The 63,084-nt window shown below is 44.2% G+C and overlaps 1 protein-coding gene across 1 annotated transcript; it reads right to left on the reverse strand.

Moving 5' to 3' along the window:
- Positions 1–22,006: 22,006 nt before the first annotated feature.
- On the reverse strand, positions 22,007–35,489 carry LOC311124634 (tripartite motif-containing protein 16-like). Its single transcript, XM_084198747.1, has 5 exons — positions 34,812–35,489; positions 32,814–32,909; positions 24,090–24,317; positions 23,621–23,675; positions 22,007–23,384 (listed from the first exon to the last, which is right to left on the reverse strand). The coding sequence occupies exons 1-5, from the start codon at positions 35,406–35,408 to the stop codon at positions 22,870–22,872; spliced, it is 1,491 nt and encodes a 496-aa protein (XP_084054873.1). The 5' UTR covers positions 35,409–35,489; the 3' UTR covers positions 22,007–22,869.
- Between the last annotated feature and the right edge of the window lie 27,595 nt (positions 35,490–63,084).

Consider the following 63,084-nt stretch of genomic DNA (forward strand, 5'->3'; position numbering starts at 1 on the left):
CTCTTCAATGAGCTATCAAGCTTTATTTGTCTACTAGATCAATAGTATAGTAATGTGACATAGGGCACATAGAGAGGAAGGTCTAAAATCTTGAGGAAGCTCCTTTACCATATGACATGTTGCTATGTTAATGATTATAGTTTTTATGGTAGACGTACATGTATCAAGGGGTTGAGACTGAACTTTGAACTCCTAAAAGGGCATTCGGAATGATAATAGTGTTTGACTTCAGAAAATTGTGATACATTTGGAGCAAACTCAATATACTCAAGGTTTGTGTTCATATTTGTTCTGCCGTGGATCGATTTCATTTGAATGATCTCATATTCAAACAGCCTTAGTTCCTACTGTATGTTTAATTATTTGTTTATCAGACAGTCACAAACAAGTAGTTCTGGTCTTACCTGTTTCTCAGTCCTCTCTGCTGCAGCTGACACTGTATCATGGCCTTTATGTTCATCCATTGTACACAGATAACAGATACACTGCTGATCGGTACGACAGAAAACCTCCAGCAATTTGTCATGATGAGAGCAGATCTTCTCCTGTAGTTGTGCGGTGGCTTTGACCAGCTTGTGCTTCTTGAAACCAGGAAATTCATAGTGAGGTTGGAGGTGAGTCTCACAATAAGAGGCCAGACACGCCAGACAGGACATGAGGGCTTTCTGCTTTCTGGTCCCAGTGCAGAAATCACACGCCACATCTCCAGGTCCAGCATAGCACAGGGCAGGAGGGGAGCAGCCTGGAGTCCTGTTTTCTTCAGTTTCTCCACCATCTCAGCCAACATGTTATTTTTCCTCAGATTAGGCCTTGGAGTGAAGGTCTCTCTGCACTGAGGACAGCTATAGACACCTTTCAGATCATCCTGATCCCAGCTTTCTTTAATACAGCCCATACAGTAGCTGTGTCCACAGGCAGTAGTCACCGGATCCTTCAGTAGATCCAGACAGATGGAGCAACAGAACAGTTCCTGATTCTCTGCCATTTTGGTGCTCTCTCCCGTAGGTTAAGCAATGGCAGTGTCAAAGATTACTTTCTGTTCAGTGTCAAAGATTACTTTCTGTTTCATGGAACTCTACACCAGAGGACAGGAAGTGGCTTCCTCTTGACTGTGAACTCTGTATGTAGAGGGGGTGTGGTTTATTTGATGAGGAAGCGTGACAGAGTGTTGGGTAGTAGGCAGAGATGGTTAGTATTTATGTTACATGTATTTGAAATACGTATTTTAATTACTTCTGAATATTTTGTCATTAGAATTACACTGGGCTGAACTACACTCCAATGCATTTTGTATTTTTTATTTTCCAAATAAATACTAAATACTTTTCTACACCATTTATCATAGCGGTTCACATGTTGTGGCCCCCCTTTCACCCTGCATTGGTATCAGAAGTCTGATAGCACTATGGTGTGATAAGAACGTCTGTTAAATTAACTAAATATAAATGTATATGTAAAAATGTTGATAAATACTTTGTTGAGGGAAAATGTACTTGATATGATTGTAATATTTTGTTGTCTCACCTAGCTGTCTTAAGATGAAGGCACTAATTAAAAGTCACCCTGGATAAATGCGTCTGCTAAATGACTAAAATGTAAATGTCGATGTAAAAATGAATAATTGCAAAGCATGCTGAGTATTATTCTAAAGAGCTCCACCCCTAAACAAGGCCAATAATAATACCCAGTGTGCTTTACAGTTAATTTGGTAGGTTCATTTTCACATATACATTTACATTTGAGTCATTTAGCTTATCCAGAGTGACTTGCTCAACGAAGGTAGATAGCAAAATACAGTGTCACTGTCATAGCAAGAAAAAAGGTTTTGTCACTGTTTCTGAGAATGTTGTTGGTGTTCGGATCGGTTACTTGCAAATGTGTTTTTGTATTTAAAATGAATACATTACATTGAATGAAATACATTACAAAATACAAGTATTTAGTAGTTTATTTTGATACATTGATCTTGATGGTATTTTGTATCTGTATTTTGTAATTGTATGTAGTAATTTCTACCCATCCGTGGTAGTAGAATACTCTGTCTGCAGGGTGTTTTCAGGACCAGGACACTGGAGGCAAAGGACCGGTTTAAACAGGAAAATGTCCTGGAATTTTATTAAAAATAAATGTTTCACAAATCACTTTGAAAAGGCATTGAAAAGGCAAAATAAAATACCTATCTCTCCTCAGAGCATAATTACTGGGCAATCACTTACAAACTCAAGAGATCAGGGTGTTGTTTCAGTTCTCGGAACAGGGTTCTGAGAACTGACACATCTCAGTTTTCAACCCTAATGCTGAGCTGTTGTGACTTCTATCTCAACAACAGGATGCTGCCCCTCACCCAGAAGCTCTTTTGGCACTCTGCCTAGAACAGTTGGTTTAGACAGAGGATCAACAACAGGATGCTGCGCCTCACCCAGAAGCTCTTTTGGCACTCTGCCTAGAACAGTTGGTTTAGACAGAAGATCAACAACAGGATGCTGCCCCTCACCCAGAAGCTCTTTTGGCACTCCGCCTAGAACAGTTGGTTTAGACAGAGGATCAACAACAGGATGCTGCCCCTCACCCAGAAGCTGTTTTGGCACTCCGCCTAGAACAGTTGGTTTAGACAGAGGATCAACAACAGGATGCTGCCCCTCACCCAGAAGCTGTTTTGGCACTCCGGCTAGAACAGTTGGTTTAGACAGAGGATCAACAACAGGATGCTGCCCCTCACCCACAAGCTGTTTTGGCACTCCGCCTAGAACAGTTGGTTTAGACAGAGGATCAACAACAGGATGCTGCCCCTCACCCAGAAGCTGTTTTGGCACTCCTCCTAGAACAGTTGGTTTAGACAGAGGATCAACAACAGGATGCTGCCCCTCACCCAGAAGCTGTTTTGGCACTCCGCCTAGAACAGTTGGTTTAGACAGAGGACCAGAAAGAGGAACTTGTGCGACACACTGTTCTAATGAAGTTTTACTGGCAGAATGTTTTCTTCATTATATCTTCTTCACACAATAACTACGTTTAGTACCTTTAAGACTAACTGTATGTCATCTTACTTAATTACCTTGTACCTAAGTCAATTTCTGTCACCACAAATGTTATCCACAAGTGCATCTGACTGGGGAAATAAATATAGGGCTTCATTGACAACATCCTGAAGTATCCCTTTAAGTCAAAACTATAACTGAAATGTCTTTGGCCACCATACCAATCAAAACTACATCAAAATAGTTCATCAAGAGGTCCATAGTCTTTGAGATAGTGGCTGGGTTGGAGACCCACCAGCCGCATGGTGGCTCACCAAACGGGCATAGAGAGTTGACTGCAGCAAGGTGTACTGCTTAACTAGGATGTGGCCCTAATTGGAGAGTGGCTTTAGGGTGGAGTACGCTTCCAACAGCAGGCATTCCCTTCAACATGTTACAGAAGATAATGTGGAGACAGAGATGGGCAGTATCTCTGTTAATACGTATTTGAAATACATATTTCAATGACTTTTGACTATTTTGTCATTTTGTATTGCACTGGCCTGAACTACAATCCTATGTATTTGGAACAAGATACTTTTGAGACCTGTAATTTGTAAAAACATTTTGTTGTTGTAAAATACAACATATTTTTCTATCCCATTCTTTATAGGGGTTGGACATTTTGTGTTCCCCTTTCATCCTGCATTGGTATCAGAAGTCTGATGGCACTATGGTTTGATAAAGTGACTAGTAAATGACAAAAATGTGTACTCTGTATGTAGAGGGGGTGTGGTTTCTTTGATAAGGAAGTGTGACAGATTTTTTGTTAGTCGGCAGAGATAGTTTGTATTTATGTTACATGCATTTGAAATACATATATTAATTACTTCTGAGTATTTAGTCATTTGAATTATGCTGGGATGAACTACACTCCAATGTATTTTGAAAATACAAAATACTTTTCTATACAATTTTTTTTATAGCGGTTCACATCTTGTGGCCCCGCTTTCACCCTGCATTGGTATCAGAAGTCTGATAGCACTATGGTGTGATAAGAGCGTCTGCTAAATGAACTAAATATACATGTAAAAAAGAACACTTGAAAAATATGCTGGGTATTAAAAGAATGAGCTCTGCACCCAAAAGAAGGCCAATAATAATACCCAGTGTGCTTTGCAATTGTTCATTTTTACATTGTCATTTTAGTCATTTAGCAGAGACTCATATCCAGAGAGACTTACCATCAGTACATTCAAATAAGGTAGATGAACAATCTCATATCACAGTCATAGAAAGTTAAAAGCTGTTTTCTTCCGTCACTGAGAATGTTGTTGTAGTGAAGGTGTATACTAGCAAATGTATTTACCTGTATGTATTTGTATTTTATCTACATACAACTACAAAAGTATTTTGTATTTTAGTTTGATACATTAGTCTTTAGAGTATCTGGTATTTTTAACAAGATCCATTTTTGATGTACAGTATATTTTGCCCATCTCTGTGTTGATATATCGTCTCTCAGTGACTAACTGATTTGGTTATGGCTACCTAGATTAATGTGGAGATCACAACACCCTTCTCCCCCGACAGAGTCATCAGTAAGCACACACACGGCACACACACACAGACACACACAGACAGACACACAGACACACACACAGACACACACAGACACACACACACAGACACACACAGACACACACACGGACAGACAGACAGACAGACAAACAGACAAACAGACACACACAGACAGAGACACACACACGCACAGACACACACAGACACATACACGACACATCAATCAATTTTCAATCAATCAATTTTATTTTTATATAGCCCTTCTTACATCAGCTAATATCTCGAAGTGCTGTACAGAAACCCAGCCTAAAACCCCAAACAGCTAATAATGCAGGTGTAGAAGCACGGTGGCTAGGAAAAACTCCCTAGAAAGGCAAAACCTAGGAAGAAACCTAGAGAGGAACCAGGCTATGAGGGGTGGCCAGTCCTCTTCTGGCTGTGCCGGGTGGAGATTATAACAGAACCATGCCAAGATGTTCAAAAATGTTCATAAGTGACAAGCATGGTCAAATAATAATCAGGAATAAATCTCAGTTGGCTTTTCATAGCCGATCATTAGAGTTTAAAACAGCAGGTCTGGGACAGGTAGGGGTTCCATAACCGCAGGCAGAACAGTTTAAACTGGAATAGCAGCAAGGCCAGGCGGACTGGGGACAGCAAGGAGTCACCACGGCCGGTAGTCCCGACGTATGGTCCTAGGGCTCAGGTCTCTCAGTTGGCTTTTCATAGCCGATCATTTAGAGTTGAAAACAGCAGGTCTGGGACAGGTAGGGGTTTCGTAGCCGCAGGCAGAACAGTTGAAACTGGAATAGCAGCAAGGCCAGGCGGACTGGGGACAGCAAGGTGTCATCATGCCCGGTAGTCCTGACGTATGGTCCTAGGGCTCAGGTTCTCAGAGAGAAAGAGAGAACGAGAGAATTAGAGAGAGCATACTTAAATTCACACAGGACACTGGATAAGACAGGAGAAGTACTCCAGGTATAACCAACTAACCCCAGCCCCACGACACATAAACTACTGCAGCATAAATACTGGAGGCTGAGACAGGAGCGGTCCGGAGACACTGTGGCCCCATCCGAAGAAACCCCCGGACAGGGCCAAACAGGAAGGATATAACCCCACCCACTCCGCCAAAGCACAGCCCCCGCACCACTAGAGGGATACACACACACACACACAGACACACACACACAGACACACACACACACAGACACACACACACACACACAAATACCATCCTCATCAATGAGCCAGTCAATGTTAATGTCTCTCTCTCTCTCTCTCTCTCTCTCTCTGTTTCTCTCCCTGTCCCCTCCCTCCTCTCCTCTCTCAGTGCTGGGTCATGCGTGTGCGGCCCAGTCTGTCCTGGTAGCGGGCCTGTCTGAGGTCCACAGGAAGGGCTATCCTCTGACGGAGCAGGCCCTGTCAGGGAAGGTGCTCCAGGTGTCCTCCATGGCCTGCTTCCAGCTGGCTCCCCCAGTACATCCTACTGGGGCTGGCTGAGGCCCTCGTCACCCCTGCCTGTGAGTGACAGAGAGCCAACGTGTATTTCTGACACACCTATTGCTGCTACACTGTTCATACACAGAGACAAACTGGGTTTGAGATTTCGAATGTCAATGGACACCATATGTAGTTAGGATGAAGTTAGAATGTGGAGTGTTGGAACCAACTGCCAACACGGAGGATAGTATTCTGAACTCTGGAAGCTAGGGTTAGGATGCCCCCTACTGGTGTATTAGAGACAGACAAGAGACGTTTGAACCAAATGAATGCTTCTTTCTCTTCCCAGTCTTCCTCTCTTCTCTGTTCCAGGCTCTGTGATCTCCTTCCACCTGACACCCAGTCATATCAGAGGCATCTCCCTGCACTTCCTCCCCCTGTGGATATACTGCTACATAGATGACTGGAAATAGCTGATTCATTGTGTCAATCAATTCAATAACAGAGCAATTCCAATGTCATGATTTTGACTTTTATATTGAAAGATCACATTGATTCAGTAATTGATTCAGAATACAGAATTGTTCGGATTCATACATGTACATGGGTGATTTAAATATTCTCATCTGATCATAAATCGATCAACAATGATCCCAGTTTCTGATTTGACTGGTTTGCCAGTACTACAGTTTACATCAAGAGAAAAAGAGACCCATTTCCAGAGGATTGCAACAGCCAAGAGGTGATCAGGTAGACAGTAAAAGTCTGAAGCCTGAGTGTCAGTCTGTATGTGCCATCATGCCATCTGTTAAGCAAGACCACTAACAGATCTGGGACCAGGCTACAAAGAATGTGCTATGTCTAATTTTTTTTTTTTTTTTTTTTTTACAATAACGGTAAAAAAGGGGAATTGAACCAGATCATAGGCCTACTGGAAGACTGTTAATAACCCAGAAGCTCTCCATCAATATGTCTGAAATGGTTGAAATCATCTGTAACTACTGGTAATTATTGAGATATAGTAGCAGACTCCAGACAGGCCCTCTCTACACAGCAGCTGTCTCCAGTAGTCAGGATAGGGCTGAGCTTTATCAGTGGCTGTCACCTTCCTGTTTCCCTCAGACAGGCTGAGTTCTGGATGAGCTGTATTCAGATCCAATGTCAGCTGGAGGACGTCTGACTGATGAAGAACAAAACCCAATAAGGAAAAGAAAGAACATGTATGTTGTCTTTGAGAGGGTGTTTGAATATCACTTACAGAGGGACAACTCTTCTTTGGTCTTCAGCTAAGGAGACATTTCGAATTCTGTCACTTTAAAAAAAATGCAACTTCATATCACATGTAACAAGGCAGTTGAGTTACCTGGAGGAAATGGATGTGATCCTCTGTGTGTGAGAGCTGCTCCAGCTCAGTGCTTCTCTTCCTCAGCTCAGCTATCTCCTGCTCCAGTTGCTCCAGGAGTCCTTCAGCTTGACTCACTTGAGCCTTCTCTTGGGCTCTGATCAGCTCCTTCACCTCAGAGCGCCTTCTCTCAATGGAGCGGATCAGTTCAGTAAAGATTGTCTCATACTTACTAACTTCTGCCTGTACAGAGCACTGATAACTCACAGAGAGAGAGGAGGGGGTCAATTTCCACTCTTACTGGATTCCAGACAACCTGTTCCACCAGTTTTGTCTTGGTACTATTTTCACAAGTGTGTGGTAAAATTTCACAACTCTTAGAACAAAACTCATCACAGATCGTCAAAAAGGCTGTTACTTTTTTCTTCAAAACTTGAAGCACATTTTCAATTGACTAAGTACAAAACACAAAACCACACAGAAACATTTTCACCAAAACCTAATCAGTGTTTCATCTAGAAATACCTTTCATATAAAGTAAATGCCTTTCACAATGCAATGCTCACAATACTTTTCATATGATTCTCTTCTCATTTGTTTAAATACATTTGACCATCACTTAATCTAACTGCGCTCAATGGTTAATCACTTAACCGTTTGGTAAAACTATAGATTTTAAACTGGTTTGTCTACTATATAAGGATTTTGAGAACTACAGAAATAAAATGTGTTTGTAAAGTATAAACATCTAGATAACATGTATGATACATGATAACCATACATAATGACTGCTCATTATTGCTAATTGATTCCACATAGTGGGAACCACAATTGGTCACCATATAAAAGGATGTTTATGAACATTTCTTTCAACATGGAGCAGGATAGACAGCAAGGGAGAGGAAGAAATCAAAGAGCTCGTGGACAAGGGACCAATCAGAGAGGAGGGATGGGCCCCATTAAAGAGGTCAGAGAGGTCAAAGAGGTGGACATCAGAGAGAGGGAGGCAGACGGCAGGGAACTGTTGTGTCTAATGAAGTCAGGGCCATCGTCGTTGACCATGTGGTAAACAGAGGCCTTACCATGGCAGAGGCTGCCAGATTAGTTCACCCCAATCTGAAAAGATCAACTGTCAATTCAATCATAAGAACATTTTCTCCAAGAAAACCGGTAAGTCTGAAGGATATGCGCTATGCTTTACCATTACATTTACAATAAATTACATGTTGTAATGCATGTAAATTCACATAACTTGTTCCAGTATTCTTCCAGGATGATCTACTGACAGTATACTCTGTTCTACCCTCAGAATTGACAGAAGACTCCATGGTGGTGGTCGTGTGCTGACCGACCAGCAGGAGTGGGCAGTGGTGGAAATGGTGAGGGCCAGGAATGACATACGTCTGTCTGAAATAAAGCAGGCCATTGAGGAGAATGATGACACCTTTGCCAATGTGGCATCCATCAGCCTACCAACAATCACCCGCCTTTTGAAGAGGCACCAGGTATCTATGAAACACATTTACCTGGAGCCTTCTGAGAGAAACAACTGGGGGCCGAGTATGTTCAGGTACAGCACTATATAAATACACTGTATTACTGTTGCTATTAATGAACATGCTACTTCACAATATCATAATGGAACTATACTGTAAAAAGAACTACCCAAAATATATTTTTAGAGGGTGATGGTGCTTGATGCTGCTGTGAACCATCACTAGTATATCTTTGTTGATGAAGCGGGCTTCAACCTGGGCCAAAACTTGGCGCCGTGGGCGGAACCCTATTTGCCGACGGGCGTCCGTCCAAGTGCCTGGACAACGCAGGGGAAACATTTCCAAGAGCAGCAGCTATCTCTGAAGATGGTGTGGTAGGACGTAGACCATTACTTGGATCCTACCACGCTGCACACCTCATTGTGTTTCTCAATGAAATGGAGCAGGCCTGTCAAGGTGAAGGGGTCACCTATGTCATTGTGTGGGACAATGTCAGGTTCCACCATTCAGAGGGTGTTCAGGCATGGTTTCAGGTCCCTCCCTGATTCGTGACCCTATACCAGCCCCCCCCGGTACTCTCCTTCCTCAACCTTATTAAATTATATTTTTCATCATGGGAGGTGGAAGGTGTACGATCGCTATCCCCATGAGCGTGCCACCCTCCTTCTGGCCATGGAAGAGGCATGTGATGACATCAATGCAGACCAATGTCAAGCTTTGATTCAACATGCCGAAAGGTTTCTCCGGCGGTGCCTGAACAATGAGGACATTTACTGATATGGATGAGAATTTATGGCCAAATGCTCTAGATAGGCTTGATGCAAATTAATGCGTGCTAAACATTATTTTATTGTCATTCATGTAATGTTTCATTTAAATGTCTTACATCTAATTACAGACAGTACTGTATGTTGCAATTATATCAGAAAAATAAAACATTTTCCCCATGAATGATTGTAGAGGATGTCATCATTGATCACACCTTTGATTACACATTGGATAGATATCATGGAAATGATAGATTGTCAATGTTGTTGGGTAATGTAAGTGTATTGCCTAATGTAAACTGTCATCTACAGTACTGTAGCATATTAATTTCAGCACTTCTAAGGGTTATTTGAAACTATTATCTTGCAGTGATTGCTATTGGATTAACTGGTAGTTAATGATATATTTTCAATTGAGTAGTTTTAAGTTGTTTTGGTGATTAAACCAATGCTCTCATTACATTTATATTTTGAATCAATGGTTGTGTGGTGAGAGATGTTTCCAATCCAAATGAATGCACAATGACAGGTTTTGAATGAAAGACTGGCTGCTTAACAAGCGTGACCAGCTTGGAGTTTTATACTAAGAGTTGTGAAAATGTACCACCTGCTTGTGAAAATAGTACCAAAGTGATTAAAAAGAAACCGTAATAGGATTTTTTGGGCGGGGATGAATTGTTAATTGATTTTCAATAAGGAACACTGAGGGAAAACACAACAGAAGAAAAAGGGGGGACTCAACCACTACACTGAGGGAAAAAAGTATTTTAATCCCCTCTCAAATCAGAAGGATTTCTGACTCCCAGGTGTCTTTTATACAGGTAACGAGCTGAGATTAGGAGCACACTGTTAAAGGGAGTGCTCCTAATCTCAGTTTGTTACCTGTGTAAAAGACACCTGTCCACAGAAGCAAACAGTCAATCAGATTCCAAACTCTCCACCATGGCCAAGACCAAAGTGCTCTCCAAGGATGTCAGGGACAAGATTGTAGACCTACACAAGGCTGGAATGGGCTACAAGACCATCGCCAAGCAGCTTGGTGAGAAGGTGACAACAGTTGGTGTGAATATTCGCAAATGGAAGAAACACAAAAGAACTGTCAATCTCCCTCGGCCTGGGGCTCCATGCAAGATCTCACATCGTGGAGTTGCAATGATCATGAGAACGGTGAGGAATCAGCCCAGAACTACACGGGAGGATCTTGTCAATGATCTCAAGGCAGCTGGGACCATAGTCACCAAGAAAACTATTGGTAACACACTACGCCGTGAAGGATTGAAATCCTGCAGCGCCTGCAAGGTCCCCCTGCTCAAGAAAGCACATATACATGCCCGTCTGAAGTTTGCCAATGAACATCTGAATGATTCAGAGGAGAACTGGGTGAAAGTGTTGTGGTCAGATGAGACCAAAATGGAGCTCTTTGGCATCAACTCAACTCGCGATGTTTGGAGGAGGAATGCTGCCTATGACCCCAAGAACACCATCCCCACCGTCAAACATGGAGGTGGAAACATTATGCTTTGGGGGTGTTTTTCTGCTAAGGGGACAGGACAACTTCACCGCATCAAAGGGACGATGGACGGGGCCATGTACCGTCAAATCTTGGGTGAGAACCTCCTTCCCTCAGCCAGGGCATTGAAAATGGGTCGGGGATGGGTATTCCAGCATGACAATGACCCAAAACACACGGCCAAGGCAACAAAGGAGTGGCTCAAGAAGAACCACATTAAGGTCCTGGAGTGGCCTACCCAGTCTCCAGACCTTAATCCCATAGAAAATCTGTGGAGGGAGCTGAAGGTTCGAGTTGCCAAACGTCAGCCTCGAAACCTTAATGACTTGGAGAAGATCTGCAAAGAGGAGTGGGACAAAATCCCTCCTGAGATGTGTGCAAGCCTGGAGGCCAACTACAAGAAACGTCTGACCTCTGTGATTGCCAACAAGGGTTTTGCCACTAAGTACTAAGTCATGTTTTGCAGAGGGGTCAAATACTTATTCCCCTCATTAAAATACAAATCAATTTATAACATTTTTGAAATGCGTTTTTCTGGATTTTTGTTTTGTTATTCTGTCTCTCACTGTTCAAATAACCCTACCATTACAATTATAGACTGATCATTTCTTTGTCAGTTTGCAAACGTACAAAATCAGCAGGGGATGAAAATATTTTTTTCCCTCACTTTAACATTACAGTATAATATTCTAACGAGGCAACCACTAACATTACAGTATGATATTCTAATGAGGCATCCACTAACATTACAGTATGATATTCTAATGAGGCAACCACTAACATTACAGTATGATATTCTAATGAGGCAACCACTAACATTACAGTATGATATTCTAATGAGGCAACCACTAACATTACATTATGATATTCTAATGAGGCAACCACTAACATTACAGTATGATATTCTAATGAGGCAACCACTAACATTACAGTATGATTTTCTAATATTCTAACGAGGCAACCACTAACATTACAATGATATTCTGACGAGGCAACCACTAACATTACGATATTCTAATATTCGAACGAGGCAACCACTAACATTACAGTATGATAGTCTAATATTCTAACGAGGCAACCACTAACATTACAGTATGATATTCTAATGAGGCAACCACTAACATTACAGTATGATATTCTAATGAGGCACCACTAACATTACAGTATGATATTCTAACGAGGCAACCACTAACATTACAGTATGATATTCTAATGAGGCAACCACTAACATTACAGTATGATATTCTAATGAGGCAACCACTAACATTACAGTATGATATTCTAATGAGGCACCACTAACATTACAGTATGATATTCTAATGAGGCAACCACTAACATTACAGTATGATATTCTAACGAGGCAACCACTAACATTACAGTATGATATTCTAATGAGGCAACCACTAACATTACAGTATGATATTCTAATGAGGCAACCACTAACATTACAGTATGATATTCTAATGAGGCAACCACTAACATTACAGTATGATATTCTAATGAGGCAACCACTAACATTACAGTATGATATTCTAATATTCTAATGCCAGTGAGCAAATCTCCAATCTCCACCCTATTCCCTATGTAGTGCACTACTTTTGATCTGGTCAGAAGTAACCTAGTGCACTACGTAGGGAACAGGGTGTCATTTGGGCCAGAGTCAGTAACTCCCCTGGGTATGAATTCTCTCTCTATCTTATCTGTCTTCTATATGATGTTCTCCTCTCCTCCTCTCTTCTCTCCTCTATTCACTCTATTATATCATCCACACCACATGCCAGCTTCAACACAATCCATTTACAAGTTAAAGACACACCTTGGAATGAATAGCAAAGGAAAACTACTACTAGATGGATTTTTTATTTCCATCACCATGAATCATATTTAATAACTGAACAGTAGCAGACCTAACTTCATCTGTTCCTGACTCTGGGTAGTGGATTAAAAAGACCATCAATCTCCAATGATATTAAAGTACAATTCTGAACATTACTGATATACTGAGTGGTACGTCACCCCCCTCCTCCGCACACTCCACTGGCTTCCAGTTGAAGCTCGCATCCGCTACAAGACCATGGTGCTTGCCTATGGAGCAGTGAGGGGAACGGCACCTCTGTACCTTCGGGCTCTGATCAGTCCCTACACCCAAACGAGGGCATTGCGTTCATCCACCTCTGGCCTGCTGGCTCCCCTTCCTCTGCGGAAGCATAGTTCCCGCTCAGCCCAGTCAAAACTGTTCGCTGCTCTGGCACCCCAATGGTGGAACAAGCTCCCTCACGACGCCAGGACAGCGGAGTCACTCACCACCTTCCGGAGGCATTTGAAACCCCACCTCTTTAAGGAATACCTGGGATAGGATAAAGTAATCCTTCTACCCCCCCCCAAAAAAAAATTGTAAAGTGGTCATCCCACTGGCTATAGGGTGAACGCACCAATTGGTGAGTCACTCTGGATAAGAGCGTCTGCTAAATGACATAAATGTGCCCTTGAGCAAGGCACTTAACCCTAATTGCTCCTGTAAGTCGCTCTGGATAAGAGCGTCTGCTAAATGACTAAAATGTAAATGTAATGTATATGTGCTGGGTTTTTATTGTTTGGTTAATAGCACCACCTGCTGGACAGGTTTAATGTTGCTTGACTGAGCAGTATGGGAGAATAAAAGTTGCCAAATTTAGGGCCGGTTTCCCGGATATCTCCATTGAACATGCTTTTTAGTCTAGGACTAGGCTTAATCTGTGTCGGGGAAACCGGCCCATATAGTTTAAGTAGAAAGTAAGTTATTCCAGCTTGTAGTGGGCTGACTAGTCCTTGATTGTCCTTTTGTTCCTGGACCATTTTCCATGCAGCTCCAGGTGACAGAGAACACATCAATTGGGTCGAGCCTACAAGCTGTTCAATGATACTGAGGAAAATTACATAGAGACAGAGAACCAATTGAGAAAACATATCAATGGTTCTGAATGCCAACCAATACACATCAGAAACATACATCATGATTAATGTGATAGAACCTGCTCTTACCATGAGAAACAGATTCCCCAATCTTCTCCTCCTCTTCTTCATCTTTAATGTTGACATTCAGCTCCAATGTAGGGAATGTCCTCTTGGTGTAACGGTCAAGCTGTTGCTTTCTCCCGCGGTAGACCTGGTTCATATCCCGTCGGTTACATTAAGCAGTCTATTCTCTGAAAATAGTCCAGACAGCATGTACCCAACAGTGAGGTCAGTGGGATTGGAGAGAGTCCCCTCTCCCTCTCTCTGTCTCCTCCCGAGTATCATTTCTTACTCGGCAGGATCCGTCCACGTTATCGGAGGGCTCCTGGCAAGCGGGGAGTCGCCGACCCGCGTTCAATGTGCCGGTCCGCTTAGCGAGTGCGTCCCGCACGCCCCCATGTCTTCTTTTTTTTCATTTTCATATTTTTGAAAAAATAATTTTTCATATTTTTCTTTCTGCTTCAAAGTAGATTAAGTCAGCTTCTCCAACATTCCGTTTTTTTCTCTGCTTCAAAGTAGATTAAGTGAAGCTTCAACTACTCCGGATGACTATGTGATCACGCTCTCCGTAGCCGATGTGAGTAAGACTTTTAAGCAGGTCAACATTCACAAGGCCGCAGGGCCAGATGGATTACCAGGACGTGTACTCCGAGCATGCGCTGACCAACTGGCAAATGTCTTCACTGACATTTTCAACATGTCCCTGACTGAGTCTATAATACCAACATGTTTCAAGCAGACCACTATAGTCCCTGTGCCCAAGAACACTAAGATGACCTGCCTAAATGACTACCGACCCGTAGCACTCACGTCTGTAGCCATGAAGTGCTTTGAAAGGCTGGTCATGGCTCACATCAACACCATTATCCCAGAAACCCTAGACCCACTCCAATTTGCATACCGCCCCAACAGATCCACAGATGATTCAATCTCTATTGAACTCCACACTGGCCATTCCCACCTGGACAAGAGGAACACCTACGTGAGAATGCTATTCATTGACTACAGCTCAGCGTTCAACACCATAGTGCCTTCAAAGCTTATCACTAAGCTAAGGTTCCTGGGACTAAACACCTCCCTCTGCAACTGGATCCTGGACTTCCTGACGGGCCGCCCCCAGCTGGTAAGGGTAGGTAACAACACGTCTGCCATGCTGATCCTCAACATGGGGGCCCCTCAGGGGTGCGTGCTCAGTCCCCTCCTGTACTCCCTGTTCATCCATGACTGCATGGCCAGGCACGACTGCAACACCATCATTACGTTTGCAGACGACACAACAGTGGTAGGCCTGATCACCGACAACGATGAGACAGCCTATAGGGAGGAGGTCAGAGACCTGGTCGTGTGGTGCCAGGATAACAACCTCTCCCTCAACATGATCAAGACAAAGGAGATGATTGTGGACTACAGGAAAAAAAAGAGGACTGAGCATGCTCCCATTCTCATCGACGGGGCTGTAGTGGAACAGGTTGAGAGCTTCAAGTTCCTTGGTGTCCACATCACCAACGAACTATCATGGTCCAAACACACAAAGACAGTCGTGAAGAGGGCACAACAAAACCAATCCCCGTCAGGAGACTGAAAATATTTGGCATGGGTCCTCAGATCCTCAAAATGTTCTACAGCTGCACCATCGAGAGCATCCTGACTGGTTGCATCACCGCCTGGTATGGCAACTACTCGGCCTCCGACCGCAAGGCACTACAGAGGGTAGTGTGTACGGCCCAGTACGTCACTGGGGCCAAGCTTCCTTCCATCGAGGACTTCTATACCAGGGAGTGTCTGAGGAAGGCCCTAGAAATTGTCAAAGACTCAAGCCACCCTAGTCATAGACTGTTCTCTCTGCTATCGCACGGCAAGCGGTACCGGAGCGCCAAGTCTAGGTCCAAAAGACTTCTCAACAGCTTCTACCCCCAAGCCATAAGACTCCTGAACAGCTAATCATGGCTACTCAGACTATTTGCACTGCCCCCCAACCCCACCCCATCCCCCTCTTTTACGCTGCTGCTACTCTGTTTACAATTTATGCATAGTCACTTTAACTCTACCCACATGTACATATGACCTCAATTACCTCGACTAGCCGGTGCCCCCGCACATTGACTCTGTACCGGTACCACCTTGTATATAGCCTCCCTACTGTTATTTCCCATTGACCCTGTACCGGTACCCCCCTGTATATAGCCTCCTTACTGTTATTTCCCATTGACTCTGTACCGGTACCCCCCTGTATATAGCCTCCCTACTGTTATTTCCCATTGACTCTGTACCGGTACCCCCCTGTATATAGCCTCCCTACTGTTATTTCACATTGACTCTGTACCGGTACCACCTTGTATATAGCCTCCCTACTGTTATTTCCCATTGACTCTGTACCGGTACCCCCCTGTATATAGCCTCCCTACTGTTATTTCCCATTGACCCTGTACCGGTACCCCCTGTATATAGCCTCCCTACTGTTATTTCCCATTGACTCTGTACCGGTACCCCCTGTATATAGCCTCCCTACTGTTATTTCCCATTGACTCTGTACCGGTACCCCCCTGTATATAGCCTCCCTACTGTTATTTCCCATTGACCCTGTACCGGTACCCCCCTGTATATAGCCTCCTTACTGTTATTTCCCATTGACTCTGTACCGGTACCACCTTGTATATAGCCTCCCTACTGTTATTTCCCATTGACTCTGTACCGGTACCCCCCTGTATATAGCCTCCCTACTGTTATTTCCCATCGACTCTGTACCGGTACCCCCTGTATATAGCCTCCCTACTGTTATTTCCCATTGACTCTGTACCGGTACCCCCCTGTATATAGCCTCCCTACTGTTATTTCCCATTGACTCTGTACCGGTACCCCCCTGTATATAGCCTCGCTACTGTTATTTCCCATTGACTCTGTACCGGTACCCCCTGTATATAGCCTCCCTACTGTTATTTCCCATTGACTCTGTACCGGTGCCCCCCTGTATATAGCCTCCCTACTGTTATTTCCCATTGACTCTGTACCGGTACCCCCCTGTATATAGCCTCCCTACTGTTATTTCCCATTGACTCTGTACCGGTACCCCCCTGTATATAGCCTCCCTACTGTTATTTTATTTTACTGCTGCTCTTTAGCTATTTGCTTTTATATTTTACTAATTACCACTTTTTTATTTTACATTTTTCTTTAAAAAACTGCATTGTTGGTTAAGGGCTTGTAAGTAAGCATTTCACTGTAATGTCTACACCTGTTGTATTCGGCGCATGTGGCAAATACAATTTGATTTGATTTGATTTAAACACTAGTAAAACTAAATGCATGCTCTTCAATCGAACGCTGCTTGCAACCGCCCGGCCGACTAGAATCATTACTCTCGGCGGGTCTGACTTAGAATATGTGGACAACTACAAATACCTAGGTGTCTGGTTAGACCGTAAACTCTCCTTCCTGACTCACATTAAGCATCTCCAATCCAAAGTTAAATCTAGAATCGGCTTCCTATTTCGCAAAAAAGCCCCCTTCACTCATGCTGCCAAACATGCCCTCGTAAAACTGACTATCCTACCGATCCTTGACTTCGGCGATGTCATTTACAAAATAGCCTCCAACCATCTACTCAGCAAATTGGATGTAGTCTATCACAGTGCCATCCGTTTTGTCTCCAAAGCCCCATATACTACCCACCATTGTGACCTGTACGCTCTCGTTGGCTGGCCCTCACTACATATTCGTTGCCAAACCCACTGGCTCCAGGTCATCTATAAATCACTGCTAGGCAAATCCCCGCCTTATCTTAGCTCATTGGTCACCATAGCAACACCCACCCGTAGTCTGCGCTCCAGCAGGTATATCTCACTGGTCATCCCCAAAGCCAACACCTCCTTTGGCCGCCATTCCTTCCAGTTCTCTGCTGCCAATGACTGGAACGAACTGCAAAAATCTCTGAAGCTGGAGACTCTTATCTCCCTCACTATCTTTTAGCATCAGTTGTCAGAGCAGCTTACCGATCACTGCACCTGTACACAGCCCATCTGTAATTAGCCCGCCCAACTACCTCATCCCCATATTGTTATTTATTTTACTCATTTGCACCCCAGTATCTCTATTTGCACATCATTTTTTGCACATCTATCTCTCCAGTGTTAATACTAAATTGTAATTATTTTGCACTATGGCCTATTTATTGCCTTAACTCCATAACTTACTACATTTGCCCACACTGTATATATATTTTCTATTGTGTTTTTGACTGTAGTTTTGTTTATCCCATTTGGGCGGCAGGTAGCTTAGTGGTTAAGAGCGTTGTGCCATTAACCGAAAGGTCTCTGGTTCTAATCCCCGAGCCGACTAGGTGAAAAATCTGTCGATGTGCCCTTGAGCAAGGCACTTAACCCTAATCGCTCTGGATAAGAGCGTCTGCTAAATGACCTATTATTTTTTTTATGTAACTCTGTGTTGTTGTTATTTTTATCGCACTGCTTTGCTTTATCTTGGCCAGGTCGCAGATGTTGCATTCATTCTCAAAATAAGTTACATTTTTGCAATAAAAAATAATTGTGCCAAAAGTTTGAGGTATAATGTGGTCCCAGTTCCAGGGACATCACCGGATAGAGAATCCAATATGGCTGCCAACGCAATGCCATATATGGACATCTGAACTCAGTAGCTCTACTCTCATTGGTCCTAAGGATTTGTTTAATTATTTTTGCATTTAGCTTGCGACACAGCCCTCAAGACATCATGGATGAGATCAATGGATCATCAGAAATGGGTATAGATAGATAGCTGAACAGATATCTACTTAGTCAGTTTGCAACAAATTATATATTTTATAAATAAAATAAAAAAGCAATTCTGAATGCGATGCTCACGAGTTCTGTTCACAAAACGATCAGCTAGCTAGCTTGGTTAGCTAACGTTAGCTAGCTACGTTTAGCTAGCTACAGATAGCTCGATAGACGGATAATGGCCCATATTTAAGGTGTTAAACAGGGGAAATACGCATTTGATATTGCACAAGTTCAGATAGTATTCTACCTCCTGTTTCACTGGGTTTTCTTCTGTGTGGTGCCTTCTAAACATTACCCTGTCCTTTATTGACTTATTCTCTGTCCGTCTCTGTAGTGGCCTGTTGTTGTTATTGTTGTATTGACCATGTTGTACTCTGTTCTTATTTCCCCAGTGTCCTGGCTGTGAGGTGGTGCTGGTCTCTGGGTGCTGGTCTAGGCAGGAGGAAGCTGCAGTGGAGGAGTGGCTGTGGGTGTTGAGGTGTACTGTACTACAACAAGCAGGCTTAACATCCCCTCCCCTAAAAACACATACACACTTTCCTTATTTAGGCAAGGCTCCATAGGAAATTAAATGTGGAGGCCTATTTGATCCGAGCCCCTGTTGAGAACATGTTTGAAGTTGACTATCAGTCTGCAACTACCATAAGACGGTCATATCTTCTTCCTTCCCATCCTGACTGGGATTTACATTTCCATTTGAGTCATTTAGCAGACGCTCTTATCCAGAGTGACTTAAAGGAGCAGAGTTTTCACCTTGTCGGCTGATTTAGAGTAGAGGTTAGGTTAGTCAGATACAGTGCCTTGGCAAGTATTTATCCCCTTTGGCGTTTTTCCATTTTGTTGCATTGCAACCTGTAATCTAAATTGATTTTTATTTGGACATAATGGACATCCACAAAATAGTCCAAATTGGTGAAATGAAAAGAATTACTTATTTCAAAAAATTCTAAAAAATAAAAAACGGAAAAGTGATGTGTGCATATGTATTCACCCCCTTCGCTATGAAGCCCCTATATAACATCTGGTGCAACCAATTACCTTCAGAAGTCACATAATTAGTTAAATAAAGTTCACTTGTGTGCAATCTAAGTGTCACATGATCTGTCACATGATCTCGGTATATTTACACCTGTTCTGAAAGGCCCCAGGGTCTGCAACACCACTAAGCAAGCGGCACCATGAAGACCAAGGAGCTCTCCACACAGGTCAGGGACAAAGTTGTGGAGAAGTACAGATCAGGGTTGGGTTATAAAAAAAATATCCGAAAATGTGTACATCCCACGGAGCACCATTAAATCCATTATTAAAACATGGAAAGAATATGGCTCCACAACAAACCTGCCAAGAGAGGGCCGCCCACCAAAACTCACGGACCAGGCAAGGAGGGCATTAATCAGAGAGGCAACAAAGAGACCAAAGATAACCCTGAAGGAGCTGCAAAGCTCCATAGGGTAGATTGGGGTATCTGTCCATAGGACCACTTTAGGCCGTACATTCCACAGAGCTGGGCTTTATGGAAGGGGGCCAGAAAAAAGCCATTGCTTTAAGAAAAAAATAAGCAAACACGTTTAGTGTTCGCCAAAAGGCATGTGGGAGACTCCCCAAACATATGGAAGAGGGTAATCTGGTCAGATGAGACTAAAATTGAGCTATTTGGCCATCAAGGAAAACGCTATGTCTGGCGCAAACCCAACACCTCTCATCACCCCGAGAACACAGTGAAGCATGGTGGTGGCAGCATCATGCTGTGGGGATGTTCTTTTTCGGCAGGGACTGGGAAACTGGTCAGAATTGAAGGAATGATGGATGGCACTATATACAGGGAAATTCTTGAGGGAAACCCGTTTCAATCTTCCAGAAATGTGAGACTAGGATGGAGGTTCACCTTCCAGCAGGACAATGACCTTAAGCATACTGCTAAAGCAACACTTGAGTGGTTTAAGGGGAAACATTTAAATGTCTTGGAATAGCCTAGTCAAAGCCCAGACCTCAATCCAATTGAGAATCTGTGGTATGACTTAAAGATTGCTGTACACCAGCGGAACCCATCCAACTTGAAGGAGATGGAGAAGTTTTGCCTTGAAGAATGGGCAAAAATCCCAGTAGCTAGATGTGCCAAGCTTATAGAGACATACCCAAAGAGACTTGCAGCTGTAATTTCTGCAAAAGGTGTCTCTACAAAGTATTGACTTTGGGGGGGGGGGGGGGGGGGGGGGGGGGGGGGGGTGAATAGTTATGCATGCTCAAGTTCTGTTTTTTTTGGGTCTTATGTCTTGTTTGTTTCAACAACAAAAAAATATTTTGCATCTTCAAAGTGGTAGGCATGTTGTGTAAATCAAATGATACAAACCCCCCAAAAAATCCATTTTAATTCCAGGTTGTAAGGCAAGAAAATAGGAAAAATGCCAAGGGGGGTGGATACTTTCACAAGACACTGTAGTGCACTACTTTATTTTCTAATATTCTAATGAGTCAACCACTAACATTACAGTATGATATTCTAATATTCTAATGAGGCAACCGTAACATTACAGTATGATATTCTAATATTCTAATGAGGTAACCACTAACATTACAGTATGATATTCTAACGAGGCAACCACTAACATTACAGTATGATATTCTAATGAGGCAACATCTAACATTACAGTATGATATTCTAATATTCTAATGCCAGTGAGCAAATCTCCAATCTCCACCCTATTCCCTATGTAGTGCACTACTTTAGATCTGATCAGAAGTAGCCTAGTGCACTACGTAGGGAACAGGGTGTCATTTGGGCCAGAGTCAGTAACTCCCCTGGGTATGAATTGTCTCTCTATCTTATCTGTCTTCTATATGATGTTCTCCTCTCCTCCTCTCTTCTCTCCTCTATTCACTCTATTCTATCATCCACACCACATGCCAGCTTCAACACAATCCATTTACAAGTTAAAGACACACCTTGGAATAAATAGCAAAGGAAAACTACTACTAGATGTATTTTTTTATTTCCCATCACCATAAATCATATTTAATAACTGAACAGTAGCAGACCTAACTTTATCTGTTCCTGACTCTGGTTAGTGGATTAAAAAGACCATCAATCTCCAATTATATTAATGTACAATTCTGAACATTACTGATATACTGAGTGGCAAGTCAAGATATCTGCTGTTTTTATTGTTTGGTTAATAGCACCACCTGCTGGACAGGTTTAATATTGCTTGACTGAGCAGTACGGGAGAATAAAAGATGCCAAATATAGGGCCGGTTTCTCGGACATCTCCATTGAACATGCTTTTTAGTCTAGGACTAGGCTTCATCTGTGTCCGGGAAACCGGCCCATATAGTTCAATTAGCAAGTAAGTAACACTACCTGTTCCATGATACTGAGGAAAATGACATTGAGACAGAGAACCAATTGAGAAAACATATCAATGGTTCTGAATGCCAACCAACATACATTAACAGCAAACATCATGATTAATGTAAATGTAGCCAATTAAAACATTGCATTTGATAAAAATACGTTAAGTTTTAATTAAACTCTGAAGATTAAATCAGTCAGACAAAAATAATTGTACAGAAAAACAGAGTATTATATCTGGGGACCATCACCACCTGCATGACTAGTATCTATGTGGACGCTACTACAGTTTAACCAGCTCAGCTATAGACTACACCAGCATGACTAGTATCTATGTGGACCCTACTACAGTTTAACCAGCTCAGCTATAGACTACACCAGCATGACTAGTATCTATGTGGACCCTACTACAGTTTAACCAGCTCAGCTATAGACTACACCAGCATGACTAGTATCTATGTGGACCCTACTACAGTTTAACCAGCTCAGCTATAGACTACACCAGCATGACTAGTATCTATGTGGACGCTACTACAGTTTAACCAGCTCAGCTATAGACTACACCAGCATGACTAGTATCTATGTGGACCCTACTACAGTTTAACCAGCTCAGCTATAGACTACACCAGCATGACTAGTATCTATGTGGACCCTACTACAGTTTAACCAGCTCAGCAGTACCATCACAGAGATAAAACCCAGGATAGAGGGGCTGAGTGAATGTGGTCTGGACTCTGTGGAGGAGGGTCATTGTATCAGAGACACTGTAGAAGGACAGAGTTCCTGCCTTGTGATCCAGGTACACTCCTACTCTGGAGGACTGAGGGCCTGATACTGTAGTCATAACATTATTGTGTCTGAACCAATAACCACCACTACAACACTGTAAACTCCAGGACTTGTCATTGTATCCAAATCCACCATCTGTCCCTGTTCTGCTGATGTCTTTATATGAGACTGCTGTATAAACATCCTCCCCACTCCACTCCACCTCCCAGTAACAGCGTCCAGACAGACCCTCTCTACACAGAACCTGCCACCAGTTGGTGAATCTGTCTGGATGATCAGGATATCGTTGGACTTGGCCTGTAGGTGTCACCTTTCTGTTCCCTTTAGACAGAGAGAGGAGTGTGTGGGCAGTGTTTGGGTCCAGTGTGAGCTGACAGGAATCTGGGAGAAGAGCAGAGCAGAGACCAATGAGGGGAGTTAGAACAATAAGTGAAGTCAGATACTGTATCTACCCTGTCTTTGATTAGAGCACAGCAGAGATCAAATCAGAGAAATATGAGGAGTCAGATAGATACCCAGTCTTTGATTAGATCTACTATTGCTATATATTTCTAGAGGGATTGTTAGGAGTGTCAGTAAAAAGAGACTGTTAGTTACTTCAGAATAAAGAGACTCACATTGTAAGAACTGTTCTCTGGTCTTGGGCTCTGGAGGCAGTACAACATCCACTATATTCACTACAGACACACAAACACATTCACAGAGAGAGGGAATGTTATCATCATACCATATTCCACATGTATATGACTAGTAGGGAACTTTCAATGGTCTAAAGTTGATGTTCTTATTATTTTCAACACACCTGTAGTGGAGATCTTGGTCCATTCTCCTTTAAGGACGTCTTCTAGTTTCTCTCTCAGTTCAGACACAGTCTTACTCACATCTCCAAAGTACTGAAGAGGACGGACAACGATGCTGGGTAAGTCTGAAGATACACTGGTACTGGAGAGAGACTGATAACTCTGGGGGGAGAGAGAGAGAGAGAGAGGGAGAGATAGAGAGAAAGAGAGTGAGAGGGAGCAGAACCAAATGATTGAGAGTTTTAATTTCATATCACATGTATCAAGGCAGTTGAGTTACCTGGAGGAAATGGATGTGATCCTCTGTGTGTGAGAGCTGCTCCAGCTCAGTGCTTCTCTTCCTCAGCTCAGCTATCTCCTGCTCCAGTTGCTCCAGGAGTCCTTCAGCTTGACTCACTTGAGCCTTCTCTTGGGCTCTGATCAGCTCCTTCACCTCAGAGCGCCTTCTCTCAATGGAGCGGATCAGCTCAGTAAAGATCTTATCACTGTCCTCCACTGCTGCCTGTGCAGAGCGCTGTTAAGAGAGAGAGAGAGAGAGACTTGTCTTACTTTAATGAGCCATCCTCATTACACTAACACCCCCCCCCCCCTCCTAAAAGCACATTGCGTGCCACCACAACCTCCACACAATCACATTATCCAGTACCCAACACCACAGTACAATACACCAACCAGCACCACATTCCAACCGTCCATCCAACCCCTCCTCTCCAGCCGTACAGACAGCCCCCCTGAGCCCCCATACCTCCTGAAACATCTCCACACTGTTGATCATTTTGTACAACTCAAACTCAACCCTAAGGCGTCAACAGTAATGGCATTACCCTGGCAACACAGAAAAAACATGATGAACAGTCTGTCATTGCAGAAAACGGACACCCCTCCCCAACTCCCAGGTCAACCCGAGCCAACCAGCTATTGGTGTCCAGGGCTCCATGTAATACCCTCCACTGGACGACCCCTGACCTTTCCAGCACTGGGAGCTAATAGAGCACCCTCCACCTATACCCTGCCATGCTCTCAGCCCCCACAACCCCCTGCCACTGATGCCCCTTCACTCCCACTAAGCTCAGAGTGTTAAAAGTCAGTAAGTCCTCCAGACTCTCCTGCCAGTCCCCAGTCTCTGCTGTCACTTGCAGTGGTGGAAACGGTGGTGGCCCCTCCTCAGGCTGCTCCAGCCCTCAGTACTGCAGCATAGAAATCAGAAACCCCTGCTGTATTGAGTCTCTCCGGCCGCATGATGAAGAGCTGCTGATCCAGCCCCAAACCACCAACCCTCCTCAACAGAGCACATGCTGGTTCCCTCCAGCCCACCTCAGTACGGTACAGTAGCCTCTGTGCTGCTGAGTCAGAACGCTGCCACCCTGACCAGAACAAATTCACTAACTTGCGCTGCAGGTCCACAAGCAGACCACCGGGGGGGTTGAGAATGGCCAATTTAAGCCATAGAGAGGATGCCACCAAGTTGTTGATGATCAGCACCGTCCCTCTGTATGACACTAGGGAGATGAGCCACCTCCACTTCGTCAGCCTCGACACCACCGCTTGTGACCCTCCTTCCCAGTTCTTCCTATCCCAACCCTCCGAGCCCAGATACACCCCAAGCATCTTGAGCCACTCACAGCCCCACTGCAACCCCCCTGGAAGCTGCGGAGGTGCCCTGTCCCTCCATGCCCCACATAACAGAGCCTCACTCTTGCCCCAGTTTCCCTAAGCAGAAGACGCCCCCTCGTACACCCTCAAACTATTCTCCAGGGCCTGTAGGTTCTGCTCATCCCTAACCAACACAGACGTCATCAGCGTATGCTGCCACTGCTATGCCTGTCCCCAACCCTATGCCTGGCTCCCACACTCCCTGTAGCCTCCTGCGTTGCAGGCCCAGAAAGGGCTCAATAACAAGAGTGTATAGCTGCCCTGACAGAGGGCATCCCTGGTGAATGCCCCTCCCTACCCAGACTGGCCTACTGAGCCCTCCCCACACCTTGACCATACATGAAGCCCCAGCATACAGCATTTGAACACAGGCCACAAAATTCTCCCCACAACCAAAACAACACATTGAACAGATATTCATGGTCCACCCTATCAAAGGCTTTCTCCTGATTATGTTTGAGCGTCCTGGTACACAGTACGTTTGGTCCTTGTGTACAATAGAGTCCAGGTGGGACTTCAGTCTGTTAACGAGGACCTTGGTAAAGACCTTATATTCCACACAGAGCAATGCCACAGGCCTCCAGTTCTTTAAGTCGCTCAAATCTACTTGTTTGGGCAGGAGAGTCAAAGCCTCCCGTCTACAGCTTAGCGACAGCTCCCCCACCCCGACGCACTCACACAACACACATCCTGTAAAATAATTCCTTTTTATAAAAATCCACAGGCAGATCGTCTGAGATACAGCAGCTGAGAGTTTGTGAAAGGCCAGGGAAATGTCTATTTGATTTATCTGTGACAGAGAGAGTTTGGAAAGGTCTGTGAGCAGAACCTGAGAACACCCAGGATAATAATAATAATATGCCATTTAGCAGACGCTTTTATCCAAAGCGACTTACAGTCATGTGCATACATTTTTACATATGGGTGGTCCCGGGGATCGAACCCACTACCCTGGCATTACAAGCGCCATGCTCTACCAATTGAGCTACAGAGGACCACAGAGTTCTGCCCTCTATAAATCAGAGTACAACTCCACAGCCTCATCTCCTCACAACAGAAGTTACCCACCCATCAGGCTCCCTCATCTCCCCCACAACAGAAGTTACCCACCCATCAGGCTCCCTCATCTCCCCCACAACAGAAGTTACCCACCCATCAGGCTCCCTCATCTCCCCCACAACAGAAGTTACCCACCCATCAGGCTCCCTCATCTCCCCCACAACAGAAGTTACCCACCCATCAGGCTCCCTCATCTCCCCACAACAGAAGTTACCCGCCCATCAGACAAACGTAAAACAAGGGATTTTCTTGGTTTCCCCACTCTGTTTTTCCAACCCCTCTGGTGAAACAGAGAACTGAGCCCTGTACTATAATATAATATAATGTGCCATTTTGCAGACGCTTTTATCCAAAGCGACTTACAGTCATGCGTGCATATATATATATATATATATACATTTTGGTGTATGGGTGGTCCCGGGGGTCGAACCCACTACCCTGGCGTTACAAGCGCCGTGCTCTACCAGCTGAGCTACAGAGGACCAGGTGCAGACACATTTATGAAAGCAAAGACAAGGTCATTATTTGGGCTCTAAACACTAACAACCTACCCTTACACACCTCTTTTGCTACCCCTGCACTAAGATTTCTGCCATGGCATTTAAATGTTTTTGGTTTACATATTCCCCCAGTCTTTGCCGCCGTTCATGTTAAGGAAGTCTAACCGTGAAATCTCCATAAGAGGTGGGAGGGAAATCACCACAATCAGAAACCAGTAGAGAAGCCCATAAAGCCGCCATGCCAGAAGAAAACATCAATTTAAGCAGATTCTGAAGACATGCCCTTAAGAACCCATGACCCATTTTCTCAGCCTTTACCGCTTCCTGGCTGAGAGGACACTAAACCCCTCATTCTTCATCACGTGTTGTACTGACCTTACAAACCTTCCAGGATCAATCAAATAAGACTCCAGCAGAACCTTCTTTTTCCCCTTTAGTCTCCATCAGGAACCTAGAAAGTTCTCTCACCGTATATACTGGGCCCTCAGCCTGACTGTCTGTCAGCTCTGGATCCAATGAGCCGTCTGAAAACGAGACGCCTTGTCCTCCGCTCCCGCAGACTCACCTCCCCCCTCTTCCTCTTCCTCCTCCTCCATTGGCACGGTACCGTCCTCCTCCTCCCCAGTCTCTGCCCCCCTGCACTTCCCCCCTGATCAGAGCCTCTTCCCCAATGATAGGCAATATTTCCTGGGATGAGCCCACCAAGCCTTCGCCCACCGGAGTCTCTGTTACTACAGAAACCTGCCTCAGCTCATGTAGCCCAGCTGCAACCCTCCCCACCACCGCTTTCTCCACGGCCTGCGCACCACCACTTGGCCATGCACTACTACCGTGTAGCTCAGTTGGTAGAGCATGGCGCTTGCAACACCAGGGTTGTGGGTTCGTTTCCCATGGGGGGACAGTATGAAAATGTATGCACTCACTAACTGTAAGTCGCTCTGGATAAGAGCATCTGCTAAATGACTAAAATGTTAAAAAAATATTCTCCTCCCTCCTGGTACCCCTGCCATTTTTTTGCAATTCTGAGTAATCACTATTTTAGTAAGGATTAGTAAGGAAAAACACTTTATTCAGTACTACTGCAGTTGCTTAATAATTCCAATAGATGGCAGCATAAGACCATGAATGACATTTCAGAAGATTAGTTTAGTTCTCTACCTGGATACACCACCACTCCACCTCACAGGAAAACTCCTGCCTGAGCTTTTTACTGTCCCTTTCCACACTGCTAACGCAAGAGGAAGGACTGAAAACACATTACTGTGAAGTAATATAATGATGAGTCATGTTTATTATTACCTGTTTTTATGGTCATGTTTTGAAATTATAATTCATTACTATAATGATTATCAATACGCCTGAACATTAATTCAGTCACCTCTGGTCGACAAAAACGTATTTTCCTAGTACATTAATTGTCAAATTCATCAACCAGCATCGAGCACTCTGCCTTCTCACGCAAGCGAGGGGCATGTTGAGGTAATTATGCTAACCGCGACGGTTGCATTATGTAATTTATTGGTGGGCTGGAAGATGCAGTGTTTTTTCTTTTCTGTTCAGAGGCTATTTACTCCCAATATGAGATAATTTTATATAGAAGGTTTTTATAATGCATGTTTACTAGGGTTGAGGTTAGCGCATCTGAGTAGGGATTATTTGGGTTCAATACCTGTCCTACCTATCAATCATATTGCTGCTTGTAGCCTATAACTGAAGATCCCAACACTAGAAACACCGAAAACTATCTGTGCTAGCAAACCCTGTGTTCCACCCCTCCCCTGTGTAACCTTGAAGTTTGTTAAGAAACAAACACTTGTGTATGAAAACAGACATGTTTAACGGATTCCGCTTGGCACCCAGCCGAGAGCACACGAAAACCACTTGCAAATTTACCAAAACTAACCAACTACTTGCGGTCTGTTCGTAAGCAATAAACGGAGGCAGATTAGCCACCACAACTCTTGTCGAAAGAGGCGACATCTGCAACAACACACCCCTCACAAAAATCCCACTCACAACAAGACAAACCTTTTTCATTAACACAACCACCGCCTTGTTCATTCTGGATGCAGAGTGCAGATGTTCTGCTCCAACCTGTTCGCCGACCATGAGCAAAACTTCCTCCACACCTTTCTCCGGAACGCACCCGAAGCGACAGCGTTTCTTCTCCACTCGGTTGAGGCCATCACGCCGCCCTAACAAACTACCCCTACTCTCCCCTCAACTCTAAACGATAAACAGTGGAAACCAATAAACAAACCCTCCACCATCAGAAAATAAATTCAGAAAATACGCAAGAACCAAAAGAAAAAAGAATAGTAGCCCTCCTCACGAACCACAAATCTCTCACACAACCAACTTCTTCTTCTATGATATAATGGCGGTCCACAAACCAACGTTAAAGGTGTATGCCGCCACCTACTGTGCTGGAGTGTGTGGTCAATCACGGTTTCCAACATTTCTAAATCCTCCTACCTAACTCAGTACTTCTGAGAAAATAAAGAAGAGCCCTACTAACTTCTAATAGACCCTCCCCCATCCCCAAAATCCCTTCCAAACCCCCCCAACCCCGTCCAACCTCAATGACCCTACACTTCAATCTTTCCCTCTCTTCAACATACTTACAACAATATAACAACACATGCTCCACCATTTCATCGACGTACCCTCCACACACAAATCATTCCCATGCTTGCCAACCAGATGTAATGACGAGTTCAATGTACAATGTCCTAAGCGCAATCGAGTAAACACCACCTCTTCCTTCCTAATCTGACTTTTGAATCTTGGTCCATCGACCTTTTTGTAAAACTGTAAACTATTCATATAAATGCCGGCCCTTGTGCTCAGAGTACCATCTCTTCTGCCACACATCTATCAAAATGGCTCTGATCTTACATTTGGCCTCACCTCTACCCAGTGGAACATTAATATAAATTATATCTCGTTTCAAAGCTCTTTTAGCTAACTGGTCTACAATTTCATTCCCTTCCGCACCAGAATGTGCTGGGACCCAGCAGAATGTCACTACTACCCCCATTCTCTCAATTCTCCATAATAACATTAATAACTCCAATAGTAGGTCACTCCTATTAGATTTACCAGATGATAAACTATTCAATACAGACAGAGAATCTGACCATACTATAATTCTAACAGGTTGTACGTCCTCCACTCACTGGAGGGCAACTATTATCACCAACAGTTCAAATGAGTATACTGACAGTTCATCTGTTAGTCTTCTACATATCTGCACATCAAATTCAGGAACGTAAACGCCTGCTCCTGTGAGCCCACTATCTGGGTCCTTGGATCCATCTGTGAAAAGTGGTAGAAAAGCATAAAAACTTTTACCAATGTAATTGTCAACCAGTTTCTCTATATCACTGACTTCTGACCAATCTTTCCTTTTCTCTACCAAGGTTAGATTAACAACAGGGTCTGGGAGTAACCATGGAGGAACATCCCCTATCACCACAGAAGGGCCAACCTCCAACTCCCTCCAACTCCCTCAAACCACTCTCATCAGCAAGCTTTCCAACTGTCCAACCAAAACTACTGCCTTTTCTACTAGTATATTCCCAACAGTCATCTAGAACAGTAGCAATGGGATGCTCAACCTTACAGCCTTTCAACCCAATAAGATAATGACAATTTTTTACGCCGTACATACAAAGGCATCTCACCTGCCTCCACCAGTAAGGCACATACAGATGTTGATTTAAATGCACCAATACATATCCTTAAAGCTATATACTGGATTCTGTCCAGCTTCTGAAGCCAAGTCTTTACCTCTGTTCCATAAACTGTACACCAGTAATCAATTGTCGTCCTGATCAGAGCTCTATAAATATCTATCAACAATTGGTTATGAATGGGGTGCTGACAGACAGAGACCCACACAACCAACTACTGCAAAAGTGATGGAATGAGAGAGGCAGAGACACTGTACATTGCCATAATATAAAGTTTCTTCTTCTTTGGAGTTTAACGGCGGTTGGCATCCAATATGTTGCATTAACGCCCCCAACTGGACTATAATCTATTTTACTTTGTGATACAAAATGGGAAAAGGGGAAAGGAACATTTAATTAAAAACCTTCCAACTAACCCTACACTCATTAAATACCCACTACCCCATTCCACTACTTTGACCCTATCTGCTCCTGCACCATGCCAACGGCCTGGGAGGACGGGACACCACCACTCAACACACCCTGTAACTCTTCTGAAGTCTAATCTTGTATGCCCAAATACTTCTCTGCAGCTGCCACCACAACATCTTTTTTCTTTGATTTACGTTCCATTTGTGCGGTACAGTTGATAACCATTGCTATGAATGCTAAGAAGCTATCTTTACTGAAGCATATATCACTCGTTGGCCTATCCCTCTGTGCTGGCACAGATCTACTACTCACAGGGATCCTCTCAGGATCTCTCACCCTTGACCCATCCTCCTCTACTTTCTTCACTGCCTCAGCATACGACACCTTCTGCACTACTCTGACTCTAGCCACCTCAACCTGCCTCTCTCGCACCGGACACTTCCGATCCCCAGCAACATGGGTATCCCAACAGTTGACACACACTTTATTCACCAGAACAATTCTTTATCCCATTCTCTTCCGCACACATAAAACATCTTGGAATTTCCCTCCCACAAACTGCTGCGAAATGACCATAAACGTTGCACCTGAATTTATGGATTTGCCACAAAAGCTTGAATCAAGATAACTGATATATCATAACATGACTTTCTCTGGTAAAGACTCAAAACTCAAAAGGACTGACTCCTATGTTTCACCACGCTCACCACCGGGTCTGCGTCCCACCAAACGGCGGGAATCACAAACACCAGGAATCTTCATCTTCAATTTCTCCACCTCCACACTTAACGCTACCCCAGAAATCACTCCTTTAAATGGTGCCCTGTTCCTAAGAGCAAAGCAAGAAACAGATCTTGACCCAAGTTGCGTGACACGGAGCGCCCACTCCCTCTGGTCAGAAGAAACACAAACAAATATCACAAGTCCACTACAGGTTACCTTCACTGATTCAACTGCACCCAACTCCTTTCCCACCCACCCTGAAACCGCAAATGGATCTACCAAAAGGTATGGATCCACTTTCTCCAAAAATGTAATTCCTGCTGCACCCAATTCTTCTTTATCATGTCCATTGATACCAGGCTCTGGTTCTGAGCTCTTCACCACAAATTCTACCTCACTTAACTCTCCCTCATTCATTTCCATTTCACCTCCAGAACTCGGTCTGACTCACTCTGTTTGCACTTGAGTTATAACATTTGAAAGTCTCTATTCCTTTGAAACTTTTGTGAGTGTAATGTTTACTGTTCATTTCTGGTGGTTTATTTCACTTTTGTTTATTATCTATTTCACTTGCTGTGGCAATGTAAACATATGTTTCCCATGCCAATAAAGCCCTTTGAATTCAATTGAATTGAGAGAGAGAGAGAGCTCCATGTTAATGTATAGGGGACTTGAGTCTTTCATGGTTACTCAAGGTTATGTGATGAGGTAACCCCTCTTGCGACGTCAAAATCAGTGTCAGCCTAATGGGGAATGACCTCTTGGTGAAACAGTCAAGATGTTGGTTTCTCTCCTCAGTAGACCCGGGTTCATATCCCACCGGTTACATTAAGCAGTCTATTCTCTGAAAGGGGTCCAGACAGCCTGTTCCCAACAGTGGAGCCAGTGGGATTGGATAGGGGCATCTCTCCCTCTCTGACTGGAGGAGAGAAGTGAAATGATGCCTCTCCTCTGGTCAACAATACTCACCTTGAGACACTCCACAGCCTGATGGAGCTCCTTCAGCTCCTTCTCTCTCTCCTGGAATCTCTGCTGGACCTTCTGCTGACTCATCCCCAGCTGCCTCTGTGGAGAATCACTCTTCAATGAGCTATCAAGCTTTATTTGTCCAGTAGATCAATAGTATAGTAATGTGACATAGGGACCATAGAAGATAGAGATTCATATGTTGAGGAAGTGTCTGTGTGAAATTATATTATTAAGTTGTTATGTGAATGATTATAGTTTTAACAGTGCACAAAACAGGGGAGCTGATTGGGTGTTTGATAACGAATGATAATGGTGTTTGATAACGAATGATAATGATGTTTGATAACGAATGATAATGGTGTTTGACTTTAGAAAATGGTGATACATTTGGAGACTCTGGGTTAACATATCTATATACTCAAGGTTTGTGTTCATATTTGTTCTGCCGTGGATTGATTTCACTTGAATGATCTCATATTCAAACAGCCTTAGTTCCTACTGTACTTGTGAAAGTATTCATCCCCCTTGGCATTTTTCCTATTTTGTTGCCTTACAACCTGGAATTAAAATGTTTTTTTTTGTGGGTTTGTATCATTTGATTTACACAACATGCCTAACACTTTGAAGATGCAAAATATTTTTGTGTGTGAAACAAACAAGAAATAAGACCAAAAAAAAGAAAACTTGAGCGTGCATAACTATTCACCCTCCCAAAGTTAATACTTTGTAGAGCCACCTTTTGCAGCAATTACAGCTGCAAGTCTCTTGGGGTATGTCTCTATAAGCTTGGCACATCTAGCGACTGGGATTTTTGCCCATTCTTCAAGGCAAAACTTCCCAAAACTTCCCCAGCTCCTTCGTTGGATTGAGGTCTTGGCTTTGACTAGGCCATTCCAAGACATTTAAATGTTTCCCCTTAAATTTACATTTTACATTTTAGTCATTTAGCAGACGCTCTTATCCAGAGCGACTTACAGTTAGCGCATACATTATTTTTATCGAACCCACAACCCTGGCGTTGCAAACGCCATGCTCTACCAACTGAGCTACATCCCCTGCCGGCCATTCCCTCCCCTACCCTGGACGACGCTGGGCCAATTGTGCGCCGCCCCATTGAGTGTTGCTTGAGTGTTGCTTGAGTGTTGCTTTAGCAGTATGCTTAGGGTCATTGTCCTGCTGGAAGGTGAACCTCTGTCCCAGTCTCAAATCTCTGGAAGACTGAAACAGGTTTCCCTCAAGAATTTCCCTGTATTTAGCGCCATTCATCATTCCTTCAATTCTGACCAGTTTCCCAGTCCCTGCTGATGAAAAACATCCCCACAGCATGATGCTGCCACCACCATGCTTCACTGTGGGGATGGTGTTCTCGGGGTGATGAGAGGTGTTGGGTTTGCGCCAGACATAGCGTTTTTCTTGATGGCCAAAAAGCTCAATTTGAGTGTCATCTGACCAGAGTACCTTCTTTCATATGTTTGGGGAGTCTCCCACATGCCTTTTAGCGAACACCAAACGTGTGGTAATGCCTTTTTTCTGGCCGCTCTTCCGTAAAGCCCAGCTCTGTGGAGTGTACGGCTTAAAGTGGTCCTATGGACGGATACTCCAATATCTGCTGTGGAACTTTGCAGCTCCTTCAGGGTTATATTTGGTCTCTGTTGCTTCTCTGATTAATGCCCACCTTGCCTGGTCCGTGAGTTTTGATGGGCGGCCCTCTCTTGGCAGGTTTAATGTGGTGCCATATTCATATGCACGTACCACTTTTCCGTTATTTATTTTTTAGAATTATTTGAAACAAGTTATATTTTTTTTCATTCCACTTCACCAATTTGGACTATTTTGTGTATGTCCATTACATGAAATCCAAATAAAAATCCATTTAAATTACAGGTTGTAATGCAACAACATAGGAAAAACGCCAAGGGGGATGAATACTTTTGCAAGGCACTGTATCTTTAATTATTTGTTTATCAGACAGTCACCAACAAGTAGTTCTGGTCTTACCTGTTTCTCAGTCCTCTCTGCTGCAGCTAACACTGTATCATGGCCTTTATGTTCATCCATCACACACTGATAACAGATACACTGCTGATCGGTACGACAGAAAACCTCCAGCAGTTTGTCATGATCAGAGCAGATCTTCTCCTGTAGTTGTGCGGTGGCTTTAACCAGCTTGTGCTTCTTCAAAGCAGGAGATTCATAGTGAGATTGGTGGTGAGTCTCACAGTAAGAAGCCAAACACGTCAGACAGGACATGAGGGCTTTCCGCTTTCTGGTCCCAGTGCAGACATCACACGCCACATCTCTAGGTCCAGCATAGCACAGAGCAGGAGGGGGAGCAGCCTGGAGTCCTGTCTTCTTCAGTTTCTCCACCACCTCAGCCAACATGTTATTTTTCCTCAGAGTAGGTCTTGGAGTGAAGGTCTGTCTGCACTGAGGACAGCTATAGACCCCTTTCAGAACATCCTGATCCCAGCAGCCCTCAATACAGCTCCTACAGTAACTGTGTCCACAGGCAGTAGTGACCGGCTCCTTCAGTAGATCCAGACAGACAGAACAACAGAACTGGTCCTGGTCCAGCAGAACTCCCTGCTGAGCCATTTGGACGGTTGTTCACTCTCACACAGACAGACGACACAGAGACTCAGATCAGTTTCGTTTCCTCAGAAGAGAGTTTGTGGAGGGGAGGGACTTCCTGGTTCTGCCAGAGGGGTGGGGTTAAAAGGAGGGAGGGAGGGGTTAGAGGAATGGAGGAAGAGAGAGAGGAACTGCATGCAACAGGAAGAGGGAGACAAATAGTTTTGTTCCTAGGTTACAGTCCTTAACATGGAACAAATGAAATAATGAATCTTAAAATGTGAGTTGTTAGAATATATAAAGGATAACAGTTTCTATGAAGTACATATGTATAATTATTTTAATGACCTTTATATTGCCTTATAATACACTTATGTGTTCTACTTAAGCAATAAGGCCTGAGGAGGTGTGGTTTATGGCCAATATACAATACCACAGCTAAGGGCTGTTCTTAGGCACAACGCAATGCGGATTGAGAATGATGTAACACTTTCAAAAATCAAATCAAATTATTGGTTGCATACACATATTTATCAGATGTTATTGCAGGTGTAGCGAAATGCTTGTGTTCCTGGCTCCAACAGTGCAGTAATAACTAACAATACACACATCTAAAAAGTAAAGGAATGGAATTAAGAAATATATAAATATTAGGACGAGCAATGTAGGAGTCTGGAGTGTAAATATATTTATAAACTGGGTAGTTCAAGCCCTGAATGCTGATTGGCCGACAGCCGTGGTATATCAGACCGTATACAAAACATTTATTTTACTGCTCTAATTACGTTGGTACGTTAATAGCAATAAGGCAGTTTTAGAACACCTACTCATTCAAGGGTTTTTCTTTATTTGTACTATTTTCTACATTGTAGAATAACAGTGAAGACATCAAAACTATGAAATAACACATATGGAATCATGTAGTAACCCAAAAAGTGTTAAACAAATCAAAATATATTTTATATTTGAGATTCTTCAAATAGCCACCCTTTGCCTTGATGATAGATTTGCACACTCTTGGCATTCTCTCAACCAGCTTCATGAGGTAGTCACCTGGAATGCATTTCAAATAACAGGTGTTCATTCTTAAAAGTTAATTTGTGGAATTTCTTTCCTTCTTAATGCGTTTGAGCCAATCAGTTGTGTTGTGACAAGGGAGGGGTGGTATACAGAAGATAGCCCTATTTGGTAAAAGACCAAGTCCATATTATGGCAAGAAGAGCTCAAATAAGCAAAGAGCAACGACAGTCCATCATTACTTTCATCTGCTGAGATTTAGGTTTTGAGCTTTTTATCATAGAACCAAAGTACTGGAGCATGCATGAACAATGCCTTGAGCTCCTCAAAACTCTTTCTGATGATTACTGTTCCAACACCACTCTGTAGTTTTACACAGTAGACTTCTCATCTGACTAGTGTGAGTTGCCAGATTAGGTACAAATTAGCCCACGAAGTTACCCATCCCTAAGAACCTTTGTACGTCCTCTTGATCGGTAGGCAGTGGCATGTTCTTGATGGCGGTCACTTTGCTCTGGTCTGTCTGAACACCTTCACATGTTAGTTTTTCACCCAAGAAGGTTATTTCTGTCTTTCTGAATTCCCATTTGTCTGCGTTTAGCTTTAGCCCATTATTTTACATTTTAGTCATTTAGCAGACGCCCTTATCCAGAGCGACTTACAGTTAATGAGAGCATACATTATTATTATTTTTTTATACTGTCCCCCTGTGGGAATCGAACCCACAACCCTGGGGTTGCAAACGCCATGCTCTACCAACTGAGTTACATCCCTGCCGGCCATTCCCTCCCCTACCCTGGACGACGCTGGGCCAATTGTGCGCCGCCCCATGGGTCTCCCGACCACTGCGCCACTCTGACTAGATCAAGTGCTGCTTTCAACCTGGTGTTGTGCTCTTCAAGAGTCTGAGCCCATATTAGCACATCATCAATGGACACTGTGGTGCCTGACACACTCTCAGATATCTGTTGGACTGTCCTGTGAAAGACTTCTGGTGCTGAAGTGAGACCAAACGGGAGCCTTTTAAATGACTAGCTACCAAAAGGAGTATTGAAAGTACAAAGCCTTGTACTCTCCTTGTCTAGACTGATCTGCCAAAACCCTGAAGAGGCGTCTAGCTTTGAGAAGTATTTAGCCCCTGCTATGTCCCTGAATATCTCCCCTCTGGTAGGCAGCTGAAAGGGTTCCCTTTTTACATGCTTGTTTAGCTCTTTTGGATCAATACACAGTCTGAGCGAGCCGTCTTCCTTCTCAACTATTACTAGTGAGTGGACCCATTCAGTAGGCTCTTCTACTTTGTCTAGGATATCTAAGGACTCTAGCCTCAGCAGCTCTGCTTTTAGCTAGTCTCTTGGTGATAATGGTACCTTTCTAGGTGCATGGATCACTGGTCTATTTGGCTGATCTAACTCCATTTTGTACTGCACCTTGAGTTTTCCTATTCCCTGAAAAACATCAGCATATGCATCCTCAACATGAGTCATTTCACCATATGAACCCATTTCACTAGACCCAGTAAGTTACATGACTTTAACCCAATGATGGGTGTTGTTTCTCCCTTTACTATGACAAACGGAACCTTGTGAGATTCATCATCTACCTCCAGCACCAACCTGCATGTCCCTGAAGACCACTGGTTTTACCTGTAACCGTAACAATTCAGTCTCTGGAATAATGTTGACCTGTGCTCCAGTGTCAAGTTTGAACACAATATCAGTTCCATTAGTCTTGTAGGTAGCAGTCCTCGTCTGGTCCTGCAAGTGCGACTGTTCCCACAAAGAGGTCACCAAAAGACCCATCACTGTACTCGTTGTCACCACTGTTGTCCTGGTCCTCGTTGACACAGTGTACTGTATTTTGTTGTCTCCGCTGCCTGCATTTGAGTGAGAAGGGGTTCTTCATGCCACAGTTGTAACACTCTTTTCTATATGCTGGGCACTGGCAAGGTCTGTGCTCTCCTCCACAGCTGCTGCAGGAGCGCTGGTTCCCTGAAGTGTGCTGCTGTCCTTTGAAGTTAGCCGTAGCTCTTCCTTTGCTAAAATACTCCACTTTGCATACTGTTTCACTAAGACCACCACTGTCCATTGACCGTATGCTACTCTGAGTCACCCCTCTAGCTTGTCTCTCACCCCCATGACAATTCGCTCTCGTATCAACGAGTCTGCAATTTGACCGAAATTACACAACTGACATTTCAGTTTGATGTCCATAATAAATTCCTCAAGTCTCTGTTTCATTCTGACATCTACTGTTGAAAACATACCTCATTTCTTCTGGGAGTACAAAAAGACAGAAATTTGGCTAACACCAGTTCATAATCTGCTTGCTCTTCATCCATTAGCTGAAAGCTGTTGTAGACATCAATGGTGTCCTAGACTGTGAGAAACAGTGTGACCTTCTGTGCGTCGTCTTTTCCAGCCGCTCCTATCGCCGTCAGATAGAGGGTGAAACGCTGCTTGAACCGCTTCCATTGCTCTTCAACGTTGCCGTTCAGTTTCAGTTCTGTTGGAGGCTTTAGCTGCTCCATGTCGTTAGCCAGCTAGCACTGCAAAACGACTAGCTACATGCACTGCACGCTCCGTTAGCTCCGGCGTGGTTATTTTTTACCTCAGTGTCATTAGCCCAGTGGCTAGTTAGCTAAAGTTAGTCAAGTTAGCTAGCTAGTTGATGTATGTGTATGCGCCGTTCAGCATTTTCGACCAAAACTCGATGATGGATGAATCAAAGGCGAGTTATTTCACTCCTGGTACCATGTTGTATCTTCTTGTCTAAGAAATACTAAAGAAAAGAACTGTTCTTTAAAACATAAGTCCTTCTTTATTGAAGTTAACCGACGCCATACAAGTATCGTGCATTGAGATGAGATCTCCTGCTCTCCCACTCCTCTGCGCGGGCTGCTCGTCCCCTAAGTGGTGACGTGGCCTCCGATACAAAATGCCACAGAGGTGTTGTTGCCGACCTTCACCACCTTGGGGCCCGTCAGGAAGACCAGGACTATGAAGGTAAGTTAATGTCATAAGTGTACAAGCAGGTAAAGTATGATTTGAAATGTAAAATATGAGTTGTGCCTGTAATTTTGTAGTTCAATTATAGCCTTGGTTTCTCAAATGACTGCCTCTCCTGGTTCACCAACTACTTCTCAGATAGAGTTCAATGTGTCAAATCGGAGGGCCTGTTGTCTGGACCTCTGGCAGTCTCTGTGGGTGTGCCACAGGGTTCAATTCTCGGGCCGACTCTATTCTCTGTGTATATCAATGATGTCGCTCTTGCTGCTGGTGACTCTCCGATCCACCTCTACGCAGACGACACCATTTTGTATACATCTGGCCCTTCATTGGACACTGTGTTAACAAACCTCCAAACGAGCTTCAATGCCATACAACCCTCCTTCCGTAGCCTCCAACTGCTCCGGATGACTATGTGATCACGCTCTCCGTAGCCGATGTGAGTAAGACTTTTAAGCAGGTCAACATTCACAAGGCCGCAGGGCCAGACGGATTACCAGGACGAGTACTCCGAGCATGTGCTGACCAACTGGCAAGTGTCTTCACTGACATTTTCAACATGTCCCTGACTGAGTCTATAATACCAACATGTTTCAAGCAGACCACTATAGTCCCTGTGCCCAAGAACACTAAGATGACCTGCCTAAATGACTATCGACCCGTAGCACTCACATCTGTAGGTATGAAGTGCTTTGAAAGGCTGGTCATGGCTCACATCAACACCATTATCCCAGAAACCCTAGACCCACTCCAATTTGCATACCACCCCAACAGATCCACAGATGATGCAATCTCTATTGCACTCCACACTGCCCTTTCCCACCTGGACAAGAGGAACACCTACGTGAGAATTCTATTCATTGACTACAGCTCAGCGTTCAACACCATAGTGCCCTCAAAGCTTATCACTAACCTAAGGTTCCTGGGACTAAACACCTCCCTCTGCAACTGGATCCTGGACTTCCTGATGGGCCGCCCCCAGCTGGTAAGGGTAGGTAACAACACATCTGCCATGCTGATCCTCAACACGGGGGCCCCTCAGAGGTGCGTGCTCAGTCCCGTCCTGTACTCCCTGTTCACCCATGACTGCATGGCCAGGCACGACTCCAACACCATCATTAAGTTTGCCGACGACACAACAGTGGTAGGCCTGATCACCGACAACGATGAGACAGCCTATAGGGAGGAGGTCAGAGACCTGGTCGTGTGGTGCCAGGATAACAACCTCTCCCTCAACATGATCAAGACAAAGGAGATGATTGTGGACTACAGGAAAAAAAAGAGGACTGAGCACGCTCCCATTCTCATCGACGGGGCTGTAGTGGAACAGGTTGAGAGCTTCAAGTTCCTTGGTGTCCACATCACCAACAAACTATCATGGTCCAAACACTCAAAGACAGTCATGAAGAGGGCACGACAAAACCTATTCCCCGTCAGGAGACTGAAAAGATTTGGCATGGGTCCTCAGATCCTCAAAAAGTTCTACAGCTGCACCATCGAGAGCATCCTGACTGGTTGCATCACCGCCTGGTATGGCAACTACTCGGCCTCCGACCGCAAGGCACTACAGAGGGTAGTGTGTACGGCCCAGTACATCACTGGGGCCAATCTTCCTGCCATCCAGGACCTCTATACCAGGGAGTGTCTGAGGAAGGCCCTAGAAATTGTCAAAGACTCAAGCCACCCTAGTCATAGACTGTTCTCTCTGCTATCGCACGGCAAGCGGTACCGGAGCGCCAAGTCTAGGTCCAAAAGGCTTCTCAACAGCTTCTACCCCCAAGCCATAAGACTCCTGAACAGCTAATCATGGCTACCCGGACTATTTGCACTGCCCCCCCCCCCCCCCCACCCCATCCCCCTCTTTTACGCTGCTGCTACTCTGTTTACTATTTATGCATAGTCACTTTAACTCTACCCACATGTACATATGACCTCAATTACCTCGACTAGCCGGTGCCCCCGCACATTGACTCTGTACCGGTACCACCTTGTATATAGCCTCCTTACTGTTATTTTATTTTACTGCTGCTCTTTAGCTTTTAGCTTTTATATTTTATTAATTAACACTTTTTTATTTTACATTTTTCTTTAAAAAACTGCATTGTTGGTTAAGGGCTTGTAAGTAAGCATTTCACTGTAATGTCTACCCCTGTTGTATTCGGCGCATGTGGCAAATACAATTTGATTTGATTTGATTTCAACGCTAGTAAAACTAAATGCATGCTCTTCAATCGAACGCTGCTTGCAACCGCCCGCCCGACTAGAATCATTACTCTCGGCGGGTCTGACTTAGAATATGTGGACAACTACAAATACCTAGGTGTCTGGTTAGACCGTAAACTCTCCTTCCAGACTCACATTAAGCATCTCCAATCCAAAGTTAAATCTAGAATCGGCTTCCTATTTCGCAACAAAGCCTCCTTCACTCATGCTGCCAAAAATTCCCTCGTAAAACTGACTATCCTACCGATCCTTGACTTCGGCGATGTCATTTACAAAATAGCCTCCAACACTCTACTCAGCAAATTGGATGTAGTCTATCACAGTGCCATCCGTTTTGTCACCAAAGCCCCATATACTACCCACCATTGTGACCTGTACACTCTCGTTGGCTGGCCCTCACTACATATTCGTCGCCAAACCCACTGGCTCCAGGTCATCTATAAATCACTGCTAGGCAAATCCCCGCCTTATCTTAGCTCATTGGTCACCATAGCAACACCCACCCGTAGTATGCGCTCCAGCAGGTATATCTCACTGGTCATCCCCAAAGCCAACACCTCTGGCCGCCATTCATTCCAGTTCTCTGCTGCCAATGACTGGAACGAACTGCAAAAATCTCTGAAGCTGGAGACTCTTATCTCCCTCACTAACTTTAAGCATCAGTTGTCAGAGCAGCTTACCGATCACTGCACCTGTACACAGCCCACCCAACTACCTCATCCCCATATTGTTATTTATTTTGCTCATTTGCACCCCAGTATCTCTATTTGCACATCATCTTTTGCACATCTATCTCTCCAGTGTCAATACTAAATTGTAATTATTTTGCACTATAGCCTATTTTTTGCCTTAACTCCATAACTTACTACATTTGCCCACACTGTTTATAGATTTTCTATTGTGTTTTTGACTGTAGTTTTGTTTATCACATATGTAACTCTGTGTTGTTGTTATTTTTATCGCACTGCTTTGCATTCATTCTCATTCTGATCCCAGTTCCAGGGACATCACCAGATAGAAAATCCAATATGGCTGCCAACGCAATGCCATATATGGACATGTGTGTGTTACATCTGAACTCAGTAGCTCTACTCTCATTGGTCCTAAGGATTTGTTTAAATATTTTTGCATTTAGCTTGCGACACAGCCCTCAAGACATCATGGATGAGATCAATGGATCATCAGAAATGGGTATAGATAGATAGCTGAATAGATATCTACTTAGTCAGTTTGCAACAAATAATATATTTTATTGTTGAGTTCTATTTTTCTCATAATTGGATCTGTATGTGATGAATAACTTAGAAGGAATGCATTAATGAGGAGCATAGGGTTGAACTATACTGATATAAATTGTTTCACATAACAGGCTGTGATTCATGTAAGGAACGTTAGGGGGTAGGACAGATAAGACTTGTATTTCTTACAGATACGAACACTCTCTCTTTGTTGTCTGTGAAACCGTCCTTGAACGTAGGTACATAGAGTACAGATTGGAAGGGTGTCTTTTGGGTGCTGACTCTACAGGTTATTATGATAGCAACTTATGCCTGGGAACGGTGGAGCGCCAAGGGGTGGAGCGCCAAGGGGTTGGGACTAACCCGTGCGCCAACGGATTGGCTGAGTAAAGTCTAAACCACACTCAGTCCTTTACTCTGATTGGCCAACAGAAGAGGTGGGAACTCTCTGTCAGAGTATTTGAGAAAGAACCTGTAAACAATGGTTTAGTTCTCTGAGTGCCCTGCGTGGTATTTCAGCGGACCCGTATATACGAACCTTCATACTTATCATACATACATTTTGCATATAATAAATTAAGCTTGGATTGATGATCTCTTGATTCTTATTCCAATACCAGATTTGAATTTCGCAATTTCTAACAATTGGTGACCTCCGACTGTGATCTGGTAGCGGACCTTCGCTGGGATCCATCCAGCCTATTGGACATCACTGTCTTCGAACTGTGTGTTTCACAAAGTGCCCGGGCTTCTAAAAACACAGGTAAGCAGACACCCATTGTTAAATAACTAAAGTTCTGCATATTGGCTTTATCCAAATTAATTTTGTGAAACACCTGTTTGATGTAAGTGAACCCTATTGTACAATAAATAACGATTACAGTATACTATTTCGATTTCATAATATACTATGCAAATGTTTGATAATTGTGATGGTTAAACCCATGGGAGTGCGAGTTATGTCTAGAGACTCGTAGGAGGCACTTTAAAATAGATTAGACAGTGCGAGCTATGACTGAAGGCTCATAGGAGGTACTTTAAAATAGATTAGACAGTGCGACGCTATGACTGAAGGCTCATAGGAGGCACTTTAAAATAGATTAGACGGTGCGACGCTATGACTAGAGGCTCATAGGGGGTACTTTAAAAGTTAGACAGTGCGAGTGTTGTTGTATGCATGAGAGTGTGAATGACAAACCTGTATACCTTGATAGAAAACTAATTGGGAATTAAAACGTCTGTGGCTGTCCAAACTGTATAATTTAGGGATAACTGTTGGGTTTGTGGTTGCTTAAACCATATAACCCGTTAAAAACAATTGGGAACATAAAGCTAAAGTGATGAATTGTGTGACTGAACTGAAACGTTTGAGCTGATATGTTTGAACTGTGCCGTTTGGTGTTAGACATAGCATAATTCTGGTTTTAGGTGCTTGGGTTGAGGCTTTTTTGTTGATTATTTGATGTAATGTTTGATGTTTGACCCTGCAGAATACTGGTTAAACAATTAGACTGAAATAATTCGGTTTATCGTTTAAATATAAACATGCACCAACTTTAACTAATTAGGTGGGAATAATTTGATTTAAATAACTAGATTAAAGTACTTTAAATAACGACAGAATATTGGAAACACTAACACAGCTCCTCAAAAGAGCCTACTCCCAGAGGAAGAGAGAGTTGCAAGGGGAGGGGCTGGAGACAGCGAAAGTGTGGCTTTTGGAGCCATGATAGACTGGGAGTTGGCTGGGAACACCACGGGGTGATTATTTGAGAGGTGCATGTGGGTTTCTGACGAGGGATGTTCTAAACTTGCTCACCCGATCGTAGACGTACGTCATGGGTGGGAAAGTAGAGAATATTTACATTTGCACTTTTGGAAATTTGGCAGACGCTCTTGTCCAGAGCGACTTGCAGGAGCGATAGGGGTTGAGTGCCTTGCTCGAGGGCACATCGGCAGATTTTTCGCCTGGTCGGCTCGGGGATTGGAACCGGCGACCTCTCGGTTGTTGGCGCGGCGCTATTGATCACTAACCTGCCTGCCGCCCCATATGAGTTTAAGGTTGTGGCGTTGTTTGATCATGTGATAAGGTTTAATGGCTAATCGGACCATAACTAATGTGGTTATGGAAGTAATGTATAGGTAGAGGAGAGCCAATAGGGGGCTCCATTGAACTATTATGGTTTATTTGGCATTTCAATGGCATAAGGTGAAATCTGTATGCATGAGGGGAATTCGATTATGTATTATTATAGTATTATGGACACTCCGTAATACATAAACTGAACCAAACAAGACGTTACTACAGCAATAGAGAATGGTTAAGGTTGTTACGTTAGTTCTTAAACCCGATGATAGAGGTAAATGCAGAACGCTGTTAGAGAGTGTGTTTTATTTTTGCTACTAGGGTGTTTGAGATGGAAGGGCTGGCTAGACGGGGGTGATGACGTGGCTGGTTGTGCGACGTGAAAGTATTTACTTTGAGAGAATCGTAGATGGTGTGGAGTGACTGGCGATGTATTTAAAGGTCCCTGGTTCGAACACAGGTAGGGACAGTAGACAAAGCTTTCGCAGTGGGGCTATATACCTAGATTACTATGTGGATTGAGAAATGTGAAAGGTTGAATTAGATAGCTTAAATAGAAGTATTTTAGAAAGGTCTATGAAAATATGTTATAAGGTTACCATGCGCTTTCCCCGAAGGAGCAAGGGGAGGGTGAGAGACAGTACAGTTCAGATGGTAGGAACATCATTAAATGTATGCTTATCAACGATAGCAAGTATTTGTTTTATTAATTAGGGCATAATCAGAGAGAACAGTTAAATAAATTGAATAGCGAACTGAAATGGGTTAGCAGGAAAATATAAATTTTTGGTACATTTTAGAACGATAATGTATTTTGGTTACGTGGATGCAAGTGACATTGGCTGTTGTGATGGGGGAATAGCGCCAGCCTGTGGTGGGTTCTGGAATTGTTACATAAAACAAATGTATATTTTAAACTAAAGTGATGGAGTAGGCTACAATTATAACATTATCAGAAAAAAGGCACAATTTAATGTGAAATAGTTATTACAATTATTATCATTGATCCAGTAATGATATAAGGATAGTAGAGGAAGGCAGGGAATTTAATCTCATTTAGGGAAGTTATATTAGGAAGAAAATACTATTAAATGAGGGAACATTTGATGTAACCGTGATTGTATTGGCTAAAAACTCAAATAGTACATTTACAGGGGGGACAGGAACAATAGAAGGGGAGACAGATTTTCCTAGGGGGTTGAACAAATAATTGATAATGGATCATTTGAGATGAGATCACATGTAGCAGAGTTAGGGTAATCAATTAAATAATCATTGTATACTCGAGGAATTTTGAGTGGTTTTATGGATTAGTTATGAGGAATTAGATTGATACAAACAATTATTGATGGGTTAAGACTGGGGATATCTGTATCATGTTTTGTGTGTACTACCATCTTTAGATTATAACCAGGAGAAAGAGATTAGCTCATCTCAGTTAGGCAGTAGTTAGGTCATAAAAGTGAGCTACCAAATTAACTGAGGCCTGGCTATTTGTGGTTGTTATTTTACAAATTGGGTTTTTCAAACAAAAAACAACACACCTAGTATGATGTTTATAAAGCCTTGTTGTTTAAATTTTGGGGGGTTTTCAGCAGGTCAAGGGTGATAGGTCTTAGAGGAGCACACACAGTGAATTTTATGGAGTTTTTTAGGTTTTGGCTGAGTTTGGGGTATATATGATTTCTTATGAGAATGAATTGATAATAACTGTAGGACTTAATGGACACTTGGGATAACTAACATTTATGAAATATTTTGAATTAATATTTAGAATAATGGTAATGTTGGGTATACTATGGGATGGAACAGTTCATTGAATAATTTCAATTGCCTCTGAACTCTGTTTTAACCTTCTGGTGTTAATTAATCATCCACACTAGTAAATTCTAAAGGCATGAGAGGAGGACTTTAAGATAGTTTATTTTACTAAGTTGAGGGTAATTTATAGTACTGTGAAAATTGTGAAGAAGATTATAATTTGGTAATAATATATTTGATTTGAACCATTAAATAAAAGAAGAGAGAGTGGAGGGATGGCAATTGGATAATTAATTACCAATATTACCTAAGTGATTGTTTAGGTAGGTGGTAATAGACACATGGGCGAATCATGTGTCAAATGGGGGATGGATGGTATGGTAGGAGATGGTAGGATTAAATATTAAATATATACGAAGGAGAGGACAAAATACTTTAAAAAAACAAAAAAAACATGTATGATAGTTTATTAACCACACCTGTATGTCAGAGGTTTTGTGCCCCACAGGTGAACTAAAGGAGAAGGTGACCCACTCTATCTAACCAGGAGACTGAAGCAGGCCTGGCGGGAAGGGCCCTACCAAGTACTGCCTTTGCCAGCAGAATAGCTGAGAGATCCATCTGGGTGCATGTCACTCACTGCAAAAAGGTAAACCCAGCTACACCTGACAAACAAACACAGAGTTAGGAGAAAGAACCGATCACCACTAGGGCTCGGGGGTTGGCTCCTTAACGAAGATTCCCTTACCCTGTCTGATCATCCCTGTGTGAGTTCGATAGAAGGTGAAGCAATGGGTTGGCCTCTGGCGTCTGACATGTTCTCAGGGCGAGGGTGGGGATTCACAGGTCTCCCGACGGTAGGTAGCTGTCTGATTGTGGGGGCCATATTCCTAACACACACAGACCCTCCTGATCAGCCAGAAGTAGTAGTTAACCTAACACCAGTTGATAAGGCATAGGAGACAGCTAGACGTAGGGAAAGGGGAAGTACTAGGGACTTTAGGGAAGGACATCACCATATGTATGTCACCATGTAAATCCTGGGACTATGTAGTTGCTTATACCAAGCGGGGGGGGATATGTCAATCTCCATACACAGTTTAGGGACAGGTGTAGTATTGTGAAAGTAGGGAATTATCAGAAAATGGCAGTGCGACCCATATAAGGGTAGGTACTGTCTGAAAGTCTGAATTATGCTAAAACAGATTACAGACCTGACAAGTGAGATATCCTCTTCAACTGGGGCACCCTATAGAGTAAACCTCTCTGAGGGAGGTAGTGAGACAGTGCAAACTATAGACCTGAAGGAAGTAGTACAGATGGAGACGGAGTAAATAGATTTTAACCTGTGGTTGGAATGGATTCAGTATACGGTCTAAAGAGGACTGTTATGCCTGTAGGACAGCCAAACCAAGGTTAACAACTACTCCGTTCCCCTTGACAGGCTTTGACTCTCTGTCAGGTTTATCCTCCATTATTAAATTGTTCAAGCCACCTGGGAATGTGGTGAAGGAGTCTTATGGTAACTTGCACTATCTGTTTCCCCCGATAACAAAGTCATCCCGACCTAGGTTGCCTCAGTTTGAAGTCACAGGGGATTCTTATTGTTTTTCTAGGACTAATAAGACAGGATACAGGGTAGGGCATCTTAGCTCCTGCTCCCACACAGAGAATATCACAACTAAAGAGACCATGACTAATCTCTCCTCTTTGTAGCAGCCAGAGGATTTTAGGAACCAAAACCAGGCCCGTGCTGACATCTGATGGTTGTGTGGTGATAACTGATTGTGAACTCACCTACATACGCAAACAATCAAACGTGTCAGAGACTGGTGAGTTGTCACATAGAAAGTAGGACCTCCTCCCGGGATCCTTTGATGAAAGGATATATATATTGATGGGATAGGAGTACCTCGAGGGGTTCCAGAACAATTCAAAGCTAGGAATCAGATCGCAGCTGGGTTTGAATCAAGTATTTTCTGGTGGTCAACAATTAATAAAAATGTAGATTGGATACATTATATTTAATATAACCAGCAAAAGATTTATAAACCACACTCGTGATGCAATAAAGGGATTAGCTGAGCAGACAGCGGCAACTAGCTTAATGACAGGGCAGAATAGAATAGCTTTAGATATGCTTTTGGCTGAGCGGGACGGGGTTTGTGTTCTGTTTGGATCTCTGTGCTGTACTTTCATCTCCAACAACACAGCACCGGACGGGTCCGTGACCAAAGCGCTTCAGGGAGTGACCACGCTGGTGAATGAACTGGTTGAGAACTCTGGTATTGATAGCTCCATAAACGGTTGGTTTGATAACATATTTGGTAAATGGAAAACTATTGTTGTAACTATTCTGGGTGAAGTTATAGCTTCTATGGGTATACTTGTTCTTTGTGGATGTTGTCTTATTCCCTGTGTCTGAGGGTTGGTGAGAAAAGGAGATGGAGAAGGTGGTTTCCAAACAGATGGTGAGATACGGCCCAATCCCGGACTCCGACCTAAGGAATGAAGGATATGACCTACCAGACTTGGAGGAGTGACACCCTAGAGGGTGTCTAAAGGGGGCCACAATTTACTTCCCTGTTTGTGTTTTATGCTTTATTAATCAAGCTAACCATTGTGAATGTTTGTCTTTCCTTATGTGAAGGTTTGAAGTTCCTGGGTGACTGGTAGCCAACCGTTTGCAAGTTGGGTGTAGATGGAAGGACTGAAGGCCTTTTATTATCATAATTGTAATAAAAGTGTGATTCTTTTTGTTTGTATTGTATTTTAATGAGTGACACCCTAGAGGGTGTCAAAAGGGGGATTGTTGGGTTCTATTTTTCTCATAATTGGATCTGTATGTGATGAATAACTTAGAAGGAATGCATTAATGAGGAGCATAGGTTTGAACTATACTGATATAAATTGTTTCACATAACAGGCTGTGATTCATGTAAGGAACGTTAGGGGGTAGGACAGATAAGACTTGTATTTCTTACAGATACGAACACTCTCTCTTTGTTGTCTGTGAAACCGTCCTTGAACGTAGGTACATAGAGTACAGATTGGAAGGGTGTCTTTTGGGTGCTGACTCTACAGGTTATTATGATAGCAACTTATGCCTGGGAACGGTGGAGCGCCAAGGGGTGGAGCGCCAAGGGATTGGGACTAACCCGTGCGCCAACGGATTGGCTGAGTAAAGTCTAAACCACACTCAGTCCTTTACTCTGATTGGCCAACAGAAGAGGTGGGAACTCTCTGTCAGAGTATTTGAGAAAGAACCTGTAAACAATGGATTAGTTCTCTGAGTGCCCTGCGTGGTATTTCAGCGGACCCGTATATACGAACCTTCATACTTATCATACATACATTTTGCATATAATAAATTAAGCTTGGATTGATGATCTCTTGATTCTTATTCCAATACCAGATTTAAATTACGCAATTTCTAACATTATAAATAAAATATAAAAGCAATTCTGAAAGCGTTGCTCACGAGTTCTGTTCACAAAACGATCAGCTAGCTAGCTAGCTTGGTTAGCTAACGTTAGCTAGCTACAGATAGCCCGATAGACGGGTAATGGCCCATATTTAATGTGTTAAACAGGGGAAATACGCATTTGATATTGCACAAGTTCAGATAGTATTCTACCTCCTGTTTCACTGGGTTTTCTTCTGTGTTGTGCCTTCTAAACATTACCCTGTCCTTTATTGACTTCTTCTCTGTCCGTCTCTGTAGTGGCCTGTTGTTGTTATTGTTGTATTGACCATGTTGTCTTCTGTTCTTATTTCCCCAGTGTCCTGGCTGTGAGGTGGTGCTGGTCTCTGGGTGCTGGTCTAGGCAGGAGGAAGCTGCAGTGGAGGAGTGGCTGTGGGTGTTGAGGTGGTGCCCGTGCCAGGCCATGCCTGGGTGTCACGCCCTGACTCATGGGACTCTTGTATGTTGAGTCAGGATGTGGATATTCTATGTTCGTTTTTCTATGTGTATATTCTTGGGTGTGAATATTCTATGTTGTGTTTTCTATGTTTCAGTCTAGGTTTTGTATTTCTATGTTTGGCCGGGTGTGATTCCCAGTCAGAGACAGCTGTCGCTCGTTGTCTCTGATTGGGGATCATCCTTAGGCAGCCTGTTGGCGTGCGTTAGTTGTGGGATCTTGTTCCGTGTGAAGGCTTGTTTAGTGTTCAGCCTTAGGACTTCACGTTTCGTTGGTTTGTCGTGTGTTTATCATTTTAATAAACATGTACCTGTAGTCCCCTCTGTCTAGGAGCAGTAACACACGCTAACCCACTACCTGTAGTCTCCTCTGTCTAGGAGCAGTAACACACACTAACCCACTACCTGTAGTCCCCTCTGTCTAGGAGCAGTAACACACGCTAACCCACTACCTGTAGTCCCCTCTGTCTAGGAGCAGTAACACACGCTAACCCACTACCTGTAGTCCCCTCTGTCTAGGAGCAGTAACACACGCTAACCCACTACCTGTAGTCCCCCCTGTCTAGGAGCAGTAACACACGCTAACCCACTACCTGTAGTCCCCTCTGTCTAGGAGCAGTAACACATGCTAACCCACTACCTGTAGTCCCCTCTGTCTAGGAGCAGTAACACACGCTAACCCACTACCTGTAGTCCCCTCTGTCTAGGAGCAGTAACACACGCTAACCCACTACCTGTAGTCCCCTCTGTCTAGGAGCAGTAACACACGCTAACCCACTACCTGTAGTCCCCTCTGTCTAGGAGCAGTAACACACGTTAACCCACTACCTGTAGTCCCGTCTGTCTAGGAGCAGTAACACACGCTAACCCACTACCTGTAGTCCCCTCTGTCTAGGAGCAGTAACACACGCTAACCCACTACCTGTAGTCCCCTCTGTCTAGGAGCAGTAACACACGCTAACCCACTACCTGTAGTCCCCTCTGTCTAGGAGCAGTAACACACGCTAACCCACTACCTGTAGTCCCCTCTGTCTAGGAGCAGTAACACACGCTAACCCACTACCTGTAGTCCCCTCTGTCTAGGAGCAGTAACACACGCTAACCCACTACCTGTAGTCCCGTCTGTCTAGGAGCAGTAACACACGCTAACCCACTACCTGTAGTCCCCTCTGTCTAGGAGCAGTAACACACGCTAACCCACTACCTGTAGTCCCCTCTGTCTAGGAGCAGTAACACACGCTAACCCACTACCTGTAGTCCCCTCTGTCTAGGAGCAGTAACACACGCTAACCCACTACCTGTAGTCCCCTCTGTCTAGGAGCAGTAACACACGCTAACCCACTACCTGTAGTCCCCTCTGTCTAGGAGCAGTAACACACGCTAACCCACTACCTGTAGTCCCCTCTGTCTAGGAGCAGTAACACACGCTAACCCACTACCTGTAGTCCCCTCTGTCTAGGAGCAGTAACACACGCTAACCCACTACCTGTAGTCCCCTCTGTCTAGGAGCAGTAACACACGCTAACCCACTCAATCAATCAATCAATTTTATTTTATATAGCCCTTCTTACATCAGCTAATATCTCGAAGTGCTGTACAGAAACCCAGCCTAAAACCCCAAACAGCTAGTAATGCAGGTGTAGAAGCACGGTGGCTAGGAAAAACTCCCTAGAAAGGCGAAAACCTAGGAAGAAACCTAGAGAGGAACCAGGCTATGAGGGGTGGCCAGTCCTCTTCTGGCTGTGCCGGGTGGAGATTATAACAGAACCATGCCAAGATGTTCAAAAATGTTCATAAGTGACAAGCATGGTCAAATAATAATCAGGAATAAATCTCAGTTGGCTTTTCATAGCCGATCATTAAGAGTTGAAAACAGCAGGTCTGGGACAGGTAGGGGTTCCATAACCGCAGGCAGAACAGTTGAAACTGGAATAGCAGCAAGGCCAGGCGGACTGGGGACAGCAAGGAGTCACCACAGCCGGTAGTCCCGACGTATGGTCCTAGGGCTCAGGTCTCTCAGTTGGCTTTTCATAGCCGATCATTAAAGAGTTGAAAACAGCAGGTCTGGGACAGGTAGGGGTTTCGTAGCCGCAGGCAGAACAGTTGAAACTGGAATAGCAGCAAGGCCAGGCGGACTGGGGACAGCAAGGTGTCATCATGCCCGGTAGTCCTGACGTATGGTCCTAGGGCTCAGGTTCTCAGAGAGAAAGAGAGAACGAGAGAATTAGAGAGAGCATACTTAAATTCACACAGGACACTGGATAAGACAGGAGAAGTACTCCAGGTATAACCAACTAACCCCAGCCCCCCGACACATAAACTACTGCAGCATAAATACTGGAGGCTGAGACAGGAGCGGTCCGGAGACACTGTGGCCCCATCCGAAGAAACCCCCGGACAGGGCCAAACAGGAAGGATATAACCCCACCCACTCCGCCAAAGCACAGCCCCCGCACCACTAGAGGGATATCCCCAACCACCAACTTACAATCCTGAGACAAGGCCGAGTATAGCCCACAGAGGTCTCCACCACAGCACAAACCAAGGGGGGGGGCGCCAACCCAGACAGGAAGATCACGTCAGTAACTCAACCCACTCAAGTGACGCACCCCTCCCAGGGACGGCATGAAAGAGCACCAGCAAGCCAGTGACTCAGCCCCTGCAACAGGGTTAGAGGCAGAGAACCCCAGTGGAGAGGGGAACCGGCCCGGCAGAGACAGCAAGGGCTGTTCGTTGCTCCAGCCTTTCCGTTCACCTTCACACTCCTGGGCCAGACTACACTCAATCATATGACCTACTGAAGAGATAAGTCTTCAGTAAAGACTTAAAGGTTGAGACCGAGTCTGCGTCTCTCACATGGGTAGGCAGACTGTTCCATAAAAATGGAGATCTATAGGAGAAAGCCCTGCCTCCCGCTGTTTGCTTAGAAATTCTAGGGACAATTAGGAGGCCTGCGTCTTGTGACCGTAGCGTACGTATTGGTATGTACGGCAGGACCAACTCGGAAAGATAGGTAGGAGCAAGCCCATGTAACGCTTTATAGGTTAACAGTAAAACCTTGAAACCAGCCCTTGCCTTAACAGGAAGCCAGTGTAGGGAAGCTAGCACTGGAGTAATATGATCAAATTTCTTGGTTCTAGTCAGGATTCTAGCAGCCGTATTTAGCACTAACTGAAGTTTATTTAGTGCTTTATCCGGGTAGCCGGAAAATAGAGCATTGCAGTAGTCTAACCTAGAAGTAACAAATGCATGGATTAATTTTTCTGCATCATTTTTGGACAGAAAATTTCTGATTTTTGCAATGTTACGTAGATGGAAAAAAGCTGTCCTTGAAACAGTCTTGATATGTTCGTCAAAAGAGAGATCAGGGTCAAGAGTAACGCCGAGGTCCTTCACAGTTTTATTTGAGACGACTTTACAACCATCAAGATGAATTGTCAGATTTAACAGAAGATCTCTTTGTTTCTTGGGACCTAGAACAAGCATCTCTGTTTTGTCCGAGTTTAAAAGTAAAAAGTTTTCAGCCATCCACTTCCTTATGTCTGAAACACAGGCTTCTAGCGAGGGCAATTTTGGGGCTTCACCATGTTTCATTGAAATGTACAGCTGTGTGTCATCCGCATAGCAGTGAAAGTTAACATTATGTTTTCGAATAACATCCCCAAGAGGTAAAATATATAGTGAAAACAATAGTGGTCCTAAAACGGAACCTTGAGGAACACCGAAATGTACAGTTGATTTGTCGGAGGACAGACCATTCACAGAGACAAACTGATATCTTTCCGACAGGTAGGATCTAAACCAGGCCAGAACTTGTCCGTGTAGACCAATTTGGGTTTCCAGTCTCTCCAAAAGAATGTGGTGATCGAGGGTGTCAAAGGCAGCACTAAGGTCTAGTAGCACGAGGACAGATGCAGAGCCTCGGTCTGACGCCATTAAAAGGTCATTTACCACCTTCACATGTGCAGTCTCAGTGCTATGATGGGGTCTAAAACCAGACTGAAGCATTTCGTATACATTGTTTGTCTTCAGAAAGGCAGTGAGTTGCTGCGCAACAGCTTTTTCTAAAATTTTTGAGAGGAATGGAAGATTCGATATAGGCCGATAGTTTTTTATATTTTCCGGGTCAAGGTTTGGCTTTTTCAAGAGAGGCTTTATCACTGCCACTTTTAGTGAGTTTGGTACACATCCGGTGGATAGAGAGCTGTTTATTATGTTCAACATAGGAGGGCCAAGCACAGGAAGCAGCTCCTTCAGCAGTTTAGTAGGAATAGGATCCAGTATGCAGCTTGAAGGTTTAGAGGCCATGATTATTTTCATCATTGTGTCAAGAGATATAGTACTAAAACACTTAAGTGTCTCTCCCGATCCCAGGCCCTCGCAGAGCTGTGCAGATCCAGGACAGCTAAGCCCTGGAGGAATACGCAGATTCAGAGAGGAGTCCGTAATTTGCTTTCTAATGGTCATGATCTTTTCCTCAAAGAAGTTCATGAATTTATCACTGCTGAAGTGAAAGCCATCCTCTCTTGGGGAATGCTGCTTTTTAGTTAGCTTTGCAACAGTATCAAAAAGAAATTTTGGATTGTTCTTATTTTCCTCAATTAAGTTGGAAAAGTAGGATGATCGAGCAGCAGTGAGGGCTCTTCGGTACTGCACGGTACTGTCTTTCCAAGCTAGTCGGAAGACTTCCAGTTTGGTGTGGCGCCATTTCCGTTCCAATTTCCTGGAAGCTTGCTTCAAAGCTCGGGTATTTTCTGTATACCAGGGAGCTAGTTTCTTATGACAAATGTTTTTCGTTTTTAGGGGTGCAACTGCATCTAGGGTATTGCGCAAGGTTAAATTGAGTTCCTCAGTTAAGTGGTTAACTGATTTTTGTCCTCTGACGTCCTTGGGTAGGCAGAAGGAGTCTGGAAGGGCATCAATGAATTTTTGTGTTGTTTGAGAATTTATAGCACGACTTTTGATGCTCCTTGGTTGGGGTCTGAGCAGATTATTTGTTGCGATTGCAAATGTAATAAAATGGTGGTCCGATAGTCCAGGATTTTGTGGAAAAACATTAAGATCTACAACATTTATTCCATGGGACAAAACTAGGTCCAGAGTATGACTGTGGCAGTGAGTAGGTCCAGAGACATGTTGGACAAAACCCACTGAGTCGATAATGGCTCCGAAAGACTTTTGGAGTGGGTCTGTGGACTTCTCCATGTGAATATTAAAATCACCAAAAATTAGAATATGATCTGCTATGACTACAAGGTCTGATAGGAATTCAGGAAACTCAGAGAGGAACGCTGTATATGGCCCAGGAGGCCTGTAAACAGTAGCTATAAAAAGTGATTGAGTAGGCTGCATAGATTTCATGACTAGAAGCTCAAAAGATGAAAACGCCATTTTTTTTTTTTTGTAAATTGAAATTTGCTATCGTAAATGTTAGCAACACCTCCGCCTTTGCGGGATGCACGGGGAATATGGTCACTAGTGTAACCAGGAGGTGAGGCCTCATTTAACACAGCAAATTCATCAGGCTTAAGCCATGTTTCAGTCAGGCCAATCACATCAAGATTATGATCAGTGATTAGTTCATTGACTATGACTGCCTTTGAAGTGAGGGATCTAACATTAAGTAACCCTATTTTGAGATGTGAGGTATCACGATCTCTTTCAATAATGGCAGGAATGGAGGAGGTCTTTATCCTAATAAGATTGCTAGGGTGAACACTACCTGTAGTCCCCTCTGTCTAGGAGCAGTAACACATGCTAACCCACTACCTGTAGTCCATTCTGTCTAGGAGCAGTAACAGTGTGTCTCTCTCGGCCCTCATCACAGCGGAACCTGTACATCAACATCTAAAAGGACCCTATAGTCATCCTGCTGTCTCTACCTCTCTGGTGGGTTGTAGTACAGACACACAGTACATTAATATATACAGGAGTGTGTGGTGGTAACCCTATAGTCATCCTGCTGTCTCTACCTCTCTGCTGAGCACACACACACTCATTCCTTCAGTGTGTTTATGTTGTCTCATGTCTCTGCAGAACTTCCGTCTGATGGACTATCACCTCACTGTGATGCTGGCCAGGAGACTGGTGTAGACCATAGAGTCATGGGTACTACCCCTTCTATCTGTCTCCATCACGCTATCTCTCTTTCTCTCTCTCTCTCTCTTTCTTTCTCTGTCTATCGCTAGGGGCCAGGAGACTGGTTATTACATTAGAAATGGAAAAGCTATTACATCATTGTCAGTTATTACATTATGGACTAGTCGTAAATGGGCCTAAGATTGTCCACTCCTGGTTAGGGCTGGGAATTGCCAGGGACTTCATGATGCGATATTATCACGATACTTAGGTACCGATATGATATGTTTTGCGATTCTCATTCTCTCATTTTTATTGTGATTCGATGTTCCAAACATATTGCTCACCATATGTCTGCTGCAGAGGGACAAGAGAGAGCCTTGATTAAACAAGTTTTGATCAGTCATGGAAATAAAAGTGCTGAAAACAAATTGGCTCCCTGTTTAAAAAGATGATGGAGAACAAACTATGAAGGAACAATACTGGAGTTTTGGTTCAGGTACAGCCATCTAGCACAAATATAATATTGCGATATTGTCAAAATGACACGATGTGATATATATATAATTTATATGAAAAAGAATATCACGATATGTAACTACACATGTGACCAGGCTCTTCAGCAGTCCTGGTACAGTGCATGCACACGCATACACACACACACCTTCTGGTACATATTGTTGTGCCCCCAACAGAGCCTGGCCCTCATGTCTCTCCCTCCCCCAGGATTGATGGAGACACAGCCCTGGATGAGAACATCCATGAGTCTGTCAGCGCCCAGATCAAGAAGAACTTTGCCAAGAGCAAATGGAGGGTGGGTTACTCTTACTGTCCTATGCTGCTGTCAGCTGTTATACCTTCATGGAACATTTTGGGAGCTTTATGGTGCAAAATGGCCTTTTACAATAAGGGTCTCTTTACAAGAAGTTTATAAAGGGTTTATAATTAGTTTATTAATGGTTAATGAATCATTTATAAATGCGTAAGTCTCTGATGGAAATGTGTTTGGTCCTGCAGCAAGCGCTTAATGCCACAATGGTGGTCCGTCACGAAGCGTCTCCAGCTGGGGACCAGTCAGGAGGCTCCCAGCCAGACCACCCTACCCAGCCCCTGTAGAAGAGGCTCCCAGCCAGACCACCCTACCCAGCCCTGTAGAAGAGGCTCCCAGCCAGATCACCCTACCCAGCCCCTGTAGAAGAGGCTCCCAGCCAGATCACCCTACCCAGCCCCTATAGAAGAGGCTCCCAGCCAGACCACCCTACCCAGCCCTGTAGAAGAGGCTCCCAGCCAGATCACCCTACCCAGCCCCTGTAGAAGAGGCTCCCAGCCAGACCACCCTACCCAGCCCTGTAGAAGAGGCTCCCAGCCAGATCACCCTACCCAGCCCCTGTAGAAGAGGCTCCCAGCCAGATCACCCTACCCAGCCCCTATAGAAGAGGCTCCCAGCCAGACCACCCTACCCAGCCCTGTAGAAGAGGCTCCCAGCCAGATCACCCTACCCAGCCCCTGTAGAAGAGGCTCCCAGCCAGATCACCCTGCCCAGCCCCTGTAGAAGAGGCTCCCAGCCAGACCACCCTACCCAGCCCCTGTAGAAGAGGCTCCCAGCCAGCCAGACCACCCTACCCAGCCCTGTAGAAGAGGCTCCCAGCCAGACCATCCTACCCAGCCCTGTAGAAGAGGCTCCCAGCCAGACCACCCTACCCAGCCCTGTAGAAGAGGCTCCCAGCCAGCCAGACCACCCTACCCAGCCCTGTAGAAGAGGCTCCCAGCCAGACCACCCTACCCAGCCCTGTAGAAGAGGCTCCCAGCCAGACCACCCTACCCAGCCCTGTAGAAGAGGCTCCCAGCCAGACCACCCTACCCAGCCCTGTAGAAGAGGCTCCCAGCCAGACCACCCTACCCAGCCCTGTAGAAGAGGCTCCCAGCCAGACCACCCTACCCAGCCCTGTAGAAGAGGCTCCCAGCCAGACCGCCCTACCCAGCCCTGTAGAAGAGGCTCCCAGCCAGACCACCCTACCCAGCCCTGTAGAAGAGGCTCCCAGCCAGATCACCCTACCCAGCCCCTGTAGAAGAGGCTCCCAGCCAGACCACCCTACCCAGCCCTGTAGAAGAGGCTCCCAGCCAGACCACCCTACCCAGCCCTGTAGAAGAGGCTCCCAGCCAGATCACCCTACCCAGCCCTGTAGAAGAGGCTCCCAGCCAGATCACCCTACCCAGCCCCTGTAGAAGAGGCTCCCAGCCAGACCACCCTACCCAGCCCTGTAGAAGAGGCTCCCAGCCAGACCACCCTACCCAGCCCCTGTAGAAGACACCTGCTGCTGCCTGAGGAACACACAGGTCAATGGCTCCCAGCACTACCCATCAGGATGACAAGTAGTGGAATAGCAAAACAACTGTCTCACTTACTAAAACTATGATAGTTCTGCCTCACTAGAACTAGTAACGTTTGAGTCTGACATGGAATATCCTGCCTAACCCTAACCTGTCATAAATGTATTTACTGACACAATATCCTCCCTACCCCCAATTCAGTAGTGGTCTTCAGTGAGGTGCACAGCTGCATGTTTCTGTCCTCCATGACTGGGAAAGGCCCAGAAGACCCTACATCCATCTCATTAGATCAGAACAGTATGGATCATCAGTGATTCATATTTCTGGTTTACATCCCAAAATATATTGTGTTCATTGTTTTCACAGCCCTTTATGTGATGAGAACAAGGACAGGTGTCACATGATGGATTAAAGATGTTTGCAGAATTTTACATAGTGATTCCCAACTTGACTTCTTTGACACATGCTATACAGTGGCTTGCGAAAGTGTTCAACCCCCTTGGCATTTTTCCTATTTTGTTGCCTTACAACCTGGAATTAAAATTGAGTTTTTGTGGGTTTGTATCATTTGATTTACACAACATGCCTACCACTTTGAAGATGCAAAATCATTTTTTTTGTGAAACAAACAAGAAATAAGACAAATAAACACAACACTTGAGCGTGCATAACTATTCACCCCCCCAAAGTCAATACTTTGTAGAGCCACCTTTTGCAGCAATTACAGCTGCAAGTTTCCTAGGGTATGTCTCTATAAATTTGGCACATCTAGCCACTGGGATTGTTGCCCATTCTTCAAGGCAAAACTGCTCCAGCTCCTTCAAGTTAGATGGGTTCCGCTGGTGTACAGCAATCTTTAAGTCATACCACAGATTCTCAATTGGATTGAGGTCTGGGCTTTGACTAGGCCATTCCAAGACATTTAAATGCTTCCCCTTAAACCACTCAAGTGTTGCTTTAGCAGTATGCTTAGGGTCATTTTCCTGCTGGAAGGTGAACCTCCGTCCTAGTCTCAAATCTCTGGAAGACTGAAACAGGTTTCCCTCAAGAATTTCCCTGTATTTAGCGCCATCCATCAAAACTTCAATTCTGACCAGTTTCCCAGTCCCTGCCGATGAAAAACGGATGGTGTTCTCGGGGTGATGAGAGGTGTTGGGTTTGCGCCAGACATTGTGTTTTCCTTCATGGCCAAAAAGTTCAATTTTAGTCTCATCTGACCAGAGTACTTTGCATAGGCAGGATACCCAGGATGTAGACCACAGTTATCTAGCTGCTGTGGTGATGGTAGTAATACTGGAGGATGTCCTGGGTAAACCCCAGGATGTAGACCACAGTTATCTAGCTGCTGTGGTGATGGTAGTAATACTGGAGGATGTCCTGGGTAAACCCCAGGATGTAGACCACAGTTATCTAGCTGCTGTGGTGATGGTAGTAATACTGGAGGATGTCCTGGGTAAACCCCAGGATGTAGACCACAGTTATCTAGCTGCTGTGGTGATGGTAGTAATACTGGAGGATGTCCTGGGTAAACCCCAGGATGTAGACCACAGTTATCTAGCTGCTGTGGTGATGGTAGTAATACTGGAGGATGTCCTGGGTAAACCCCAGGATGTAGACCACAGTTATCTAGCTGCTGTGGTGATGGTAGTAATACTGGAGGATGTCCTGGGTAAACCCCAGGATGTAGACCACAGTTATCTGGCTACTGTGGTGATGGTAGTAATACTGGAGGATGTCCTGGGTAAACCCCAGGATGTAGACCACAGTTATCTAGCTGCTGTGGTGATGGTAGTAATACTGGAGGATGTCCTGGGTAAACCCCAGGATGTAGACCACAGTTATCTAGCTGCTGTGGTGATGGTAGTAATACTGGAGGATGTCCTGGGTAAACCCCAGGATGTAGACCACAGTTATCTGGCTGCTGTGGTGATGGTAGTAATACTGGAGGATGTCCTGGGTAAACCCCAGGATGTAGACCACAGTTATCTAGCTGCTGTGGCGATGGTAGTAATACTGGAGGATGTCCTGGGTAAACCCCAGGATGTAGACCACAGCATATAGAGTTAGTATTTTTTTAGGCCTTATCTATTCAGATTCACCAATGTCCCCCTTTTCTGAGAATATGAAGACACCAACAAAAGGTTGGTTGAACCTCACAAAGCAGTCGGTCTGTGAAGGAACAATATGTTTCTCTCATGATATTTTGACTATCAGGGAGGGATTCAACAGTCTTAGTCAAGGGTTTCATAAAATGTGTTTTTATTTAATCAGGTACTTTTTCATATAGTACATTAACTGTTCTCACACACACACACACACACACACACACACACACACACACACACACACACACACACACACACACCACACACACACACACACACACAGACACACAGATACTTGTTAATATGGTTTATGAGGACAATCAGTTTATAACATGGTTTATGGGAACACACCTTTCCCATGGTCCTATCAATGAAATGTAATGTTTTATGTAGAAGACACATCTGACTTCAGATTGGTTCATAGGATCATACTGAAGTCACATGTCTGTAAACACATGAGTTGATAGAATTCTCCTCACTCCTACTCTTGAGGGCGGCTGGATGGAGGGCAACTTCAACCTGAAAACAAACACATATTGTCCACATACCCTCTCAGGTTGTACAACACATTTAACACAACAGTTGTTTGGCCGTTGTGTCAAATGCTTTGTATATCAGTGGTACAACCGGAGTCTGTATGGGGCCATTAAGGGGAAAATGACACTGAGTTTACAGGCTGGAATTTCAATCAAATTGAGATGTATAAAGTCACACATGATACAGCAGCTATGCATCAGCACACTGAACCCTCAACCTCTGACCCCTGATTGAGAGAAGAACCCAACAGTCTGCCTCCAGTTTGACCATCATCTCCTCCAGTCTGACAACAGGAACTTCCTACCACAACCAATCATCACAACCTCTGAAAGAAAAACACGCCCCTCACACAAACTCAGACCCGTCAGAGCAAGAACTGAACGATGTCAAAGATCATCCATCCCCTACATGGCTCAATTACTGAACAATGTCCAAGATCATCCATCCCCTACATGACTCAATTAATGAACGATGTCCAAGATCATCCATCCCCTACATGACTCAATTACTGAACGATGTCCAAGATCATCCATCCCCTACATGACTCAATTACTGAACGATGTCAAAGATCATCCATCCCCTACATGACTCAATTACTGAATGATGTCATAGATCATTGTATTATATTATATGATAATATATTATATCCATAGGCTACACTCAGTATAGTGTTAATGATGACTTTCAGCTAATTATCTTCAGTTTGGTGCCTAGTGAATACGACTCATGTCTCTATGGAAACATCAATGTAAATTCACCTTAGGTTTTTACTCCTCTTTCCCTTTCAGGTCTATAGGGTTTTGCTGCCCCCTGCTGGAGACCTGGAGCACAAGGCAGTCCCTGGCTTTCTTTGTGCAGCTGGAGGATGAGGCCCTCATCACCTGTTGTGACGGGTCCAACAAATATCCCCTGGTGAAGGCAGGGGCCTATCTCATCCAACGCTTCAATGACTCTTATGGGAGGCAGTGAGCATTTCCCATGTTAAGCTATGGAATTAATTGTACAGCATTGGATTGGTGTTGGCATGGGGTAGAGGGAGTTTACATATACCAGTCATTTCCTTTTAAATCCATGAAGGGAAGTGGACAAGTTCAAACTTAGAAAGGATATAATAGTTCCACACCCCATGTGTCCTGATAACTACAGGAATGGAACCATATTGAGGTTGTCTGCTTTCTATACGGTTTGATATGAGAGAGAGAGAGAGAGAGAGAGAGAGAGAGAGAGAGAGAGAGAGAGACAGAGAGAGAGACAGAGAGAGAGAGAGAGAGAGAGAGAGAGAGAGAGAGAGAGAGAGAGAGAGAGAAGAGAGAGAGAGAGAGAGAGAGAGAGAGAGAGAGAGAGAGGAGAGAGAGAGAGAGAGAGAGAGAGAGAGGAGAGAGAGAGAGAGAGAGGGGACA

The sequence above is a fragment of the Coregonus lavaretus genome, assembly GCF_964263955.1.
Source record: "Coregonus lavaretus genome assembly, contig: HAP1_SCAFFOLD_3450, whole genome shotgun sequence".
In the NCBI taxonomy this organism is placed as follows: Eukaryota; Metazoa; Chordata; class Actinopteri; order Salmoniformes; family Salmonidae; genus Coregonus; species Coregonus lavaretus.

Bases quoted from the DNA above. Each gene is read 5' to 3' on its own strand.
- LOC311124634 (XM_084198747.1), bottom strand. From the start codon at position 35,408: ATGGCTCAGCAGGGAGTTCTGCTGGACCAGGACCAGTTCTGTTGTTCT. The intron at 32,910-34,811 runs GTAAGACCAGAA...GATTCTCCACAG, and splicing joins CAGAGAGGACTGAGAAACAG to AGGCAGCTGGGGATGAGTCA. The intron at 23,385-23,620 runs GTGAGTCTCTTT...CTCTTCTCCCAG, and splicing joins CAGAGAACAGTTCTTACAAT to ATTCCTGTCAGCTCACACTG.